Source organism: Castanea sativa, chromosome 6 (genome assembly GCF_040712315.1).
Source record: "Castanea sativa cultivar Marrone di Chiusa Pesio chromosome 6, ASM4071231v1".
In the NCBI taxonomy this organism is placed as follows: Eukaryota; Viridiplantae; Streptophyta; class Magnoliopsida; order Fagales; family Fagaceae; genus Castanea; species Castanea sativa.
In genome coordinates, this window is record NC_134018.1 from 52,081,806 (window position 1) to 52,153,894 (window position 72,089).

Here is a 72,089-nt window from a genome sequence, read left to right on the forward strand (position 1 = left end):
TGGACCCACTATGATTGTTATCTATCTCATAAGAGCTTAGTTTTCTAACCCACTCTCTACAACTTCAATGTACTGGGCTCTTTGGGTCTAAATTCTTTTACCTTTTAGGCTTAGGAACCAAACAGTGTCCTTACAATTGGCACCGTCTGTGGAAAATTACTTAAGCCTTATGTGAGAGTAACCTTCACCCATGGTAGGTTCGGGGCCTAACCGAGAAGAGTCAGTCGATTCCCAACGTCAAGATCAATTTCTCAATCTTGAGCAAAGGAGGGACCGTGAGATTAGTATGCACGCCACACAAACTAGTAGAAGCTAGTCTCGAGGTGGGAGTCACATCTCTCATGAAGAAAACACTAGAAGCATGCAACAGGAAATTGATCATTTGCGAAGGAAGTTACGCCGCGAGTGACGTAGAGGAAGTCCTTCAAGTTCTGACCATTCTTCTAATGACGATGGTGATAACAACTATCGGCCTAGATCAAGGACTCCCCCAAGTGAGTCCTTTTCATGTGATAAGGAACGACGTGATAGGCGGAGGGGGAAGAGTCCGTCTTACAGGGGTCTGGGCAATGATGCTATGAGTAGAGCTTTGAATCAGATTTTTAAGTCACATTTTTCCCGTAGGATTAAGGGAGGGAAGCTTCCTTAGCGGTTTACTCAACCAACGTTCACCATGTATAATTGTGGAGCATGTAAGCCACTTCAACTAGAGGATGGTTGTTCACTTGAAGAATGAAACTTTGATGTGCAAGGTGTTCCCATCCAGTTTAGGGCGCGTGGCGATGAGGTGGTTCAATGGTCTAGAGAAAGGTTCTATTGCCTCTTTTAAGGAGCTAACAAGAGCATTCGGTTCTCATTTTGTAACCTGTAGTAGAGTTCCTTGGCCTCTAGACTGCCTGTTGTCTATGACCATGCGAGAGGGGGAAACCCTAAAGATGTACTCTGACAGATACTGGGAGATGTTTAATGAAATAGATGGAAACTTTGACAATGTGGCTATAAGGACATTCAAGGTCGGCCTACCTGTTGAGCACAGTTTGAGGAAATCTTTGACTGGGAAACCTATTAAAAGTGTTCGTCAACTCATAGGCCGCATTGACAAGTATAAGCGGGTGGAGGAGGACCAACAACTAGGGAAAGGCAAGGTTAAGGTGGTCCCTCTAGATAGAAGGGATTTCAGATCGGACAAATACAACAATAATCGTCCTTAAAGGGATTTTGCTGGGCAATCTGGAACAGCTGTTGCTCAAGTGGTTAACACAGTATTCCGAAAGCTAGTGCATCAAATCCTGGAAAAATTAAGAATGAGTCATACTTTCAATGGCCAAATAAAATGGGAGGGGATCCCACAAAGCACAACTAAAGCCTTCATTTTTAATACCACCAGGAGCGAGGGCATACCATAGAAGATTGTAGGACTTTATGGAATCACTTGGAGTAGTTGGTCCAAAGTGGAAAGTTAAAGCAATTTTTGTATAACCCCAATGGGTTAGGAGGCCAAACAGGGTCAGGATCCTAAAGAGATGCTTTTTTAAGGCCACCTCTAGGCATAATTAGCGTTATTGTTGCCGCTCCGAGAAGGATTGGTTCTCACCCCTCTAGAGTAATGTCCATAGCTTGGCCACTCGCAGAGGACTCATCCCTTGAGCCGAAGAGGAGTAAGATGGAGGTACGACCAGCATTGAGTTTTTTTTATGAAGATAAGGTTGGAATCGTGCAGCCACACGACGATGCCTTGGTGGTCACCCTTAGGATAGGGAGCTATGATGTGAAAAGGGTGTTGGTGGATCAGAGTAGCGATGCAGAAATCATGTACCCTAATTTGTATAAGGGGCTAAAGTTGAAATCTAAGGATTTGACATGTTATGATTCACCTTTGGTAGATTTTGATGGGAAGTTATTATTCTAATGGGCCAGATTAGATTACCAGTGCAGTCAGAGGTGGTTGAGGTGGACTTCATTGTTGTGGATGCTTACTCCTCTTATACCACCATTGTGGCAAGACCCTAGCTTCATGCCATGGGCCGTTTCTTCCACTCTACATTTAAAGGTGAAGTACCCGTCTGGGGGACCAGGTTGAGGAATTGGTTGAAAGCCAATCTATGGCTAGGTAGTGCTTGGTAGCTGCAATTAGGCATCAGACTGAGATGGAGTCCTCAGCCCTTCCTAAGCAGGGCTTATAGCAATCAAGGATGCCGATTTTATCTATGAATGTGGTGTTAGAAGGGGCAAAGTGTGAGGAATTAGAGAAGGTGGTTATAGGTGATGATAAGGAGAAGTTTTTCTAAGTCGAAGCTCAATTACCCCTTCAAGAGAAGGAAGAGCCGATAATGTTTCTTAAGGAGAATATTGATATGTTTGAATGGAGTGCTTATAAAGCTCCTAGGGTGGATCCAAACTTCATTTGCCATAATTTAAATGTTAACCAGGCTGTCATCCCCAAAAAACAACCACATCGGCGCTCATCTAAAGAGCATTCTGACGTTGACAATGAGGAGGTGATCAAGCTTACGCAGGTTGGGGCTATCAAGGAGGTGTTTTACCCTGAATAGTTAATCAATACGGTGGTGGTGAAGAAGAAAAATGGGAAGTGGCGAGTATGTGCAGATTTCATAGATTTGAATAAAGCTTGCCCTAAGGACCCCTTCCCCATGCCTCAAATAGATTAGTTAGTGGATGCAACTATAGGCCATCCTTGGATGAGTTTTTTAGATGCCTTTCAAGGATACCATAAGATACCATTAGCCTTGGATGATTAGGAGAAGACATCTTTCGTTACACCTACTGGAAATTACCACTACAAGGTGATGTCTTTTGGTTTGAAGAATGCAGGGTCCACTTATCAGAGGATGATGACCAGGATGTTTGAGCCACAATTAGGAAAATATATTGAAGTTTATATAGATGATATGGTGGTGAAGAGTAGGGTGGAGTCTGAGCACGTTGGTGACCTGGGAGATATCTTTGACATATTGAGGAAACACAAGTTGTACCTTAATGCTTCCAAGTGCTCTTTGGGGTATATGGCCACTTATCGTGGAATTGAAGTCAACCCTGACCAGATTAAGGCAATTAATAGTTTGCAGCCACCTCGAAATCCTAAAGAAGTCTAGAGATTAACAGGAATGACTGCCTCCTTGAACCAATTTATCTCTCGATCAGTTGACAGGTGCAAACCTTTCTTCTAGTTGTTGAATAAGTGGAAAGGGTTTGAATGGACCGAGGAGTGTGTTCTAGCCTTCCAGCAACTGAAGGAATATCTATCTCAACCATCCATTATGTCCAAGCCTAAAGTGGATGAGGTTTTGTTTGCTTATATTGCTTCAGCTTCCCATGCGGTGAGCTTGGTTCTAATACGAGTTGACAGTGGTGTGCATAGGCTAGTTTATTATGTGAGGAAGTTGTTGCATGAAGCATATGTTTGTTATTTACCACTGGAGAGGGTCATCTTGGCAGTGGTACATGCTACACGTAAACTCCCCCACTACTTCCAAGCTCATATGGTGGTGGTGTTGACTTAACTTCCTCTTCAATCCCTACTTTGGAGAGCTGATTATATAGGAAGGATTGCAAAATGGGGTACTATTCTAGGGGCTTTCGATATCAAGTATATGCCTCACACCTCTATTAAGGGCCAAGTCCTTGAAGATTTGGTGGCCGAGTCTACTAAACCTCCTTTAGAAGAGGAGGGAGAAAAGCAGAACATGGATGAAAAATCAATTGGAATGGTTTCCTTACAAGGATCTCTATCCTAGAGGTTGTACGTTGATGGTGTTGCTAATCATAGAGGATCCGGGGTGGGGCTAGTTGTGGTATTTCCTAAAGGGATCGTTATTGAGAAATCCTTGAGGTTGGGTCTCTCGGCCACGAATAACGAGGTTGAGTATGAAGCTTTGTTGGTGGGAATGACTATGGTTCAAAAAATAGGAGGAAGAACAGTGGAAGTGTTTTCAAATTCAAGGCTGGTTGTTGGACAAGTGGTGGGAAAATTGGAAGCTAGAGATTTGATGATGCAAGAGTATTTAAGTCAAGTCAGACATTTGCAATCAGGATTCAAGTCTTTAACCTTACAGCATATCCCTAGAAGCAGGAATACTTATGTTGACTCTCTTGCCACCCTTGCAACCTTCTCGGCGCAAAGTTGACCTCGGGTTATCCTGGTTGAGGATTCGTGCAAGCCTACCGAGATAAGAAGGGAGAGGGCGCAGATTCATCAAGTTAGAGTGGGACCTAGTTGGATGGATCATATAATTTTGTTCCTTAAGAATGATATCTTGCCCGAGGAGAAAGGGGAGGCTGATAAAGTGCGAAGAAAAGTTCCTCATTTTTGGTTGTTTGAGGACCAAAAATTATACAAGTGCTTTTTTTCTGGGTCATATTTGCTATGTGTCCATCTTGAGACAATAGAGCCCCTCCTAGAAGAATTACATGAAGGGATTTGTGGAAGTCATACGAGGGGTAGATCATTGTCTCACAAGGCCCTCATTCAAGGATATTGGTAGCCAAGTATTCAAAAGGGAGCAAAAGAGTATGCGAAGAAGTGTGATCAATGCCAGAGGTTTGCCTTAAATATTCATCAACTAGGGAGCATTCTTAATCCTCTATCTAGTCCCTGACCATTTACTTAATGGGGCTTAAACATTGTGGGGCCTTTCCCTAAAGCAGCAGGAAACAGGAAATGACTTTTGGTTGGCACTGATTACTTCACCAAGTGGATTAAAGCTAAGCCACTGGCAAATATCAAGGATATGGATGCTAAGAGATTTGTGTGGAAGAATATTGTCACTTGATTTGGGATTCCTCATACCCCTACTTCAAACAATGGACTTCAGTTTGACAACAAGGCTTTCAAAAGTTACTGTAGTGAATTGGGTATCAAGAATAGGTATTCAACTCCAGCTTATCTATAAGGGAATGGACAGGCAAAGACTGTCAATAAAGCCATAGTAAATGGACTAAAAAAGAGGTTAGACATGTTCTTTGGACATATCGGACTACCTCTCATAGGTCAACAGGGGAAACTCCATTTTCATTGACTTATGGAGCCGAGGCTATAATTCCTCTAGAGACTAGATTCCCGACGCTGAGGATAAGCTTGTTCACTCTAGACAGCAATGATGGGTTATTAGAGAGGAGCTTGGATTTGATTGAAGAGCAAAGAGAAAATGACATGGTTCAGTTGGCGTATTATCAGTAGAAGCTGAAGCAGGGGTACGACTCAAATGTGAGATTAAGACCATTAGCTCCTGGAGACTTGGTATTACGAAAGGTTTTGGGTACTGCAAAGAACCTAGCATGGGGAAAGTTAGGGCCCAATTGAGAATGACCATACCGTATCATCTCGGTGACTGGTATAAGTGCATATTTCCTAGAAGATCTAGATGAAAATGTTGTACCACACCCCTGGAATGTAAATAACCTGCGAAGGTATTATTATTAATGAAAGGAATTTCTACCATGTTTTTACTTATGACATTATTTATTACGTTGATTATCTGCTTTAAGTATTAAACAGAACCTTGGTCATGCCTGGCTCCTCAAACCACATACCTTGGGTAAATTAATACTTCTTATTATTTGCTTAAGTATTAAACGGAACCTTGGTCATGTCTAGCTCCTCGGACCACATATCTTGGGTAAATTAATACTTCGTACTATTTGCTTAAGTATTAAACAAAACCTTGGTCATGTCTAGCTCCTCAGACCATATACCTTGGGTAAATTAATATTCCTTATTGTTTGCTTAAATATTAAACAGAACATTGATTATGTTTGGCTCCTCAGACCACATACATTGGATAAATTAATACTTCTTACTATTTTCTTAAGTATTAAACAGAACATTGGTTATACTTGGTTCCTCAGACCACATACCTTGGGTAAATTAATACTCATCATGTTTAAGTATCAAATCAAATCTTGGTTGTGTCTGGCTCATCGGACCACATACCTTGGGTAAATTGATATTCCTTATTATTTGCTTAAATATTAAACAGAACTTTGGTTATGCCTGGCTCCTTGGACCACATACCTTGGGTAAATTAATACTCATCATTTGTTTAAGTATCAAACAAAACTTTGGTCATGTCTAGATCCTCGGACCACATACTTTGGGTAAATTGATACTCCTTATTGTTTGCTTAAGTATTGAATAGAACCTTGGTCATGCCTGGTTCCTTGAACCACATACCTTGGGTAAATTAATACTGCTTACTATTTGCTTAAGTATTAAACAGAATATTGGTTATACCTGGCTCCTCGAACCACATACCTTGGGTAAATTAATACTCATCATTTGTTTAAGTATCAAACAGAACGTTGGTCATGTTTGGCTCCTCGAATCACATACCTTGGGTAAATTGATATTCTTTATTGTTTGCTTAAGTGATAAACACAACCATACTCACAATTAATTCTTTGGATCATATGCTGTGGGTAAATTAATTTCTATCACTGTGGAGACATTCTGTTAAATGGATGAGCAGGGGAAACTGTAAGCAGGTGCATGGTCTACCATTGTCCAAGGTTAAAAGGAAAGTGATAGGCCAAGAATGTATTGACCCATTGTAATGAATTAATTGATTTATTAGCCAAGTTTATTAATTAATCAAATTTACATGCAATATACGTAGCAGCATAAAAAAATCACCAACTAAAATAAAATGCTGTAGAAAATAAAGTTGAAAAAGTGATTTGTTTTTAAATAGGGAAAACCTCCAAGGCAAAAATCCCACCGGGTGATTTTAAGGTTACCATTCACGAGATTTCACTATTACCACAACCAGCAGTTACAAGTAAAGGAATCTCAGTACTTTATACCAACCTACAGTTGAACCCTTACCCCAATACACAATTGGACTTGTTCTGAAGTGACAATTTCTCCTTTTAATGCACAGCTCCCAGTACGTGACTAACCAATAGATGCGAGGATTCCAATACGCAACTTAATCACCAACTTGAGAAGGATGTTGGCTGCAAAGTTCTTCAGTTCATCACACGATGAAAATCACGAATCTCCTTATTTACAAACCCAACGGTGTACAAACACAGCAAATTCTTCAAGAGAAAGATGAACTAGGGCATATGTCTTCGGTTCATAATATGCTTGTGAAGAACTTTTGCATTGATGTGCATCAGCTGTGACGGCCCTTAAAACAATCCTTATATATGTTTAGGGTTGTGAGAAAAGAAAGCCCAAACATCTATTCACGAATTGAATGAAAATCAAAACTGAATATCTGTTTTTCACAAATCTTGATAGACACCCTATCTGTCTAGCAACTGTCGAGTTTCGGGCTAAAATAGCTTTTTAAACCTCGATAGATCTTAGCTGTCGAGATTTAAAATCCAGCACTTCATCACTTGATTCTTGGATAGACTTTCATGGTTTTAACACTTGAACTTGAAACCTTATTTCTTGAAGCATTAAACACATCCTAGATCTACCCAATTACAAGTCAAGTGTGTTTTGTCAAAGGATTAGCCAATACATGATGATATATGTTCCTAACGTGAATCACATATGTCCTAATAATCTCTCCCTTTAGCAATCTGTGACAAAACCACAACAAACAAATGAACATATGAGAGAAGTTATAAATCACTCAACTCATACTCACTTGTTGCATACAATAAAATCTATCCTAACACAAACTCCTGAAAAACTTTGCAATAAGAGAGTTCATAGTAAGGAAGATTTTGACAAATTGTATTTTTGAAACACTTTAAACAAGAGTTGTCAAGGCATATTAGTGTGAAATAGATATAAAAAATTACATACAAATATATAAGAAGTATGTGCATAAAGAGAGAAAAGAAACAACACATGAAGAGATAGGTGAAAGAACTATAATAACAACCTCATCATATATATATATATATATATATATATATATATATATCAATAAAAAATACAAGGTTTGCTATCACAAAGTAAGAACAATGTATCTAAAAAGTAAAGAAAAGAAAAGATACAAAAAGTCCTCACTACATCCCTCAAAGTATATACACTCCCCCTAACAAAAATCTCCTATGTACTAACTCTCCTCCTAAATACATAACTACTCTCATATCCAAAACTACTCCCCCTTTTTGTCACGAATGACAAAGGGCAAGTAACTTAAGCAGTCATCTCATCATCCCTGGAGGAGCTAGCACCATCATCCTTATCACCACCGTCATTAGAGCCACCATCGTCATCCTCATCCTTAGAAAAACCAGTGATCTAATAACTTGCTGCATATGAGAACATAGTATCAAAAAGTTACTAGTGTTTTGACACAAAAAGGTCTAGAAAGCCTAATGTAAAATCAATTTAAAGATACACATTAATATTATCATGGAGTTCAATTATTATTAATATTAGCTAATTCTAATAACACTCGATTCCCCAAAAATAAAATGTCTTGACAAAAAATAAGTGCAGGCTTCTTGATTTCAATCTTTAAGAACTTTTATATATGATTTGGCATATAAAGATAAAGGAAAGGGTCAACTCATAAAGCTCATGATACAAAATCCAAACAAGTGTAGCATGTGTGGGACCTACCAACAAGTGAATTTTTTTGGGAATAATCGGTTTTAGCCATCCAGTATACCTCTCTTGCTAAGATTTGGGGGACAGGAAGTATATTTTTAAGTACTTGCTAATTGTACTTTAGAGGATAGGAATAAAAATAACAAAAATAATAATAATAATAGTTGGGTGGTGATAATGCTTCAAAGCCCATTTAGAATGTGTATGTCCAAGGTAACTGAGTCAATCCCCACCAATATTTTGGTTTATGTTCCTCATCATAACAAGGTTTTCAGACCCGGGCCGGACCGGAAGGTTGGACCATGAAAATCGTAAACCGGATGGAAATCTGATTTTTTAAGCATAGAGAACCGGACATATGTGGCAATTCCGTGAACCCCTAAAACTGGGGTTGGACCGCACGGTCCAACCCCTTAGGAATTTTTTTTTCTTAATAAAAACAACTTAACATAATTTTATTCTACTTAATTAAATTATCCATCTCTTACAAGGAATAAAACAAAATTATAATTAAAATCCTTCAAAGATATTCAACTTTACTTCAAAAATTAATTATAAATTTTAATATTTTCATGGTTATTATTTTATTTTATTAACTTTCTTATTTAATTATTAAATAGATGCTTGAAAATTATTAAATTTCCCTCACATATATAGATACAGGAACGGACCCAGGTGGGGGCCTAAAGGGGCCCGGGCCCCCCCGGGCCAAAAAAAAAATTTAACAGCTTAAATTTTTCAAAAAAAAAAAAAAAAGAATTGGGCCCCCCTTAGTTTTTTGCTCAACCCCCCCCCCCCCGGTTCAGGCCCCGTCCCAAAATTCACGAGTTCCAAGCCCAACCGTCCAACCCAGAGGCAAGAGCCCATGCCATGACCCATGTAAATCCAAAAAAAAGAAAACTCAGAAGTAAACCTAACGCCTAATGGAGAAAGTGAAAGCCAAAGGAAAAAAAAAAAAAAGGAAACAGAACAGAGAGATAGTGAGGCTAAGGCGAGAGTGCGAGACAGAGAGATAAAGAGGCGCGACGATGACGAGACAAAGAGATAGTGAGTGAGCCACTGAGCCCAGATGCCGACGCGACGGCATGACACCATCATCATCAGTCATCACGCTTCACGCCGACGCGAGACACTGCCGCAGTACCCACCCACGCCGACACCGGCGTGCCATCATCATGTGAGCCCTCCTCAGCTGTCATCGCCGCCGGTTGCTTGAGGCTTGAGCCTTCACACTTCACAAGTTCACAGGTACTTAATCTATGATCCTTTCCTTCAAGAATCAAAACCTAATAAAATTTTTGTGATTTGTAAATCAACTGTTTTAACAATCTGTGCTTGACTGCTTGTGGAGTGTTTGTGTTTTTACTGATGATAAGACTAAGAGTGATGAACTAATTACTGATGTTGGTGATTGTGAACTGAATCTGTGTTGCGGCCTGTGGTTTTTTTTTTTTTGTGTGGGCTTTTTGGCTTTGTGACTCTTTGTCACTCTGTGTTTGTGATTCTCTCTCTCTATATCTAGTATTATATATAGATAAGAGAGATAGAGAGAGAGAAGAGTTTGTAGAGAATAGAGATTACTCAGATAAAGATTAGAGAATATTTGTTTCATTGTTTGACTGTTTGTTTGTTTGTGGCACAACTACCGGTCAACAAAGCACAAACTTTGTGCTTTGTTGACTGGTAGTTGGGTATAATAGGGACAAGTCACAGGAAAAAAATAAAAAAAACAAAAAAAAAAGTTAAGAAAAGTTTTTGTTAGTGGTGCTGGGTAGAATAAATAAAGAGTGTCGGTAGTGCTATAGTGGGATTGGGTTAATGGGTCAATGTTAGAAAAATGGAGAAAACACAAAGACAAAGATAAATAAAGGTAGACCAAAGACAAAAAGAAAAAAACAAATTATATAATATAAAAAATTGTTACACAAATTTAAGAAAATTGTCACACAAATTTAATATATATGATTCTTATTTTATTTGTAGATCATAAAAAAATCAATTACAATGCTTGATTTTTTCAAAAGAAAAGATTCAAGTTCTTCTGAAGTCAACGTGGGATTGCCAACAACTAATGTTGCTATTCCAACTCTAGAAAATGTGGATGTTCCAATTCTAGAAAATATTTATTCCCCAATTTTGGAAAATGTCAATGTTCCAATCTCTCAAACACAATTTCAAAAAGTTGATCTTGATTCTTTGGATTATGATTCTTTGGAATACGATCCCAGAACACGCAAACAAATATAAGAATATCATATTAATCAACGTGATGAAATTCGACGGGTTTACATTACAAAAGGTCCGCACCAACCTCCTCTAAAGAAAAAAAAAGTGAAAAGCACAATCATAGCTTTCAAGCTTCTTGGTTTGAATATAATAAATCATGGCTTGAATATTCTCCTACGACAGATGCAACTTATTGTCTACCCTGCTTTGTCTTTTATAGTCCAAATGGGGTTGTGAGACAAAATACATTCACTGTTGGTGGATTTAGAAATTGGAGAAAAGTTAGGGGTAAAGATTGTTATCTTCAAGGTCATATAGGAAAAGATCCTAATTTAGCTTAGTTAATGAGCAAATGTGTAAGGATTTGATGAACCAATCGCAGCATTTACAAAGGGTAGTTAATCATTTCACTACTGAACGAATCGCAAATAATTGGTTGCAACTGAAGGCCTCAATTTTATTGTTTGATATCTTGCCTTTCAAGCTATAGCTTTTAGAGATCGAGATGAAAGTTTTAGTTCATTGAATCGTGGGAACTTTTTTGAATCATTGGGTATTGTGACTTTTTTGGAATGAGGAGGTTGCTGAAATAATAGAAAAAGCTTCCAAAAATGCAACCTATGCATCACCTAGGATTCAAAAGGAAATTCTACATGTTTTCCCAGCCAAAGTGAAGAAGGCCACTCGGGAAGAAATTGGTGATGCAAATATTTGCATAATAGTTGATGAAGCTCATGATGAGTCCATGAAAAAGCAAATGGCTTTGATTTTTAGATATGTTGATGCAGAAGGCTTTGTGAAAGAACGTTTTTTTGGGCTTATTCATGTTGTTGACACTGCGGCTTTGACTCTAAAGAAGGGGATATATTCTTTGTTATCTCAACATTGCTTAGATATACAAAATATTCAAGGGCAAGGATATGATGGAGCAAGCAACATGTGAGGTATATGGAATGGATTACAAGCTTTGATTTTGAATGATTGCCTATATGCTTACTACATTCATTGTTTTGCACATCACTTACAATTGGCATTAGTAAAAGCATCAAAACAAGTTGTCCCCATTAGTGGTTTTTTTTTACATTGCTTTTTCTGATCAAAATTGTTAATACTTCATGCAAGCTTAATGAGAAATTAAAAGTTGCCAATGCTAATGAAATAACACGTTTGATTGATCTTGAAGAGCTTGAGATTAGAAGTGGACTTAATCAAATTGGAATTTTACAACGACCTATAGAAACACGTTAGAGTTCACATTTTAGATCAGTTTCTAGCTTATTAAGGATATTTACTCCAACGCTTAAAGTTTTATTAAATATAATTGATGATGCAATTCTTGGAGAACATCGGGCAGAAGTAGAGTTAGCTTATGAGAGTTTAACTTCATTTGAATTTGTCTTCATCTTGCATCTTGAGAAAGAAACTATGTAGATTACTGATAAACTTTGTCAAGCTTTGCAAAGCCAATCTCAAGACATTTTAAATGCCATGCATTTAGTTTTATCTACTAAAGCACTTATCAAAAAATTTAGAGATGATGGATGGGATGACTTACTCACCACTTTGATATCATTTTGTGAGAAGCATTTCATTGGTGTTCCAGATATGAATGTTCGTTATGTTGCAAGGTGAGGTTGAGCTCGTAATAAAAAAGATAATGTTACAATTGAGCATCATTATCGAGTAAGTATTTTTTATGCTGCAATAGATTCTCAACTATAAGAACTAAATCATCGGTTTAATGAAGATGCAATGGAGTTACTTAGGCTTAGCTTAGCTTTAGAACCTCGAGAGGCATTCAAATCTTTCAAAAGTAGTGATCTTTGTTTGTTGGTAAAGAATTTCTATCCACAAGATTTCACAGATTATGAAAAACAAGTGTTAAAGAATGAGCTTTATCATTTTGAGCATAATTTAGTCCAAGATCCAGAGTTCAAAAAATTGAAAAGTTTATCTAAGTTGTGTCAATGGTTAGTGAGAATTAGAAATTTAGAACACTACAAAATTGTTTATAGAATGGTGAGACTTGTGCTTACTCTTCCAGTTTCTACTGCTACTACAGAGCGAGCATTTTCAGTTATGAAAGTTGTCAAAACTAACTTTCGAAGCAAAATGAAAAATGATTTTTTGACGGACTCTTTGATGTTATACATTGAAAAGGATATAACTTCGACATTTAGTTTAGATTCAATCATAAATAATTTTGAAGATTTGAAAGAGCGTCGAGTTCCCTTTTCATAAATGATTATATTAAGAAACAATAGTGTTTCATGTATTTTGTTTTTGTTGATAGATGATTGTATCTTAATATATTAAAGAAACAATAATTTTTGGATATTTGTCTTGGTTGATAGTTTATTAATACTACAAGGATGCGTATTTGGAAAAAAAAAAAAATTCGCTTATCTTTGACCCCCCCGACTTGAAATCCTAGGTCCGTCCCTATATAGATATATTAGTCAATTTTTCTAGTTTTATAAATTAAATATCTATATTTAGGCTTTAATTAATTATTAAATTAATTATGACACCATCACGGTTTGACTCCGGTTCGACCTCAAAAACCTTGAACCTCTCTTTTTTACGGTTCAATGAACGGTCCGGGTCTGAAAACCTTGCATAAAAAGACACCTTGAAACTTGTTCCTCACGCAAAGCCCTTACTCACCATGTCACAAATACATGTCCAAAACTCACACCCTCCACCTCTCTATATATATATTAAACCACAATCCCACATCTTTTACACCACCTCCATAATCCATCTTATATTTTGAGAAAACCCATTGATCATCTTTTCTCACACTCAAACCAAAAGAACTCAACCATGGCTGAGTGTGATTGTCTAGTACACCAGCTCCAAGTCCACCCACAACACCAATATGAGGGTGGCATGAAGTCCCATTTTCAACAAAGGGGTCCATCAACAACCAAAGTTCTAGCAGTCCTTGCTCTCCTCCTTGTGGGTGGGACTCTGCTTACACTTTTTGGTTTGACACTCCTTTGTAGTGTCATTGGGCTAGCTGTGTCCACACCACTCTTCATCATCTTCAGCCCAGTTCTTGTTCCAGCTGCCATTGTTATAGGAGTTGTTACTGAGTTTTTGTGTGCTGAAGCTTTTGGGTTGACTGGGCTTTCATCACTCTCTTGGGTCTTGAATCACATTGTGATGAAGGCCAGAAGGGCTTTGCCACAAGAGGTGGACCAAGCCTAGAAGCGCATGAAAGACATGGCAGGTTATGTGGGCCAGAAGACTAAGGAGGTGGGCCAAGAGATTGAGAGTAAGGCCCAAGAGAGGAGGAGGACATGAGACGGTGAGGGGGGGGGGGGGGGATCTAGTTTTGAGGGGAGTATGCAAGAGCAACACAGAAATTAAGACTTACTAATTAACAGATTTAATTAACAAATTAAGAAATTAACAGATTTAACAGACTCGCTAATTAACAAATTAAGACTTGCTAGTTTTGAGGGGACATGAGACTTGCTAATATAATAATTCATATTGGAAATTAACAGATTTATAATAAAAACATGCAAAACCTCAATTCAACTGAACTGTTCAGAATCTACGAAACTATTTATAGCTAAAATTTAAAGCAAAAAGATTATTAAAAAAATGAAAAGATAAAATTTTGTCTGCAGATTCATCAAATGTAATGAAAATGATTCAATAATATACAGAGCAAGAGCAGAATATCATTTTTTTTTTTTGAAAATGTGTGTGATAGGGCTTATAGGGTCAGCAGAGATCGATAAATTCACGACAACTGTGATAACTCACTTTATTTATTATGTAAGTTTATATAATATTTTAAAAATTACATTATGAGTAAGTAATATGTTAAGCAAACAGCCCCACACCAGTGGTGTGTGTCCTAGGCTCAAACAAATCTTTTTTTTTTGGTCTCTAATTTCACTTCTTACCTTTCAAGGACACTAAAAAAACCTTAGGTATTAAACTATGGTTGGGTTTTTATAGTAAACACAAAAACAAAATGAGTCTCCAAGGTTTTCCTCAGACTGTAAGACACCAAAACCACAGGCGTATGTCAGAAACATTAAAAACACACAAACACTAAATTAACAACATTTCCTCAATCAATATCTTTCACTCTTTTTATCATTTAGAGTTCACAAACTTATAAGATCAATTGCATCAATGGGTGTATAAGTGTGTATAATAGAAAAAGTGCTCAAATTTACACATTTTTATTCAAAAACAGCCCACATTAATTGGTGCATAAGTGTGTATATTTACACAGGGGAAAATGGGCCATTAGGCATGGATGCTGAAGAATATAGTTAGTAGGCTCCGGAAGGAAAGTATATAACATACTAACATCTCGACTCTCAGAGAGTCGATTTTCAACCTAAAAATCGAGTCTTTAAGACTCGATTTCCATGTTCTGATCAAATCTGATGTGGCCATTTTCCACGTGGTGGCCACCTGGAAATCGAGTCTTAGAGACTCGATTTACTTGTGAAAAATTAAATACTCTTAGTGGACCAAGGGGGACTCTAGGTAGATATCAAGTCTTTTAGAGTCGGTTTTTAAAGGAAACCGAGTCTCAGAGACTCGATTTGTAATGTTTGGTCCACTTTAGTCCACGTGGCTAGGGCAGCTGCTTTTTATCACCCAATAATAAGTTTCTGAGGTCTGCCGTTTGCCATTGCAAAACAAAATCCAGCAGCTCTCTCTTCCTCTCTCACTCTCTCTCTCTCTCACTCTCACACAAAACTTCAAATCAAACTCACCCTCCATTTACACATTCTCATGTCAAGTAAGGTTTTTATACACTCTCTCTAGTTGTTAGTTTTTTTTTTTTGAATAGTTGTTAGTTACATATATGTAATGTTAGGGTTTTTTTTATGGGTAATTGTTAGTTTTATGGGTATGTATCATGAGTTTTTTTGTTTGGTTTGTTATTTTTCTTTATATTTTTGATAGAATGATTTGAAGATTTGTGTATTTAGTTTTTTTTTTTTTATTTGAGTATGATTAATGATTTTTTTTTTTAGAAACAAATGGTAATGATTGAGTATATATGCTAATGTGGGGTTTGTACATGCATATGATGTAACAAGTTAGTGTATATATGCTAGGCTTTTTTTTTTTTTTTTTTATAAGAAGTAAAAAATATTTAAGATATATATTTGTATTGTTAGGCTTTTATCATGACTATTTTTGTTGTTGTTTGGTTTAATATTTGTTATTATTTTTTTGTTAGAATGATTTGAAATTTTGTAGTGGGGGTAAGTGTTGTCTTTAGTTTTTTTATTTGTTTGAGTATGAAATGATAATGACTGATTGTGTTTGTATGTGATGTGGAGTGAGTATATGCAAATGTGGGGTGTGTTGGATGTAAGAAGTTGTAATTTTTGTAGTTTGAGTACATAAAAATGTTTTGTAATTGTGTTAAAATATGTCACTAACATATTACCCTTGACTCTAATAGGTTCACAATCTTTGAAGAATATTGACATAAATGTATACTACGGTGGTCCCCTTTTCAATCCTGAACAGATTGACGGATTCGCATTTCAAGGGCCGAGTATCGAATGCTATTACATGATGATACGTCGTAAGTTGAAGACATTGAATGATTTGAAGATGAAGAATAATGAAAGAACTGAGTTTGAGCCCTACTTGTTATGACATAAATATTATTTATCGTTACCCACAAGAAGTCCTTCATGAACGGATAAATTACAAGTACATGGCGATCAAAGAAGATAAACATGTAAAGGTCATGATTAATAGGATCCATAAAATGCCCCAAGTAAATGCTGCTGAGTTGTACGTAAGTTCCGAGCCGCTCGCAGAAGTTGATGTTGAGGAGTTGCAGCAACAAACAACTACATGTTTGCAATTAGACGATGGATGCACTACAATGGGAGGTTACACATTCCCATCTCAAGATTATGCTGCCAATACTAGTGAAACACTTCAACCTCAAGAGACATATTTAAGGGTGGAGGACGAAGATCATTTTGTGAATAATGATGAAAATCTCGATGATATGGATGAGTACGAAGAGAGGATTGAGCGAGGCGACTTTGAGAAGGATGTGGATGACCATGAACTTGCTTCCAATTTTGAAGAGGAAAATATGGAGTGTCATGATGAAGGTGATGCGGACAATGATATTGACGTCCAGCATGTTACAAATACGACCACTGCCTACACACCTCCTGTCGAGTCATTCTGCGCAAATATTTGGGAAAATATGGTTGATCCTTCACGTCTTCAGATACCATTTGTTTCTACTTGGGAAGATGGGATGCATTTTAATAAAGGGTTGACTTTTGCAAATAAAGAGGCGATGAAGCGTGTATTGATAATATACGCAGCGAAGGATAATAGAAATTTTATAATCCGAAGGTCGACCAAAACTAAATTTTGCGCCGCGTGCATTGACACCAACTGCAAGTGGTACGTTGGGGCATTCATGAAGGCTAAATTAAATGGTCTGTGGATGGTCACGTCTTATGTGGGTCCACACAGTTGTATACCCTTTGGCCTGCAAAGAGACGGTAAAATGATGGATTCTAATTTTGTTGCATCAAAAATTGTGGAAAAATTGCGACAAAATCACATTGCTCGTATTGATGAGCTCCGGGGCCACATAGATACTAAGTATAATCATAAGCTCTCTTACTATAAGGTATGGGATGCAAAACAAAATGCAATTGCTAAGATATTTGGAGATTGGGAGGAGTCTTACCAAAGGTTGCAAAAGTTGTTGTTGGCATACTTGGATCAGGATTCGGGTACCCAGTACACCTATTGGACCATACCTAGCCCCATAGATGGTACTACGTTACTGCGCTATGTATTTTGGGCATTCGCTCCATGCATTGCTGCATTTAGATATTGCAGGCCAGTGATCAGTATTGATGGGACTCATTTGTATGGTAAATATCGAGGGGTGTTGATAATTGCAATGGCAACAGATGCTAACCAAAAGGTTTTGCCTCTCGCCTTTGTTGTTGTGGACAAGGAGTCAGGGGCTAGTTGGGGGTGGTTTTTAGAGTGTCTCAAGAATTCGATAGGGCATGTGATACCTAACGAGGGCATTTGCATTATTTCTGACCGACATAAAGGTATCAAATGCGCCATTGCAGAGTGGCCTTTAGATGATGATGGAAAGTTACAGGTACATCACCGATATTGTCTTCGACATGTTGCTAGCAACTTTAACACACACTTTGATGACCCGACTCTAAAGGCATTGGCCTTGAAAGCTGGATATGCGACTCATGACGCTAAATTTAAGTCCATAATACAAACTATTAAGGATGTCGAGATTAATGCACTGAGGAGGGTAGACCCTGATGATCCCCATCTTGAACGCTATATGCCATACACATATCTAATGAGTGAGGATGTGGAGAAATGGACCCAGTCACATGATGGTGGAAGACGTTACGGGGCAATGACAACCAATATCTCTGAGTGCTTTAATGGGGTACTTAAAGGTGCCCGCGGTTTGCCCATTGCTGCAATGGTTGAGTTCACTTGGTGCAAACTTGTTGCATATTTCCATGATCGACATAAAGAAATTACTTCTGATCGCTCTGAAGGTAAGGTGTGGAGTGATTATGCAATGGGGATCTATAACACAAATTTGCAGAAAACTTCAGGACACACTGTGAGGGAATTTAATCATGAAACTGGTGTATATCAAGTGGTTACCCCGTACAACAACCATAGAGGTGGAGGGGGAAACCATAGTCATGAAGTGCGCGTATTTGCTAGAACATGTGGTTGTGGAAAGTGGCAAAACATTAAGATCCCTTATTCACATGCAATTAAAGTTTTACAACAATTGCATCTCAATGCGACTAGTTATATTGACCCATGTTACAGTTTGGAGAATGCCATTCACACATATTCACATCAATTTGTGGTGCCAACGTCAGAGTCATTGTGGAGGGACGTTCGTGGACCACGGTGGGTGCCTGACCCAAGTCTGTTGCGGGCCAAAGGTCGTCCTATGAAGTCAAGAATAAGAAATGAAATGGATGGAGTACGGCGAAAAAGGGGAATCCGGAACCCAGATGCGGACTTGAGGGAGATTCAACCGAGGCAGCGATGCGGAGTGTGTCATGAAGAGGGGCATAACCGCAGAAGATGTCCCAATTCCCTTGGGGGTTCAACAAGCGGTTCCCGTGGGGCTTCAACAGGCGGTAGTGCTACAAACTAGGCAAGTGCCTTTGTTGTTTTGATATAATATGCTCAGAATCTTATTTGGTTTTTGTTCTTCGCATTTAGGAACTAACAACCGCATTTTAATGTTTTTCAGGCGAGCGGAGGCTCGATTTTGGAATGGCATTGTACGTGGGAGTTGTAGTTATCTTCGGTATGGACAAGTGCTACGCGACCATGTTGTATCAGTATGTACAAGTGTTAGGCGACTATGTAGACTATGTTGTATCGACTTAGTTGTTATTTTGTTTATTACTGAATGTTGTTGTAATTGAAAGTAGTAGCTATCCATTGTACTCGTTACATTAGTTGCGTTGTGCAGCTTTTGCCTATAATGCCAGCAACTGTACTACTTTGGCCTTAGTAGCACTTACTTCGGCAAGTTCAACCACAGGGGCCTTGTTTGAAGCAATGATAGCTAGTTATCAGATTGTATGCCGGATGTACTCTGGTTAAATCTGTATGGTCTGTAGCTAAGAGGGCAACTATACTGCCCATGCCCAGTAACTATTTTAATCCAATTTCTTGCATTCAATGTACTCTTCAATTAATGTTTGTATACATTGCCCATGTGATGTGTTCTGGATTTGGTTTACAGCTGCAGGGGAATCTCTAAAAAAAACAAACCAGTAGAAACCGAGTCTCTAAAACTCGATTTCTAATCGGATGGCATAATGGTAATAATACTAGTACAAATCGAGTTACAAAAACTCGATTTGTATAGGACTTATTTACCAAAAGACCACTGAAATGGAAATCGAGTTTCAGAGACTTGATTTCCACTGGGAATTTTTTCCAGTGGCACTTGCCCGTAAATATTTTTGAACTCTCTGCCTGGCGTCCTCGCTGGTATTGAACTCGAGTTCCACTGATGGAAATTGAGTGTCTAATACTCGACTTCCAATCGAATGGCATAATGGTAATACTGGTAGTACAAATCGAGTTACAAAAACTCGATTTGTATGGGACCTATTTACGAAGAAACCACTGAAATGGAAATGGAGTTTCAGAGACTCGATTTCCACTGGGAATTTTTTCCAGTGACATTTAATCGTAAATATTTTTGAACTCTCTGCTTGGCGTACTCGCTTCTAGGGAGCTCGAGTACTGATTAGAACTCGAGTTTCTAAGACTCGATTTACAATGTAAATCAAGTGTTTGATACTCGATTTATCTTGGTTTTTTTTTTTTTTTTTTTTTTTTTATAATCGCAGAACTATATTCATGTTAACAACACCGAAATTGCAACATAAAGTACCTATCTATCTTAAACTTTCAATGGGTAATTTGAGACTCTCGAATTAAATAGTTTAGTTTACAATTGTAAGATTTATTTTGAAACCAAACCACCTTCAATCATAGGATTTAAATTTTATTAAAACCAAAATAAAATGAACCAAACTAGTAACTTTTTTATTTTTGAGAAAAAGTCTAGAACCAAAAAGAAGAGTTCCTAGCAGGTAAAATCTCTTAAATAAAGATATAAGATCTAAATGGGTTTTTTTTCATGAAGTTTAGATCAACTTGATTTTTTGTTGAACTTTTATTTTTGTGTTTAAATATGCCAAAATACTATCAAGACAATCATATTTAGAGTTATTTCAATTGGACTTAAAAATTTTAGAATAAGAGAATTAAAATTCCTACTTTAAAGGGCCGCAACAAAATCATTTTGAAAATCTTATACATATATATATGGTTAACAACAATATTAATAATGAGTTCCCGTGAAAATAAAGTACGGATCACATATTATTATTTTAATAAATTATTATTAAAAAAAAATTATGAAAGACATTGTGCTAGGAGGTGGAGGTGGAGGTGTACAGCATGTGACCGTAGAATGCGTTATCTAGGAAGTATTTTTGTCTTTGTAGTTGTCTCAATCCCATACCTAATAAACTTGCCTATTTTGGAAAAATACTCTTCATTCATAATTAGCCCAAGAATCAATTTTTTTTTTTTTTTAATTATCAACTTAGGATTGTACATTCAACCCACCAATATGACATATCTAATCCAAATGGCAGTGACTTCAGGGAAGCATCCAAATGACAGTGACTTCAGGGAAGCATCAAACCAAGAAGAGAAGGGTATAAGTTTTCATGAGGATTTGGGAACTATTAAGTCCAATCCATGAGGGAAAAAGTTGAAAGATCTCTTAGTGCATCAAGGATTGAAAAGGCCATGAAGCCGTTTGACTAGAAAACTCACTTTTGGCAAAGTATTGTCAAAGATATCCTAGTGCAGCAAGGATTGATCAAGGCATTATATGAGATGTCAAAAACGCCAACAACTATATTGGATGATGAATGTGAAAGAACTTGAATGAAGGCAGCAAGAACTATCCATTTGAATCTTGCCTCAAGGGAAAAGAGCTTGTCAAACAAAACCACAATAATTGTGGAAAAGTTATAAATGTGTCAAAGTTGCTTACAAATCAATTGTACTTGAAAAAAGAGTTGTGTTAACTACCCATGAAAGAAGGTACTGATATTAGGAATCCTTTGAATAATTTAAATACATTTACCACAGTTGTCAAGTCTGGATGCTACGATTAAGGAGGAGGTTCAAGCCCAGCTGCCTTTAGGTATGCTCCCTTGTTCTTTGTAACACTTGTGTAAAAGAGGAGGGAAAATAATCCTCTTCAAATTGCACCCTCACAATTCAATTCAAAAACTTATGATCTTCAAATTGTACCTATGACTTGTAGAGAGCCAAACATGGCAATTCATAAAAGGAAAAAACAAAAAAATTGAGGCAGGGAAAAAATTGAGACAGAATACATATATAATATCCAGATTCCAGAGCTTGCAAACCAATATCATCAATTTCCATATTCATGGTCTGATTGAATTTAATCCTAACAACAAGGAAAACACATGAATTACAACCACCCAGATAGGTCCAAGGGAATATAACAATCTCACCTGTATTTAATATTATAACTTGAATCATTGAGATTTTCAATAAAATAAAAAGAAAAAAAAAACATACAGTACAAGCTTCTCATTACGTTCTGCGACACTATGCAATAGCTACTCAACATTAACTATTCCAACTGAATAAACGTAACAGGGAAACAGTGGTTAACCATTCAAACAACGCAATATAAAGTTTGGACACCGATGCCTTTAAAAGTAGCAAAGCTGCCATTAGATGAATGTTTCACACCATAAAATGAATCAGCCACGACCACGCCCTGCACCTGTCACCAAAAGCAAAAACATTAATGACTTCTTATGGTGTATAAATTCACCAGTATTAAGCTGAACATATACCATGAATAAACCCTACAAAAAAAAATAAAAATAAAAATGATAGCACATGCTACTTCCAACAATACATAGCAATTTTTAATCAATACTATTGAAAGTTCTAACCAGGGATGGAAATGCTACAGAATGAGCAAGTGCAATCAATATCTAAGTTCTTTTACTAGGTGACAACGAACACTTGTAATCTACCACTGTTCTGGCCATACTTAATAGGATAGAATCCATCATATGTAGAATCCATCATATGCAAATTTTCTTTCTATGTAACAGGTATAGAAATCACCAAGCAATATATATTTTTCTTAGAAAAGTTTACCTCTGCTTCTGCCAGCCTTTCCTCCAGATCCACCTCTACCTCGGCCTCCACCCATACCCTTAGCACCTCCATCATCCAAGCCACGCCCAATTCCTTTCGGTTGGCGTCCACCAGGACCATCCTCCCTACCTCGTCCTCGACCACGACCAACACCAGGTGGCTTCCTGTCTGCAAAACGCAATTGACCAAATAAGAACCTATATTAAAAGCAATTTTCACTTTTCTGAATTAACAAAGCTTTATTTTAACCCCATTTTTAGAAATTCAGGTGCTTCTTTCAAAACTTTTTTTTTTTTTGCTGAATTCTTTGAAAAAAAAATATTGACCTAAAACTAATCTCCTCATCCTTAGAAGTGAGTTTCAAAATAAATAACCTAGTCTTCTTTGATGAAAGAGTTAAGTATACCTGAACGGCTCTTGGTTTCTTCCTGAACCTTATCGATCACCTGAAATACAAAGGAACCAATATAGATTAATGAAATATGCCACTAAAACAATGAAAATAAATAATAATAATAATAATAAATAACAAAAGCAAATGATGATAGAAACTATGGCATTCGGATTTTAAAAAATGTCAGCCAACTGACTGTTACATCAGTTCAATTACAGATTAATGTGTTACATGCAGATCTTGATCTAATCAGAAAAGATTTATTAAAGAAAAAAGTACCAATGCAACAATAAAAGTGACTATGAAGCCAAATTAGAAAGGCATGCATGTTTATTTTCAGTAAGTAGAAGAACTTATCAAAAGCAATTAGCTTTAAAGATAAATATGGGGGGAGGGGGGGCTTCAGAACACTACAAAGCAATGATAGAACCTTCCAAAAAGCATGAGGCAAAAACTCTATTCCTTAATTAATGCTACCAGACAACACGAACAACTAACAACACAAATATCATAGACAACAGATCAAATTATGTTTCTTGATGGACTAGAGATGCATAGATATATGAAAAGAGCACAACACAAAAAATACAAAGATGAGTACATCACTTTAATGCATAGAACACAACCACCAAGAGCTGACCATGCATCTGTGCTGTTCCTCTTGAAGAATAAATAGATATAAGCTGGGTTGAATGCCCTTACAATAGTAATATCATACTTGACTATATTGTAAATTCCAATAGATCCCAGAGAAAAGAACCACAAAGTAAGTACAGGAGCAAACAGGAAACCAACTTTACCAGTCCCAAACTGCTGTATGCTAAACAAACACGCAAGGATCACGATTGAAATAACAACTACAACACCTGAGAAAGAACCATTCAGATTATAAACTACCCTATTCGTAACACCTAAGATGTTAGGCACCAAAAAGCAATTGCTTGAGAGAAGTGAGGCACCAAATCCTAAATATAATGATCATACAGATAATGGACTTAAATCATATGTATCTATGCTTATTAGGGAAATTTTGAATATTTCAAACTAGTAGGAGGTTCTATCATGCCTAAAAGATTATATGAATGGAAAAATAAATAAAAACTTTTCAGAAATTGATAACAACAAAAAAGAGGTGTGTGGGTGAGAGAGAGAAGCAAGAGAGTCACACCCACCTACTTGAATTAAAGTATAGAACTACCCTTTTTTGCCAAAGTAAAAAACTGCCTTCTTCTTTTTTTCCATTTTTTTTATTTTTATTTTTTATTTTATGACCTTCTCACCTCAAGCATTTAAGGCCCTTGGGCACTTGCCTAAGCTCTAAAGGTGAGTGCCCGGCTCACATTTGACCACACCGGTAGAAAGTCATAAATGTGCCCCTCTAAAGAGTCCAGCACCTTTTCCAAAAATTGCTTAAGCATGGAAGATGCCTGACCTTAACACTTGAAAGGTGACAAAAGGTGCATCTCACACACATCAGTGCCTAGGCAAGTACAAGAGCATGCTTTTGATATCACTGTACAAGTGTGTAGCATATAGGAACATGACCCTCAGGTTCTTCTCAAGCATGACTCAGAAAAATTATTCATTGCACCAGATTACTGCACCTCCTAACAAAGGTGTAACATTCATTTCCATTTACTAATTTCTTCATTGCACCAGATTACTGCACCTCCTAACAATCTATAAAAATACATAAATAACCAAATTCAACTAATAACAACGTACCTAAATTTTTAGAATTCTTTTCACACTAGCTACACATCCTCCACACGTCATTCCCTGTCATACACACACAACACAAAAACACAACCAATAATAAACATAAGACAAATATATGAAATATGTGCCTATTTAACATAGAAATCTGTGTCTCTCTTCTGTCTAATTACCTTTTTTGAACTTTACGTTGTCGCGTATAATGAGGAGGAGGTCTTGCATGTCCTTCGTCAGATGCCTCGGGCCCAACATTGTGTCCATGTTTGTGCCCCCCTGTCCCACAAGGAGGTGCCTTTGCTATGCGTTTCGGCCGACCTCCTGCCTCTGCAGGTAACCCAACAGCCTGCTCAACGTGAACATGGGGTGGGTCAATGCCCGAAGAAGGGCCAGTGGATGTACTGTGGGAGGGTGGCTGCGTGTGCATGTTAGGAGGGGTTAGATCAAGACCCAGGTTGAAGGAAGGAATGGGTGAGAGCTCAGGAAATGACCGTGGGGTGGGTGGACGGATATCAGACCCAGGACATGGATGTGGAGTGGGTGAAGGGATGGTGGTGGGGCTAGGGGATGGATGTGGGATGGGTGAGGGGATGGTGGTGAGGCTAGGGGATGGTGGGGCTAGGGGATGGATTTGGGGTGGATGGGTGGGGATCGGGGGTAGGGACAACTCTCGGGGTAGGAACAGACGAACGAGACCCACGTCCGACAAGAGCTCTGCTTGTGCTTGGGCTTTGAGTAGGCGCTGCCGCAGGAGTAGCTGCCTCCTCATTTGGGGCCTCAGGGATAGGAGGTTGTACACGGCCAATCTCCTGCACTGCATTTAGCACATCAGTAATGTCCTTGTGGTCCTCGGTGCCCACTGGGTGACGCCTCAACAAACGGGCATATCCTTCAATCTGACATGAAAAAACCAGGTATATTAGTAATGCAATACCAGGTATATTAGTAATTCAATCGATAATAAAATAAACGTTGGTTTTGAATTGGTTCTGCTAGTAATAATTGCAAGTTATAGGGAGACCAGGTGTTACCTTTGACTAAATTTAAATTATCTTTTATATTAAGGATGTAGCTAGCGCATAGAGTAGACAAAATGCTAATTAAAAATTCAACAGATAGAAAAGTTACCATTATAATCAATCTAGCACCGAGGACATTGATGAACCTCCAAGTTACCCTTTTGTACCAACCGAAGTACTCGTGTTGTGGAGGCATATCACCAAGCACTGCCTCACAACGCTGTTGAAGGCGATTACCCCACTTTATAATATGCGCAGCATGTTTCCGCATCCAATCAACACCAACCTTCCCCCTCAAATCAATGGCATGAAGCACTGTATCGGTGTCAACATTACGGGGAATTTCTTGGATCATCCCGAATTGACGAATGACACGATCCAGTGTATGTTTCTCTACTAGGTGGAAACATACAAGTGGCACCATTGCCGTCCACACGGCCCTCCCTACAACGCACCACGGCGGAAGGTCCTCGAATTCAGCTTCATATGGCTGCCACACCACCTACGACAGCCAAAAAACAAGCAACACATAAGGCAACAATGTTTATATGTCAAAGTTCACCAAACCTATATCTTGTTCCTAAACATATTAAATAAGGCATTTTCATACCTGGCCTGGCAACATTGAAGCTATTTGCTCACGGTACCTGTCCAGAAAGATGTGGGCGGGCCTGTTTTTCTTGTTTGGGACCCACAACCACCTACAACCCAGAACAAGGGAGCATATTAACCGATATAATTTAGGAAATTTGACACAAATTTATAGTGTATAACCTCTATTTCAAATTGTTTAATATAGACTTAAATAATTCCTAGAAGCTTTTAAAATAAATAAATTGAAGTTACATGACGTGTATGAGGTAGAGACTTACTTCAGGGATAGTGGACCACGAACTGGAGGACCATAAGCATCCACTGGTGGGCCATTAGTGACTGTCAGGCACAAATATGGGAACCTAGCCCATGCCCAATACTGGACCAACAGCAAACACCCACCAATCTGATTAGCTTTCTTATCGCTTGCCCTGCATAACTCTCGGTACAACCATGCAAAGCAAGCATTTCCCCAGCTGTACCTTCGTGGGTTGCGAAGGTCTTCCAACTGCTGCACCCACATTAGATGCGCCCTATCGCTGGATTTGTCCATGAAGATTGTGTCCCCTAGTAGCGCTAGGATGTAGCATCATGCATACTTATGCAACTGATCCTCTGTGGCATTAGGCGGCAATGGATTGGCAACAGCTTCCAAAAGCCGTTGGATGAGAATCCTCTGGCCATGAAGTTCCTTTCTCTGATTATTTACAGGTTGGAAGCCAAGGAATTCGTCACACACATTCTCCCATTCTTTCTGCGTGCTCCCTGTAATGACCTTGCCGTCAACAGGAAGCCTGAGAAGAACCTCCACATCTTGCAATGTGATGGTGACCTCACCATGTGGCACGTGGAAGGTGTGAGTCTCCTACCGCCATCGCTCCACTAAGGCCGTTATCAGGCCGTGGTCAATCTCTCTACCCGGGGTCCTGAGGAGTCCCTCCAAACCAAGTGCCTTAATGATGTCAACGACTCGGTCGTCCACCATTGGCTCTCGGTCGGAGAACTCTTCAGTGTGGACACGGCATTTAAGGGACCCTGGATCCTGCACAGAACAAAACCATGGATTAATATATGACAACAAGTGTGTGTACATTGTATGAATCAAATGCGTGTACATTCATTAAATATTTAGTGTTGTGCTTTACCTGCTCATTCTAAATAGCTTCTGACCGATGGTTGGCCTGCAACGTCAACACCGACTGGTCAATGGGGCTAGGTTGTGTGTGGTCAATCTGTCCAGCATTTGCAGCAGCCATACTGCAGAAGAATGATAAGCAATTAGCACGTAATAGACATTGAAAACAAAAAGAAAAAAAAATGAATATTAATTGGTGCTGCACTTGGAATTTATTTCAATTTTTACAATGAATCAATCATTCTTAATTAAATGGAAGTTGTTCCTATATTATATTGAAAAAATCAAAGTACCATATTTGTCTAACTATATAAATTTTTAGATTGCGGGTTGCCTTGGGTTAAGATCATAGTTAATCCTACATTATTTTTTGTGATTCTCAAAGTATGACCTTTATTCCTACATAATAGTATTCATAAAGCTGTTGATAGAAATTAGTCACAGGAACTATCAAGAGAAATATATTAATCTGGACTAAAGATGCCATTAGTGAGTACAAGAGGTTTTGATATTACTATTTCCTCTATTTGTGGAAGGTCGAGACATGATGCATATATTTTGATGAGAAAGCCATCTGATCTTGCTCTAACAGAAATGTGGTTGATATACAACTTGTAAAGAAAATAAGAGATTAGCATTGTCAGGATCCATGTTTAAATGACTAGATGATTTTTAGGGAAAATATGTGATTCTCCAGTGAGATTGCACCTAAAACTTTCCATGAACAACGATCGCTTGGTGAGTGCATTCAGTTCATTAGCATGACATTTGCTTTCATCTTTAAAATTGCCTTACATTCTTAAGGATGCTTGGCATACAAAATAATCCAGCAGTGGACAATTAGAGTTATGACACCTACGGCATATCACTTGAATCTGCACCTTCTAGTTTCAATAACAGGAAGTCAGTAGTTTTCACAAGGCTTTAAATGGAATGCCAAATAATCACATGTTTAATGGCATTGAGTTGTCTACTCATGAACTTAATTTTGCCTTCTTTATGAGTGGCCTGCTGGTATTGGCAGAGCTACAGTTCCTTCTCTTTTGTATACTTTGTTGATTATTTACATTTTAGCATTGTTAATAAATTTTTATTACATATCCAAAAAAATAAAAGGATTGCTCAATAACTATAGCTATCAATCAAAAGACTCCAAATGAGTAATGTTCCAACTATTTGGGTCCCCAAGTAAAATTATGAATACATTATTGTTACTAATTGGACCTCCTCTCTTCATGTTGGTCATATTAATTTTCCAATTATGTTCACTTTCTTGGTAGTGGTTCTTGTATAGGTGAGTATTGGGATTGAGCTATAGAGACATAATAGCAAATATTAGGCGCTTGTTGAATGGTGATGCTATGGAGCCTATGGATCCATGGTATAAATGGTTTAAAGGAACTATTGAGAAAACTGCTGCAAAGGAAGGAGGGAATAGCTACATTATTTGTGGAACTATAGAGGAAGTCAATGAGACAACTCTAAGGATAACAGAGCTACCAATCCGTAGATGGACACAAGATTACAAGGAATTCCTGGAATCTATTTCTTCTAGTAATAAAGAATGCAAAGATCCCTTCATTGAGGTAAACCCACCAAGTCCTTGAGAATTATGTTATCCCCCACAATGTGAATTAGATTGTACCCAGTTTCTCATGAAAACTAATGCTGGCTGCAGGATTTTGATATGAATTGTGATGACGTAACAGTAGAATTTGACATCTTCTTGACCCCTGAGAACTTGATTAGGGTCACTCAAGAGGGCTTGTTGAAGAAATTTAAACTAACCACTACAATTAGCACAACTAATATGCACCTATTTGACCCAAAAGGCATGATTAAGAAGTATGACAACCCAGAGCAGGCTCGAGTACTGTCTCATGCCTACATCAAAACATGACCCTCATGTTTGTGCCCGCATTGTTAAATCATAAAATTTATTGTTCATCTAAATGCAGATATTGCCTTTTCAATGTTAGTCTCATTGTTTTGTACTGTCAAAAATCTGCAAGGGTTGTATGCTGCTTTAGATTAGTTTCTAGAGGTGGGTTTTGAACTATATATATATACAAATTAAAGAAATAGACATGGGTATAGATGCAAGGGCTGCTAAAGTTTTTGTATATAGAATTCTTGAGTTTTCCGTGAAGACCGGTTATAATTTTGTACAAAAGCATCCATATGTTTTTGGTGTTTTCTCATTCTTCTTCCTGCTATATATATATTTTGTCCTCTCATTTTCACAATTTTGGTCTACTCTTCCCCATTTCTTGTTTTTATTGCTATTCTTCTTAGAAAGACAATTACAGAAGGAGCACAAATATTTTCGTTGTTTGGCCTTAATCCTACGTCCCTAAGCGGCATCCATAAAATTTTTTAATACTAAAACAAGGAGATTACAAAAGTGATACAAAAGACACTAAAAAAAAACCTAAATCCCAAATATAGCTAATTAAGATCAAATGCATTATGTGTTGGCAAAATTTGTAACGAAAACCTTATTTCAAATATAATTGAGTTGAATTTTTTAGTGTCAAGATTAGTATTTGAAGATACACATTGAAGACACAAGAAATTAATCAAAATTTAAAGTTTCAATTGCCTTAACTCCATGTTCAATTCCAATCGAATGATCAAGTCTCAGGCAAACTATTTTTTCAATTTGCAGCTCATGATCATGACTAGAGACTTGGGGATCCATGTAATAGGGTTCCAAAATATATTTATAGACATATTAGGTTATCATAAACATAAGAAGAACGTTACATGAAGAGGAGATCTTGTTGCAACGACTATGTTCCAAGGGTTTGTACCAAGCATCGTCTCCAAAACTATATTGAAGATCAAGAAGTGTTCTCTGTGAAGATTTGGAACAAGACTATTGCAATTAAGCAATTGTTGTGGTGAGTTAAACACAAATTGAAAATACATGCATCATCAAAGTGATTCACAAGGCAGAAGAGTCTAACAGAGTTTCGTGTGATCATATGAGAAAGTTGTATTGTATTTGGCAATGCTAGGATTAGGATTTTTTTTTTTTGGGGGTAAACTTCAATTTTGTCTTGGTGAATTATTCAATTAGGATGGTAAGCTACATACAACCTGTTGTGTTAGGGTTTTTTCTTCATAACTATGTTGTTTGTATCAAATTTACCTCCCGTTGCGTTTTATTTTTCTGATATGGTTAGAATCCATGCAAGATCGAAATGGCTCAAAATTCAACCCTCCTTTTGTTTCAGAGAAAGGAGCACAGAATTTGGAGGGACCAGGATATTCAAGATTCCAAATGCAGTCAAGTAAGATCAATTTTTCATTTTTTTCCTCCATTTTAAGATCTTAGTTAGTTTCTATTCTTATTTCATCTGATGATAAGAATATTGAGGTTACTTCTGCCTCTAAATTTGAATCAATGACCTTTTTCCCTTGCAGAGAGAGGAGAACATAATCAGCAAACTGAACGACTTTTTTCTAAAGATGGTGATGAAAGCATTTTCCCTACTGATTCCACTCCTGATCTTGCTGACACTGGAGCCCAAGCTCCCGGTCAGGTAATAAACTCAGTGGAAATCAATCGTGAAGAGGATAAAATAACTAAATATAACATGACTGACATCAAAGGAGAAGAGGAAATGGAGAGATATCATGGTATGGGGTCAATGTATACAAGTGTATACATGCTAGGGGAATTCAAATTCCTGTATGTTTCTATATTCTTTGAGATGTTGTTTAAATGTAAAAATGTCAAGTTTGTGACATCCAGAGGTTGATCCAAATGTTTTCCTTTTTTATTTTGGTTTATAGTACACATTGTGCAGTGCAATAAATCAGATACAGAAAGCTAAGACAGCCCTTAACAGTGGCCACAAGAAATACCCAGATGATGATGAAATTAGATCAGCTAGAAAAAAAAATAGATGGCTGTTGAATGTGGTTCTTAATTTAAAGTATAAGATTCTAAATGGAATTAAAGAGGGACAAAGGAAAGTATATAAAAAACTGCATTTTATTAAAGAAACAAAATGAATCATAATAATAAAATTACAAATGTAAAAGAACAGCAAAACAACGCACACAAAATTCCAATGAGGCTGGCTATGACACAAATTGACACACTTATACAGAAAACGGTAAGAGCAGTAGGCTCATTGTCATAATTAATGGAATAACCATAGCTTGTCTAGAACTTAGACTTGATATAGTTGATAACATTGATAATATAGTTCCAATAGATCAAGGTTAATAATATAATTGTGAACAGAAACCACTAACCCACATGAAAAAATCACACAATTAAGAAAAACATACCTGAGAACTGAGTGAGAGTGGAGAGGGTGCTTGAGAGTGGAGACTGAGTGAGTGAGTGACAGCTCAGGGGGCGAGAGGGTGGTAATCCTTGGAAGATTCTTGAGTTGTAATCCTTGTTTTCAAGAGAACATATTGAGCCCGTCAATAAGTTGAAAGCTTTACCAATAATTAGAGACCTAAGAATCAATAGCACCTACATGAAATTCCATAATATAAACTGGCTTTTTGGTGGAGAGGCTATTTGGACAATTTGATATAATTCATGTTTTTAAGTCATCCTCAATTTTAAGTACTTACTCCAAGCTAAGACCCAAAAAGCTAATATCATAACTCCACCACAACATGCTATTTGTGTAAAAATTTGTTTAAATTACATCAATTTATCAACACAAAATCAGCTACAACATGAAGTTGTACTTCATCACAACATGCTATTTGTATAACAAATTTGTTTAAATTACATTGATTCATCAACACAAAATCAGCTACAACACGAAGTTACAACTTGCTCAACAATTGGATTATACAATAATAACAACAGAAGGGCAACATGCATAGAAAATAGCTTAACACTGCATAACATGCATAGAAATTACATTTCTAAGTATGGTGAATCTCCCTCAACACTGCACAACATGCATAGAAAATAGCTTAACATCACTTCAAGTTTCTGTCAGTGCATTTCCAAAATCAACATAAAAATAAAATAAAATAATCAACTACTGCCAAACCCAAACCACAATAGTAACTAACAAAGGTAATGAGAGAAAACTAACACATTGTGACGAACTTCAAACTAAGAGCTTATTATTAAGCTAAGAAGCAAAGTTGTTTCAGCGAGAGGAACTAAGAAAAGGATTATTGTTAGTGCTATAAACCAAAGAAAAGCGATATATAACTTGGTATCAAGATTTCTTAATTGCCAAAGCCAAGAGACCCGTACACCCAACAATTACAAGAAGACCACTTTTCATTCAATCACAGCATTTGGCCATATCCCAAGACCCCATTTTTCAAACTCAAGCCAAAGGGGTTTCGGTGTGTACAATAACATAATATATATAGTTTAAACTTCTACATAGCGGTGTGTACAATAACATAATATATATATATATAATCGAGAAGATACAAGAAAAGTTTAGGAAGAAAGTCTACATGTTTCAACTATTCAGGGTGCATATAAATTTGTAGATGAATTCTTCTACATTACTTGTTCCTTCTATATCTATGCAGTCTTAACTCTTACGCACTAAAAATTAAGTTATGCTAGATAGACAAACAGGAGGATAAATGATGTTTTCCTTTCATTAAGAATTTCAATAAGAAAGCACGAGTTCATCAAATAGGGAACAAAAATCAAACACATATCCATAAGAAAACGAGTTGTGGATAGGCCTGGCACCTAGCTATCTTTTCAACAGTGGACACCCAAGGACTTCATCTAATAAAGTTTGCCAAGCAAACATAATCTACAAGGCTAAACTAAATTCTAGTTTTACATAATTTCACATTTCATGCAATGCTTCTCTCTATCGAAAGAATGGACTATGAGACTTCAAATACAAGTTGAGGATATTCCATAAATTTATGAAAACTCTTTATCATTAACAGAAAATTACATTTACAAAAGAACAAGATTATGCAAGTTGAAATTTTGGAGCATTATTAAATTACAAAATCAGCATTTCTCCAAATCATAGTACTCTGGAAACATAACTGAAACATACAAAAATTGTGAAGTAAAAAGGACCACAATTTGACATCTGGTATCAAACAAAAAAACAAAAAAACAAAAAATCCAACAAAATACAATCTCAGGAACTGACAAAGATTGAAATAAGGATGGTTAAGCTACCAAAGAAAAATACCCTGAATGGAGAGTCAAACCAAAATGCTATTCAGCTAGTGTTTTCACAGGATAATTGTGAATACTGTCTTCCCAAGGACCGTTATGAGACGGCCTCACATTCCGAAGTGCCTGCCAAACTGCACTATTTCAAACTCAAGCCAAAGGGGTTTCGGTCATGTCTAGAAAACAAATAAAAATCGAAACAAAAATAAAAAAATGAAATAAAGAATAGAAGCACCAACCGTTTTGACGCCAGTGAGAAGCACCACTAGCGGCAGTGGGTGGAGAGCTACGACCGTGAGAAGGTGGAGAGGTTGTGAGAGAGGCGCGAGAGGGAGAGTGAGAGGGTGAGTGACAGAGAGTGGAGAGAGGCGCGAGAGAGAGGTCAGGTCTGTGCGAGAGGCTAGACTTGGCTTAATTTTGAAAAACCCCTATTAGAAATCGAGTCTCAAAGACTCGATTTCCAGGTGGATCAACTCACTTCAACTAACTTCCACGTGTTGTACACGTCACATGTAAACCGAGTATTTAAGAGTCGATATATAAATCGACTCTTAGGAACTCGATTTCCAGGTGGCCGCCACGTGGAAAATCGCCACATCAAATGTGATCAGAGCATGAAAGTCGACTATATAAGAGTCGATTTATAGGCTCAAAATCGACTCTCTAAGAGTCGAGATGTTAGTAATCTATATACTTCTGAACCACTGCCTACTAACTATATTCTTCCATAAATATGGCTAATTGCCCATTTTCTCCATTTACACATTTGCTACAGTAATTGTGTAAATATACACGATTACTGTAGCTTTGCAAGTTAATATTTTACTTTATTTTCTCTCTCACTAGTCAGAGCTCTCTCTTCTTTCTCATTTCACTCTCTCTCTCTCTCTCTCTCTCTCTCTCTCTCCATCTAAAGAGCACAGTCGATCAACCATTCGCCCACCAGCACCACCCCACCACCACCATTACAACAGATAATATTCAAACCAAAAAATCAGTGGAAAATCAAACCAAAAATCAACTAAAAATGGAACCCAAAATCAATAAAAAAATAAAACCAAAACTCACGCCCCAACTGCTGTCGCCATTGCCATGGAAGATTGGGTGGAGCATTCGCTGCTGCCATTAGAGAGTGAAGATTTGGACCACTTTTTGTGGCGATGTTGCAGCTGATCTTTGCTGCCACTGGTGATGGCATGTCGAAGGATTTGGGGCTTTCGGCCTTGGACGGAGCTCAAGGTGAGCTCTAGCTATGGCTGATCGTGAGAGAAAAAGAGTTTTTAGAGTTAGATGAGAAGGTTGGGCCATGGAGAAGAAAGAGTTGTTCTGAAAAATGAGAAAACAACAAGGCTGAGAGAGACCATGTGTGTGGTGGAGATTGTGGGTAGTGGGTAATAGGTAGTGGGTAGGTGAGTAAGTTAAATAATAAAATAATAGTAATAAATGATTATTTAAAGAAAACATATTATTTGATGGGGTGTTTTTGCAAATTGTTTGTGTAAAATAGAAAAAGTTAGCCCTTAGTATAAAATAGACAGAAAATTTTAGATGGACAGATACGATTGGTCTAAAGTGGCTAAGTTTCAAAATTTTCTATGTCTAAATCCAAATCCTGCCCATAAACAAAAGTGGTTCATATTCAATATTTCCCCAAGACCCCAAAACCAAATCACAAACACATTACAAAAGCACTCAAAATACAACATTTCCTCCAAATTTTTTACATTTCAACAACAACAGAGAAAGATTATCAAGTCCAAATCCTACCCACCAACAAAAGAAGAAGCTAAAAAATGGGTCTTTTCCAATGTTACCCAAAGATTAAAAACGAAATCATAAATATAAAATCACACATACATAGATACAAACATGCGTAAATATACAAAAATAAAAAGTGGGTTTTTGGGGAGAAACCTTGACGAGGAGTTTAAGGTATATATCGTTGGACTTTGGAGCCATACGCTTCCTCTTCTTGACCTTGCCTCTTGCGACTAAATCAATCCTCTAATGAAACACACCAAACACTAACAATGATTCAGATTTACAATCACAAACATAATAAACAGACATACAGACAAAGATAGAGAGAAAGAGAGGGATACCATTGGAGCTAAAGGGTTTGCTAGAAGAGCTCTCTGTGTGTTGTTGAGCTGGATACGCCGACTGCTGTGAGGAACGAACCTTGTGAGATTGAGACTTAGAGGGAGTGTCTTACAGAGAGAGACCCAAGGAAAGTCTTAGAGAGAGAGGGAGGCCTGGGCTTGGTGAGATTGGCAGTGCCGGTAATGGAGGCCTAGGCTTTGTCGGCAATAGCACGGTGAGGAGTATTAGTGGTAGAGAGGGCTGGATCGGCGATGAGGGTTTGGGAGTCAAAGGGAGAGACTGTTGAGTGAGATTGGGTTAGGGTGTTCGAATAGTGATAGGGTGGAATAGAGGGTTTTTATTTTTATTTTTATACCAAACCTCAGGCTATAACGCAGCTATAGGCCCTTTTTAAAAAAAACCTTCCTCTCTGTTGTTAGGCCTATGGCCGCGATTGAAACCCACGGCTACAAAGAAGCTATGAATGACCCAGTATCGAATGCTGGTAATAATATCAGCAAAAGAACGTTCTCCCATGCTGCGTTTACCAAATGAGGTTTTAGGTGTTCCTATAGCCGCGTTTACCAAATGCGACTATAGGACATCCTTTTAAAAAAAAATTGGCTAGGCCTATAGCTGTGTTTTTTAAACGCGGCCATAGGCCCTACCCAATAAAACGCCACTGTAAACATGATAAACGCGGCTCTAGGTATATTGTTTTAGCTGCATTTATAACAAACGCAGCTATAGAGACCCTATAGCCATGTTTTTATAAACACGGCTATAGCTCGCATTTTTTCGCCATAGGCGATACAAGGTGGCGGCGTTGCTGGAGACGCTAGTAGAGCTTGTAGAAGAAGCGCCGCAAAGGTCTTCAAGCCACTCACCAACAGTCCTCTTCCTCTCTCCACGCCTCCGCCACCACCACCGTCTAAAAGAAGGTAACTTCTTCTACTGCTACATCTCATCCAATTCAATGTTGTTGATGATGATTTGGGCTTTTCTAGGGTTTCACTGTTGATCTTTTAAGCTTTTTTAGGGATTCTGGGTTTTGATTAGAAATGCTGCGTTTTTGGTTTTGATTGTTGTGGTAGAGTTGGAGAGTCTTCCTTTAATGGTTTCTGGGGTCTGGTCTACTGATAACAACTAGCAATTGGAGGCCACTACTCAGTTTCAGAATCTGCTTTCTATTGGTATTTTTATTTATGTATTCTTATTGATTGTTTTTTACGTAAAATAATGAATGTGATTTGATAATATATATACTTTTGTGAAATTATGGAATTACAAAAAGAAGCCCTCCAATTGAGGAAGTAATTCAATCTGGGGTTGTTCCTACGTTTGTCGGGTTTCTAGTAAGGGAGGACTTTCCTCAACTTCAAGTTTGTATGGGATTTTTTTGTTGTTTTTTTGCTTACTCATTTTTTGGACTTATTGTACATTTATTTCTATTGAAATGAATTTGCAGTAACAGTAACAGTATCCCAACTTGAAGTTTGGTTGGTTGTTAAAATAATCATCTCTCAGTTATCTGCCATCAATAATACTATAATTATAATTATGTGCTTTATGTTTGTGGGAGCTGTGTGTTTGAAATGTTGCCTTGTGATGTGTCTTGTGTTCAAGCATAGGCTTTTTTTTTTTTTTTTTTTTTGCACGTCGAGCATAGGCATTATAGGAATGAAACGAGGTTCAAAGATGTGTGTCTTGCGTATGCTATCACACACAGAGCGACACCAAACTGCATTGGTAAGTAAAGCATATGTAGAACACTTGAGAAACAAATGGATATTACCCTTTTAGTGCTATACTTTGTCCATTTACTCCTTCCTTCTCTTTGGATTCCCCATATCGCATGTTTTTCTTTCTTTTTCGCTCCTTGTGCAAGATAGAGAGGTGTTAGAATCATTGTGTACTATTTATAAACAGTAACACAGTTCTAGAAAAAAAAAAAAAAAAAAAAAAGAGGAAAAAATAACGTCGGTGGTGTTTGTTTCGTAAAATATGAAATTATTATTCTGGGGAAGGACAAAGTTGCATTTTCCTTTGCGTGTGATTGATGTAATGGAGGGCCATCTACTCTTTGGATGCTTTGTTTTCATTTCTTGGTGGCAGCCAGCGAGTACACATTAACAGCCAGCCAGGTCATTGAGTGGAATTTTTAATACTTACGTGCAAGCAATATTTACCTATAAAAAAAATTAAGTGCAAGCTAATATTTAATTATTTCAATTATTGTCATTAAATTTTGTTAAATTAATACATGCTCTCAGGTCTCGATTCAGCCCTTCGTTTTAAGGTCACAATCGTACAGCAGCGTCAAGGACAGAACTCAAGTGGGTAGGGAATTAGAGGTCAGTTTCTTCTGCCTTAATTTTAAAGAATTTTCTTGAAACAAAAATTTGGTAGCCATATCTAGCGGTTCTGATTCAGTTGGATTTCTTAAGAAGAAATTTATTACCTTTTTCACCTTTTCACCAAACTATTTTCACTTCCTACAGGTGGAAGCTTTAGCAGTACAGTTGACTAAAAGGGAAGGGGAGTTAATACAAGAAAAGGCTGAAGTTAAGAAGCTAGCAAATTTTCTTAAGCAGGTGATCTGAATTCCTTGGTAGAAGTTGGGTAATTTGACATTTGTTGTGTTGTGTATTTTTATAAGCAAATTGTTTCAATCACTAATATTAGTCAGATACATCTTAATGGCTAAAATAAATCTAATAAATTATAAGTTTAATGCTTGTGTGGGGTTAATTTTCTGTTTGTTAAGTACGTTGTGAGTTTGTTATTTATGTAAAACTATAATGAACTAGCTCTGATGTTGTTTTGATGGCTACTATCACGTATCAAATCCTCTGGAAGTTTTGTTGGAACTGAGCCATCCAATTCCTAAATGGTATTTCCTCCAAGTGTCTTAGAGTTTATAGTTTTATTTTTAGTCTTGGTTGATTAGGTGTTTTATTTTATTTTGGGTAGATAAGTAATTTTTGGCTTCAAGGGGAGGTGAGGGGAGATCCAAACTAGTGATTAGTGACTTTTGTTTCATGAGGCGTGGTCCCTAGTTTTGGCTGATTATTTTGCTTCCTATACAACCTATACAAAGGAGTATCATATTGAATTGCAGCCATTGTTGTAGGTTCCAGGCCCAACTATATGCCGCTATGATCAGAGTTTAAGATCAAAAGAAGGTGGGTAGAGCAATAGCGAACAGAGCATAGGACAATTAGTCATGTTTAGAGGATAAGGCATATTAAAATCACACATTGTTTGACAGTAAGTTCTAGGAAACCCAAAAATTGAGTTGGGCTAGATGAAATGCAACAAATACAAATGGACTAGAGATATTTTCTCACCTCCAAATGGGCCTAGTTTGAAAAAGAATTATAGGTTTGGCCCGCATGCCTAGAAAGATGTTAGATGAAAAAATAATAGGCACGTACATGGACATGTATATGTACATTTACATATTTTTTTCCTAACACATATATATAAGTAAACATTTATGTAATGGATCCAGCTAGTATGACCCATTGTGTTTTTTTGTTTTGTTTTTTAGATTGAACCCATTGCATTTTTTCTACTCATGCATGGATGAATGTTCATTGCTACTTTCAAATTTACTGTAGAGGGTCCAATTGGGTGTTGTTGAAAAAGGAGTAGGTGGTGCCTCTAAAGTAACTCAAAGCCCATTTAGGAGTGATTGGTCAAGCCTTATTTTCAACATCAAGATTCAAGCAGTAAAACCATTCGATGAGCCCATTTATATAAGTTTATTCTTCAATCGCTTCAAATTCTATGATGTGTGTGGTGTTTTTTAATGTGCTTTATGCAAGGCTATGTGAACCAGTGTAGTGTGTATTTTAATGTGCTTAATCGCTTCAAATTATATATATATATATATATATATATATATATATATATATATATATATATATATATGTGTGTGCGCGCGCGCGCGCGCACTCTTTTTATGCAAGGCTATGTGAGCCACCAACTAAAGCTAAATTTTTTGCTTAACATGTTGGAAACTTTAATTCCCCAATCTGAAAGTCAATTGTTGCCATAGTTTGGCTAGATGTGCTATAGTTTGGCTGAAAATACTATTTCAGTGACAATTTTCTCTCAATCTTATTTAAGCCCTCATATTTCCTTGTTCTCTTCAGGGCATTGAAAACTAAGGGAAACACACCCAAGTATGGTCTGATATTCCATTCATCTTTTCTTGGTCGGGCATCTGCAAAGAACAAAGGACGAATGGCTCGTTATCTCGCAAACAAGTGTTCTATTGCATCACGAATTGATTGCTTTGCAGGTAATTTTAACCTTCTTGATACAACAATCACTCCGGATGTTTCTCAAGCATTACTGCTTTTGCCCCTCATTATTGATTTTGTTGCCTTGTATTGTGATGCAGAGAACGGATCTACTGTTTTTGGGGAGAAACTTAGTGACCAAATTGAGGAGCGACTTGACTTTTATGACAACGGAGTTACACCTCGTAAAAATATTGATGTGATGAAAACTGCAATTGAAAGTAATCAAAACAAAGGTGTGCATCAGTGCATGGAAGAGAAGATAATATTAGTAATTTTCTTTTAACATTATTTTACATATATGAACACCTGGTCTTTGGTTGTATGAAATACTTAGATTCCATTTGTATATGTGGCACGATGCTTTCAATTGCATTGTGCTCATTGGACGTGGACCAGGACTTTTGGTTTCAAACTTGATTATGTTGCATAAGAAATTTGTATTATTTAGGAATAGGCATAATTCCTTGACTTGCATTGTGGTATGATAAAACATGACATGACCTAGCATTCTTTGACTTTCATTTGAACTTATCATCTTTTGTAGACAGGCATTTGCCATATGGCCAAGGAAAAAAAAAATCTATAACCGCTTTTTAAAATTCAAAAAATTAAAAACAAAAACAAAAGGGTTATAGTCACGTTTTTAAATTAAAATGTGGCTATAGTTATCCCCTATAGTCGCCTTTTATAAATGCGGCTAAAGTATGTCCTATAGAAACGCAGCCATTGGTCCTGGCCTATAGCCGCATTTGTAAAAACGCGGCTATAGACCACTCAGACCTATACTTATGAATTTTAAGCCACGGCTGAAAACGCGGCTTAAAAAAATGCGGCTATAGGCCGAATTGACTTATAGCCACATTTTCAAGAGCTATAGCTGCATTTTAAAAACGAGGCTATAGGACTTTTTTTGTAGTGTGTTTTGTATGCAAAATATTTAATTAAAGGGTTTAGTTTTGGAAATGTTTTTCTGTCCATGGTTTATAACACATTATATAACCAAAGTACAATTATAAAAAGACCTAATTTTTGTAGTTGTAGACTGGAGTTACAAACAGCCGACACTAGACACACACAACCAATGTGGAATAAACATATCTGTTGCAATTTTTAATTGCGTAACTAAAAATAATTTCATTCATCATAATTATTTTTAAAAAAAGAATTTTAGCATAATACCATACAATATTTCTCAAAAGAATGAATTATACTGAATTTCGTTTTTCAGAATTTACTACATACCAAATGCAATATCTATTTGCAGTAGAGTCATCGCACTTGATGACGAAAACGAAATGTGTAACTCGATTGAAAAGCTTCCAGGTCGATTGAAATAAAATTGCTGGCTCATGGCACATCTTTGTTCGATAATAATGTTGTCAAAGTCAAGGTAGAAGTTAAGTGTGATTACACTTATCCAAAAGAAAAATCAATGGTAGCAATCTCTAGTTGTTGTCATTGTCACCAAGATTGAGAGGCTTCCCGCTTGAAATAAAACTGGCTCATGTGTCAGACTTGTATCCAAAAGAAAAGGCAATAGTAGCAATCTCCGGTTGTTGTCATGCAACATTAAAAAGGAGAAGCGTAAATTGTAAATTACACTACTAAAGTTTTGGAGTGTAGAACTTAATTTACACCCTAAAATTTTAGAATTTGGACTTTACTTTCTGAAGTTTTGGGATGTCTAGATTTTACATTTTAACGTTTCAGAATTTAGATTTTACCTGCTAAAAAAAAGAGTAAATTATAAAGTACAATATTAAAGTTTTGGGGTGTTTGGATTTTATTCCCTAAATGTTACCCCATGAAGTTTTGAGGTGTTTGAATTTTACACCCTGACGTTTCATAGTTTGATTTTACCTCTTAAAGTTTGGGGTGTTTGAAGTTTGCACCTTCAAATTCTGAAACTTCAGGATGTAAAATTCAAATAGCCCAAAACTTTAAGGAGTAAAATTCAAACACCCCAAACTTTAGGAAGTAAAATTCAAATTCTGAAACTTCATGATATAAAATCCAAAAACTCCCAAATTTTAGGGTGTAACTTACAAATTACCCAAAGGAAAAATATTACTTGAAACTTCTTGTTATTTGCACCTAATAAAATTAGCATTTGGCAATAAGAGGTGATGACAGATTAGAGGTGCGGACTATATTGATCCATCTTAATAATTTTCTTCTATCCAAAAATATAAAATAGAGAAGGGATTTTTTTTTTTTTTCCAAAAGAAAAAGAAGAAGTTGACCGAGTAATTAAGTGCTTAGAAAAATTAGCAAAATTATTTAGAAAGTCTGTTGCTAAAAAATGAAAGGAAGAGAAGAAAAAAATAATAACAGTTTTTTTTGAAGGTTTATAATTTTTTTTTGGCGAAAATACACTTTTGGTCTCTAATTTGATTTTGCTACTAATGCAGTCCTTAAAAAAAGAAAATTGATTTTATTGTGGTCCCTGTCGTCAAACCACTGACGGAAACCTCGTATGTGGCATATGGAGTACCCTGCTTGCTGACATGGTGCTGACGCGGTCATTAAAATATTATTAAAAAAATTATTTGACAACTTTTAAATGCCATGTCAGCATTTTAATTTTTTTTAAAAGCCATGTCAAAATTTTTTTTTTTAAATTACATTAAAAAAAACCTTAAATCTAATTTAATTAAAAATTGGCATAAATGCACTTTTGGTCCCTACATTTTGGGGCCATTTATATTTTGGTCTTTACATTGCTATTTTACCATTTTTAGTCCCTAAAACTAAAAACGCGTTCCATTTTGGTCCTTACCATTTTCTTAATGTTCTTCATGTTCTACAACTTGTTATTTTCCAACTTGTTCTTCATATTCTTCTCAAATCAAACTCAGCAACCAAGAACTCAAACCCATCACAAGAACACAAACCCAGCAACCCAAGAACTCAAACCTAAATCACTAGTACGTAAATGAAAATAATAAGAAAAACCTAAATTCAACACCTCAAATATCATCAAACCTAGCACCATCAGATCTAATACAAATCAAGACCATTAAATTCTTCATGTTCTTTCCCAAATTGTAACACAATCAACACCGAACTCCAGCAAATCAAACCCATAAACCCAGTAAACAAACCAACCCAGATCAAGAAACCAATCGCAACAAACCCAAATCAACATAATCGAACCCAAATCAAACTCAAACCAACACAATCAAACCCAAATCCCGTCACCACTGGCCAACACAATCAAACTACCACCACCCTGCCAATTAAAAATATTTCTCTAGAACATGAACTTCATCTCAAAAACCCACAAAAATTCTAGAACATGACCACCACTGCCACCAATCAGTTCCCAAACCAACAATCCACCCCACCGATCAGTTATCAAACCCATTAATCAGTCAACAAACCCACGCCAACAAAGTCACTAAACCCACTACCACCATCGTTGATCAAACAAGAGACAGGAAGAGGGATTTTACAATCATCAACGAATCGAGATGGACGCCGAGATTTTGCAATCTGGATTTGCTCTCTCTAAACCATTCTCTCTAAACCACCGCTGGCCCCCTTCCTCTAGATCTGCTCCAAACCACCAGCCTTATCTCATTCTCTCTCTCTCTCTCTCTCTCTCTCTCTCTCTCTCTCTCTCTCTCATGATTTAAAATGGTCTAATGATAATAAAAACAAAATCGTTTGATAATTTTTAAAGTAAATACACTTTTGACTAACACACTTAAAAAAAAGTAAATACACTTAAAACTAAAATGGTCTAATGATAATTGTAAGGACACAATTTGAGCCCAAACCCACATTCAGAAGGAGATGGGTCTGAAAGGCCTTTTACAATAAAATTTGTAGAGAGTGGGCTTGAAATCTAGGTTCTAGTGATGTTAGATGACAAAAATGATGGGCTTGATTACAATGATACACACAAGGAACTGTTTATATGAAAGAATCTTCTTAAGATAGATTACAGTATGGATAGTGAGGTATACAGTGTTTTTTCTCTCTTTCTCCCGATCCCCTTCCTTGAAGGTCCCTTCTTCCTTTTATATCCCCTCCTTCTCTTCCTCTTCATCTTCCACGTCAAGGTTAGATTACTAGTTGAGATACTTGTCCTATCCACCTCCTTTCAAGTCTTTAGAGACGAGAGCCAGGCTAAACTCTAATGCTCAGGTCTCACTTCCCCATTAATGCGGCCAAAATAGCAGTTGCAGAGCATTCAATGCAAGGGCGGTGGTAACAGCTTTATCTTAGATATTCCACCGCCCTTCTTCTTATCTTCCACACTTACCATGTTTACCCTTACCTATAGGATTTTCTAGAACATTGTCTGTGGATGTTAACCAGCCCCTCTCCTACCTCGGCTTTCATAGCCGATGACATAATCTTCCTTGGACTATCTTCTTGGACATACTTGTTCAGGCATTACCTCTTTACTATTGCTTTATGAGTTGACATTCATACATCCTCGGACCATTCAGTGTCCTCGGATTGGGCTTTTAGCTCAAAAAATACTCTTGGGCCACCCCACAAATATTCTTGGGCCCAATGACCCTACAATAGCCCTCAAGATTCTCATTTTGCTACCTCAGGAGGAAAGGAGGATCTCGACATCTGTTACCGTTAACTTATGTACACCACACATCTTTGCTAACAGGGATGATGACTTTTGAATTGTCCATCGCACATTTGTGACGTTTTGGCATGCAGAGCGTCCCCAAATTAAATTCTGACGTCTCTCTGTCCTTCACGCTCAGCGACGTGACGCGCATTTAACAGTTGAGGGTTGCATTGGGACATAGACGGGAATTTTCCCGCTTCATAATTCCCATTGATATAAATATTAACAATTCAAAACCTTTTTTACACATTACAACACTCGTACAACGTATCTGCCACCCTTTGCGATCTACACGCGCCTTCACATTTACTAAGTATTGGGCCGAGGTGACTTTGTCATTTTAAAGTAAGTTCTCCCAGACTCTCTTTTTCATCATCTTTTTTCTTCCTTCTTTCTCTTGTGTTTCTTTATCCTTGGCTCATCTATTTTCTTAGTTCTTCCACCATACCCACACCCTGCTCCCAAAAATGGGTAAATTTGCGTCTCTAGTAGATCCAGATGAAAAAATAGAACAATTTAAGGCTAAGTATAGAATCCCATCGGGGGTGTCTGTTACATACAGTACGGAAGAGGAGTGGTATGAAAAAAGAAAAACGGGAGAGGTAGTAATCTCGATGATAGCATTCATAGAAGAAAGGATGAAAATCCCAATGGGGACCGTTACTAGGGATTACCTTAGGGCTTTTAGACTAGCTCCTACCCAATGCGCCCCAAACATGTTTAGGATTCTGGGTTCCATAGATGCCCAAAATGAAAAGATGGACCTAGGACTCACCCATCGTGATGTGAACTGGGTTTATAACCTCCACTTCCTAAAGAAACAATGTGGATATTACCTAAAATCTAGGTATCCAAAAGTTAGATTAATCCAATGCCTCCCTGAATCCAACAAGGGTCTGAAAAATGACTTCCTAATCATATCAGGGGATTGGCACGACGGCGTTCCCTGTCCGACAAGGGAGGGGAAACCAGGTGAAGTTCTGGATCTGGTTGAACTATTCATAACCATTCTTTTTAAACCTGGGTTTATAGAAATACATTTACTTATTCTAACCTTGTTTTTCCTCTCAACGATTTTGCAAACCCACACGCAGCGGATTGCCATCCTCATCTCGTTGATTTTGCAAGATTAAACAAAATACTACAGGCTGAAGTGTTTGTGCACATAGACAACCAACTCCGAGCAGCTCATTTAATCCTTGGCTACGATCATATATCCAAAGCTTTCCAGGCACCGAAGTACGTGATCAAAGTCAAAGACCCACGCTTACACCGGATAAGCATTGCTATCAAATGTTTTCTGTTACCTGAGGGAGCTCCTATTCCTCAAGGTACCTTGATCACACAACCCATACAACCCATACTAGACGGTATTCCCTTCGTCCTAATTCCAACTCAGCACACAACCGGTGAAGCAACCTCTTCCCAACCCAGTATAAAGGAAGAAGAGATTGTTGAAGTATCAAGTTCCTCCGAGGACGAGTTTGAAGTCTTCAATCGACCCTCTTCCCCCGAAGACCAAGTTGCTTTCCTCGGCACATCCTCTTCAAATCCCCCACAAGGCGACACCCAACAATCTGACATAATGGGCATCCAACGCAAGCCTAAACAAAGTCTTAAAGACGTACTGGAAGCCCAAGTGGGGACCCAAGAGCCTCTAAAGGTAGCTCAATCTAAGACAAAAGATAAAGGCCTCGAGAAAACCTCTCAGCCCAAACTCCCTCTTCCTCCACTTGTCCAATCCCAACGCACTGACCAAGCTGATCACAAGAGGAAAAGGGATCAACAGAAGGGGAAAGAAGTGCTTGAGGGAGGGAAAGACCCCCTTTCCAAGGAGCTGGAGCCCCTAAAGGGAGGAAAACAGGCTCGCACAATGCAAACAAGGTCAGAAACACAGGCCGAGACTCACGCACCTATAACTGCCCCAATATAGGCACCCCCAATGATCATGGATGACCATGCAGTTACCACCAATGAATCCATTAGGAGTTCTGATGCAGGAACAGCTGCTTGCGTAGCAGATGCTCTAGAGCAAGCCCTTTTATTGCTCGAGGACATGGGTGAGCTCAGGCGAATGAGGGACCAGAATGTCTTCATGACATTAAAGAAGGAGCTTGCTATGGTAAGAGTCCCATTCAACCAATTTTTTTTTATATTTGTTTCTGTTATGCTTAAAATCTTTAACTATGCCTTCTTGCTTTACTGTCTCTCGTGTATAGGCTGTTCAGTCTGCTCACAGGGCATAGGAGATCACTATTAGCACATATAAAGCCTTCAAGGCTGAAGAATTAAGGGCCAGCAACGCCCAAAGGATCCTTGATATAAAGGTCAAAAAATTACAAGAGGTCACAACCAGTTTGAACAAAGTTGAAAGTGAAAGATTGAGCTCTAAGGCTGCTTTAAAAGTAGCCGAGAGCCAGGCCGAGACCCAAAGACTACAGCATAAACAAGCCAACGAGGATTATGCTGTAGCAAAGAGGCTGATTAAAGGCCTTAAGAAAGATTTAAAGGAATCTGAGCGAGTGAGGAAGGAGGCCATCAAAGCCAATGAAGAGGCTACCAAGGCCAAAGAGGAGGCTGAGAAGGCAAAGGATCAAGCTGAGCAATAGGGCTATGAAGTCAGAGTGGCAGAGACCACTGAAAATTTTAAAGCTCAAGTCTCGAAGGTATGTAGGTATTATTGCCTCCAAGTATGGAATGAGGAACTTTCCCAAGCTGGGATTGATGCCTCTTCTAGCCTTTGGAAGACAAAAAATGTCTACTTCCCTCCAGCCATCCGAGCCTCTGCCCCTCCCCAAACCAAGGATGGTGCTGCCATTCACGGAGCAAAGGATAAACAAGGTGATGTGGCTGAAGACCCTTTCTCCACTGAAAGTCAGCTTCAAAAACATGCTGAACCAACAATAGGGGTGGCACACGAGGATACACAGCCTCCCAGTGATCCCAAGGAATCTTTCCAGGACAAAAAGACCAACGAAGCACTGGAACTTTTCTTAGCGACAATTCCCATAACCACAGAGGAAGATCCGAAAGGCAAAGGGATAGGTGCTGACTCTTCGGCGTAACCTCAACTTCCAAAAGATCCTAAAGGCTATTTAAAGATAAAGCTGAAGCCATGAATGCTTCTCTTCTCTCCAAATTTTCTTTTTATCTTTATTCAATGTAATTTTGACAACTTGCAAGTAAATGTACTTCCAAAGAATTTCAAATCCATGAAAAAAAAGCAAGTTATTTCTACTATGGGTTTAAAATTTATTGCCCCTTTTTTTTATATCTGTTATCTTTTTCATCTTACTTGATGCTTGCTTGTCACAATAGAACAATAGTCTATTTCCTTTCATTAATTAACAATTCTAAGGAAGCAATCTGGCATGAATTAGGCAATAAATATGTTTAATATATTTGCAAATGCTTTAAGTGATGCTCATGAACTTCTATCCATCTATCACCATTTTGGGAGTCTTCAAGATTTGCAAACAGAATGGAAAACTTAAGCCTATATCCATGTTAAACATAAACCGATTGAGGGTTAAACATAATTAAATTTTAACCAATGCCCAATAGAATATCAACATACATAAGATATATGGATGACATGAAGTGTTAATTTCCCCAAAGTGGATGATCCGAGGACCAGACATAATTAAGGTTCTGGTAAACATTTAATAAAAATATCAATTTAATACAAGGTATGTGGTTTGAGGATTCAAGCACGACCAAGCTTCAGTTTGATACTTAGAAAAAATGAACTGAAGTGCTAATTTTCTCAAAATAGATGATCCGAGGACCAGACATAACTAAGGTTCTTTTCAACACTTAATAAAAATATCAATTTATATAAGGCATGTGGTCCGAGGAACCAAGCAGGACCAAGCTTTAGTTTGATACTTAGAAAAAATGAACTGAAGTGTTAATTTCCCCAGAGTAGATGATCCGAGAACCAGACATAACTAAGGTTCTGTTCAACACTTAATAAAAATATCAATTTATACAAGGCATGTGGTCCGTGGATCCAGGCATGACCAAGCATCAGTTTGATACTTAGAAAAAATGAACTGAAGTATTAATTTTCTCAGAGTAGATGATCTGAGGACCAGACATAACTAAGGTTTTGTTCAACACTTAATAAAAATATCAATTTATACAAGGCATGTGGTCTGAGGAGCCAGGCATGATCAAGCTTCAGTTTGATACTTAGAAAAAATGAATTGAAGTGTTAATTTCCCTAGAGTAGATGATCCGAGGACCAGACATAACTATGGTTCTATTCAACACTTAATAAAAATATCAATTTATACAAAGCATGTGGTCCGAGGAGTCACTTCAGTTTAATACTTAGAAAAAATGAACTAATGTGTTAATTTTCCCAAAGTAGATCCGAGAACCAGACATAACTAAGGATTTGTTCAACACTTAATAAAAATATCAATTTATACAAGGTATGTGGTCCAAGGATCCAGGCATGACCAAGCTTCAGTTTGATACTTAGAAAAATAATAATCAACGTAACACAGTGTCAATAGAAATAAAATGGCAAAAGTGCCTTTCATTTAATAATAGTTCCTTCGTAAGTTAATTACATTCCAGGGACGTTGTACAACATGTTCATCTAGATCTTCAAGATAATATGCCCCTATACCCGCAACTGAGGTAATACGATAAGGTCCTTCCCAGTTAGGCCCTAGTTTTCCCCATGTTGGGTTCTTTGCAGTACCCAAAACTTTCCTTAATACTAAATCTCTAGGTGCAAGTGGCCGTTGCCTCACATGGGAATCATACCCCTGCTTGAGTTTGTGTTGATAATAAGCTAGCTGAACCATGGCATTCTCCCGTTATTCCTCAACTAAGTCTAAGCTTTTTTCCAATAAATTGTCATTACTACCTGGGATGAAAGAGCTCGTCCTTAGTGTTGGGAATCTAGTTTCTAAAGGTATTACAGCCTCGGATTCATAAGTCATAGAGAAGGGTGTCTCTCTAGTGGACCTTCGAGGTGTAGTTCGATACGTCCACAAGACATGTGGCAATTCTTCCACCCATCTTTCCTTAGCATCATCTAGCCTTTTATTAAGCCCGTTGACTATAACTTTATTGACCACCTCGACCTGCCCATTCCCTTGAGGATAAGATGGAGTGGATTATCTATTTGTGATGCCTAGATCACAACAATATCTTCTAAAGGCCTTACTATCAAATTGTAGGCCGTTATCTGAAATGAGAGTATGAGGGATTCCAAACCTGGTGACAATTTTTTTCCAGACAAACTTCTTCGCCTCCACATCTCTAATATTTGACAATGGCTCAGCTTCAACCCGTTTAGTGAAATAATCTGTTCCAACGAGCAACCACCTCCTATTCCCTACTGCTTTTAGAAAAGGCTCTACAATGTCCAAGCCCCATTGAGCAAAAGGCCAAGGACTAGACAGAGGATTAAGGACACCCCCTGGTTGATGGATGTTGGGAGAAAATCTCTGACATTAGTCACATCTTTTTGCATAATCTTGTGCCTCTCTCTGCATATTGGGCCACCAATATCCTTGTGTGATAGCTCTATGAGATAAAGACCTTCCTCCTATGTGACTTGCGCAAATTCCTTCACGTAACTCTTCCAAAAGTAATTTCATTGGTTTTGGGTGTACACACAACAAATATGGTCCTGAAAAAGAGCGTTTATACAGTTTTTGGTCCTCGAACAGCCAGAACCAAGGTGCTTTCTTGCGTACCTTATTTGCTTCGGATTTTTCTTTAGGAAAGATATCATCCTTAAGGAAGGACACTATAGGATCCATCCAACTAGGTCCCATCTTAATTTGATGAATTCGGATAGCGTTACCACTCGTCCCAATGGGTTTACACAGATCTTCAACAAGGATGACCCGAGGTAAGCCTTGCACCAAGGATGTCTCAAGTGTGGCCAAAGAGTCAGCATGGGTATTCCCACTCCTGGATACATGTAATAAGGAAAAATACTCGAATTTGGATTGTATATACTTGACCCGGGTAAGGTAACTTTGCATTCTTGGATCTCTTGCTTCTAACTTCCCTTCCACTTGGCCTACCACCAATTGTGAATCCGAGAACATTTGTACAGTTTTTCCACCCATTTTCTGAACCATGTCCATCCCTACCAATAAAGCTTCATATTCTGCTTTATTGTTGGTGGTCGAGAACCCTAACCTCAATGATTTCTCAAAAGTAATTCCCTCAAGGGACATCAGAACTAAACTCACACCAGATCCTCTCTGATTCGCTGCTCCATCTACATACACTTTCCATAATGAAGGTTCTTTGCAAGAGATCATGCCAATTGATTTTTCATCCATGTCCAATCCTTCTCTTCTAATGAGGGCTCAGCAAATTCTGCTACCAGATCAACAAGGACTTGTCCCTTTACAGAGGTGCGAGGCATATATTTGATATCAAAAGCCCCTAGGATGGTACCCCATTTGGCAATCCTTCCCGTGTAGTCAGCACTCTGAAGTACAGACTTAAGAGGGAGTTGAGTCAAAACAACAACTGTATGAGATTGGAAGTAATGGGAAAGCAATAAGGAAGCTTACAGGTAGCGTGCACCACTGCTAGGATTGCTTTTTTCAACAGTAAGTAATGCACCTCGGCCTCATGCAGAGACTTGCTTACGTAATAAATTGGCCTCTGTACATTATTATCATCTCGTATAAGAACCAAACTAACGACATGATTAGCCACCGCAATATATGCTAACAGAACTTCATCATCTTCTGGCCGAGACATAATGGGTGGTTGTGAAAGATATTCCTTAAGCTGTTGAAAAGCTAAAGCACACTCCTCGGTCCATTCAAATCCCTTCCATTTATTCAAAAACTGGAAGAAAGGCCTGCACCTATCTGCGGACTGAGAAATAAATCGATTGAGGGCAGCAGTCATCCCTGTCAACCTCTGAACTTCTTTGGGATTCCGAGGTGGGTGTAAGTTGTTAATTGCCTTGACTTGAGCCGGATTAACTTCAATCCCCCAATGAGTTACCATGTAACTTAGAAATTTACTTGATCCCACACCAAAAGAACACTTAGAGGCATTAAGTCGCAACTTATACCTCCTCAGCGTCTGAAAAGTATCATACAGATCCTCTACATGCTTGGAAACCGCTTTACCTTTCACCACCATGTCGTCCACATATACTTTGATAGTCTTTCCCAGCTGTGGCTCAAACATCCTAGTCATCATTCTTTGAGAGGTAGCCCCTGCGTTCTTCAAACCGAAAGACATTACCTTCTAATGGTAATTTTCCGTAGGAGTGACAAATGCAGTCTTCTCCTGGTCCTCTAAAGCTAAAGGTATTTGGTGATAACCTTGAAATGCATCCAAAAAACTCATCCGAGGATGCCCAACAGTAGCATCCACCAACTGATCTATCCGAGGCATTGGAAAAGAATCTTTAGGACAAGCCTTATTCAAATCTGTGAAGTCCACGCATACTCTCCACTTCCCATTCTTCTTCTTTACTACCACTGTATGAGCCAACCATTCAAGATAAAACACCTCTTTGATATCACCAGCCTTCTTGAGTTTGAGCACCTCTTCCTTAATAGCCTCGAAATGCTCTTTAGAGGAGCACTGAGGTGCTCGCCTCCTCGGTACTACAGTTGGATTGACATTCAAATGATGACAAATGAAACTCGGATCAACCCCAGGGGCCTCATAAGCATTCCATGCGAATACATCCACATTCTTTTTTTAAAACATGACCAGCTTTACTTTCTCTTCAGGTGGCAACTGAACTCCCACCTGAAAAAATTTCTCAGGGATGTCATCTATAAAAACCTTATCCAATTCTTCACACGCAGGTTCTTCTACCAATGGTACCCTGGGCGTAGCCAGAGACATTGATTGCTATGGCCTTCCCTCAGCCGAGGCTGAGGACTTCAACCCAAGCTAATGCAGAATTTCAACCGCCATGCACTGTCTAGCCACAGATTGACTCCCAAGCAGTTCCTCGATCTGATCCCCAGATGGAAATTTGACTTTGACATGTAAAGTCGAGGACACGACACCCAAAGCATGCAACAAGGTCTTGCCACAATGGCCGTGTAGGGAGAATAGGCGTCTACCACAATGAAATCAACGTTTACCACTTTTGGGCCTGATTGCACAGGTAACCTAATTTGCCCATTTGGCATGACGGGCTTCCCCTCAAAGCTTATTAAGGCGAATTATAAGCCGTAAGATCCTCAAGCTTTAATTTTAGCCCTTTAAACAAGTCAGGGTACAGGATATCTACACCACTACCCTGATCAACTATTACCCTTCTTACATCGTAGCCCCATATCCTCAGCGTAACCACCAAAGCATCATCATGTGGTTGTATAGTCCTAATCTTGTCATCTTTTGAGAAACCTAAAATTGGTAGGATATTCCCTTTAATCCTCTCCGGCTCATCCCTAGAGTCCTTGGCCAGGGTCCGAGCTACAGACATCACCCTGGAAGGATGAGAGCCAGTTCTTCCAGGTGCAGTAAAAATAACATTGATCGTACCCAGAGGAGGCCTTGATGAAGTGCTGCCCTGGTTCACTGCCCCTGAGTGATTTCCCTGCCCATTAGGCCGATACAAGAATTGCTTTAACCTTCCCTCCTTAACCAACTGCTCTAAATGGTTTTACAAAGTCCGACAATCCTCAATGGTATGACCCCTCTCTTGGTGATAGTGGCAATGAAGGTTCTGATTGTGCCTTATGGGATCCCCCGCCATCTTATTGGGTCACTTGAAGTATGGTTCATTCTTGATTTTCTCCAATAGCTGATGCACTGGTTCCCTAAAGACAATATTAATCACTTGAGGGATGGTAGGGCCAATTTGCCCATTAAAATCTCTTCAGGGCCTGTTATTGTTGTATCTGTCCGACCTGAAATCCCTCATCTCCTAAGGGATAACCTTCGTCTTTCCCTTTCCTTGCTGTTGATCTTCTTCAACCCTTTTATATTCATCAATGCGATCCATGAGCTGACGTGCACTCCTTACATGCTTTTTGGTCAAAGATTTTCTCAAGTCGTGCTCTGCAGGTAGGCCGAACTTGAAGGTTCTTATCACCACGTCATCAAAGTCCCCATCAATCTCATTGAACATCTCCTAGTATCTGTCTGAGTATGTTTTCAGGGTTTCTTCTTCTCTCATGGCCATGGATAATAACAAATCCAAGGGCCGAGGAACTCTATTGCATGTGATGAAACAAGAACCAAATGCCCTAGTAAGTTCCCTGAACGAATTGATAGAACCTGTCCTCAAGCCATCAAACCACCTCATCGCCACAGGTCCTAGGCTGGAGGGGAAGACTTTGCACACTAACGTTTCATTCTTAGAATGCACCACCATCCTCTGATTGAAATGACTCACATGCTCCACAGGATCTGTTCGGCCATTATAAATGGTGAATGCTGGTTGTGTGAAGCGTTGAGGGAGCTTCCCTTCTTCCATTTTGCGCGTGAAGGGTGATTTGGAGATTTGATGTAATGCCCTACCCATAGCATCATTTCCCAAGCCCCTCGAGAGAGAATTTTTACCCTCTCGTTCATGCAGATTGTCCTTTGTATAGGAGAAAGACTCATCTGGGGGAGTTCTTGACCTGGGTCTATAACTGTCATCCTCAGAGCCTTCAGAAAAAGGATCGGAAAAGGAAGGAGTTCTCCTTCGCCTTTCGCGGTGTAACTTCTTCTTTAGGTGGTCAATTTCATTCTGCATGGCTTTAGCATTTTCCTCGTGGGGAAGTCTACTTTCACTCCGTGGACGACTCCTACTAGTGTGCATTGTATGCACACTACCCTCTCGGTCCCTATCCTCCTTAGAATGTAAGGAGTGATCCTCACGCTGGGACCCCACAGACTCTACACGATGTGGACCTGAGCCTACCATAATGCTAAACCTCCTAGAACACAAGACTTCCCACAGACGGCGCCAATTATAAAGACACAATTTGAGACCGAACCCACAGTCAGAAGGGGATAAGCTTGAAAGGCCTTTTACAATAAAATTTGTAGAGAGTGGGCTTGAAATCTAGGTTCTAGTGATGTTAGATGACAAAAATGATGGGCTTGATCACAATGATATACACAAGAAACTGTTTATATGAAAGAATCTTCTCCTCGGACACAAGCTAAGGATGATTTATATTATTTCTTCTCAAGATAGATTACAGTATGAATAGTGAGGTATACAGTGTTTTTTCTCTCTTTCTCCCAATCCCCTTCCCTGATGGTCCCTTTGTCCTTTTATATCCCCTCCTTCTCTTCCTCTTCATCCTCCACGTCAGGGTTAGATTGCTAGCTTACATACTTGTCCCATCCACCTCCTCTCAAGTCTTTGGAGACATGAGTCAGGCTAAACTCTGATACTTAAGTCTCACTTCCCTATTAATGCGGCCAGAATAGCAGTTGTAGAGCATTCAATATGGGACGGTGATAACAGCTTTATCTTAGATATTTCATCGCCCTTCTTCTTATCTTCCACGCTTACCATGTTTACCCTTATCTATAGGATTTTCTAGAACATTGCCTGTAGATGTTAACCAACCCCTCTCCTACCTCAGCTTTACATAGCCGAGGACATAATCTTCCTCGGACTATCTTCTTGGACATATTTGTTCAGGCATTACCTCTTTACTATTTAGTATTTTTTTATGAGTTAACATTCATACATCCTCGGACCATTCAGTGTCCTCGGATTGGGTCTTTAGCCCAAAAAATACTATTGGGCCACCCCACAAATATTCCTGGGCCTAATGACCCTACAATAATTTTTTTTTTTGCATTTTCTAATTAATTTAATTAGATTAATAAAAAAAATTGTTTAAAAAAAAGTAAATTTTTTTTTGTTTTTTATTTTTAAAAATTAAAATTAAAATTGAGGAGTTAAAATTTTTTTTTGTTTTCATTTTTTATTAATTAAAAACTGATGTGGTATTTAAAAAATGCCAAATAATTTTTTTAATAATAATATTTAAATAGTCATGTCAACAAGCAGGGTACTTCATCTGTTACGTAGGAAGTTTTCGTTAGTGGATTGACAGCAATGACCAAAATAGGATCAAAAATTTTTTTTAGGCACTACATTAATAACAAAATTAATTTAGAGACCAAAATAAAAATTAGCTCAAAATATAAAGACAAAAAAAAAAAATATATATATATATATATATATTTTTTTTAAGTCGGATGCTCCTGGGACCACTCTAAAAATTGCACTTATTAACGCTGCTACTACAGACCCATTTCTTATTTATGAGACCTGAATTGTACTTGGCTCCGCCGCTACGATCCCACTTCTTATTTACGAGACCTGAATTGCACTTGCCGCCGCCCCTACGGACGCATTTCTTATTTATGAGACTATTCTTCAAGAAAGCAAACCGCTTTCTTGAACAAAGCTAACCGCATCATTGATAATTCTGGACCCATCTCTAGCTTTACAGCCAACAAAAAATCCTGACCTCATTTTTCTGTTGCAACGTATTCCTCTATCTCACGTAGGTTCTAGTCTAGGAAATAAGACCTTCAATTTTTCTTATAGTAGTATTATTTCGGCGGCTCCTGGCCTCCAGTGGCTTCACTGGCTTCCAAATAATGCTAGTCGGGTTTGAAATGAGCAATTTGTCAATTTATTTACACGTTTAACTTATTTTTATTATTATTTATAGATTTTATTATATTATTTATGAATTTTATTATATTTTTAGATATCATTATGGATTGTACTATTTTATTTATTTTTTCAATTTATTTTTTATACTTTCAATAAAAAAATTTCAATTTCAGTTAAATAAACTGTTCCCAAACGGACACAAAATGTGAATTCGAATTGTCTATTATGGTTAACATGGTAAATTGTAAGTGATTGCATATTATTTATATATAAACTTTTTTTTTTCACCATTCACACTCTGCTACATCATAATTGTGATAAAGAAGTTACGTAATAGTTTGTTGTACTAAATTTTTTCTTCTTTTGCTTTTTATATCTAGACACAATTTTTGATATCTTTCTCTTCCAAATTTTTTTTCAACAAGTTATATTTATTTGATTAAAGAAAGGCATGTCATTTGAAGGTTGTTTAAACCTCTATGGGTGGGAGTGCGTCCATCATGAAGATTGATGCTATAGTCTAATCATGGGGGGTTGTTCGGTTTAGAGAGCCATGACACTGAGTTTTATTCCGATGGCACGAATTAACATTTAAGAACAATACTTTCACAACATGATTCCATAACACTATCACTATGAGGTTATTCTAAACCCTTTTTTTTAGAGTTTCAATCTATGGTGTCACTCTTGATAATAAGGCTATTCTAAACTTCATAACACAGTCAATGTCATAATATGGTGTTGGTCCAACTTTATAACATTGAAACATTCAAAAATATCTATATCAAAATAATGTGTATGAAAACTATATTGCTTTTTTGCATTTAGAGCACTCACAATAAAAATACTCAAAAATAACTCAAAAATTATTCTAGCATCTCAACCTCACTAAAAAGCCCCTATAGCAAAGGTGGTATAACTAAAAGTTTTAGTTATATTTTACCTTCATGCTAGAGTAGGCTGCTATTGATAACAGCCCACATGTAGGTAAACATAAATTTTTTTTTTTAAAAATTCCCTTATCTCTATCACTTCTCTGTTGATTGCGTTTGACTGTGAGATCAAATAGGCTGTTCATGGGTCTGACTGTGCTCCAGCAGTTTCGAGGGAATTGGTGCTCCGGCGGTTTCGTGACTGTTCTTAGGTCTGATTGTGCTTCAATGGTTTCGTGGGTCTAATTGAGTCCGGCGGATTATGCTCTGGTGGTTTTGTGGTTGTGAGATCAGATTGGTGGGCATCAGCGTGGTTGCTCCGGTGGGTTTTTGTTGGTTGTGATTTGGGTTTTTGTGGGTTGTGATATGGGTTTTTGTTGGTTGTGCTTTGGTTGGTTTTGGCTGGTTGTGGTGGTCAGATTTGTGGGTTTGGCGGTTGTGGATTCGTAGTGGCTAGATTTTTTCGGCCAGATTCGTGGGTTTGGTCACATTGTTGGTTGGCTGTTTTTTTTTTCCCTGCTGTCGTGGTTTGTGAATGTGGCCAGTGGAGGTAGATGTTGCTGTTGTGTTGGTTTTTATGGTGGCAATGGGTTGCTGTGGGTTGTGGTGGTTGATGAAGGCAGTGATTTGCTATGGGTGATGGTGGCAATGGGTGTTTGTGGGTTGTGGTTGATTGTGGCAGTGGGTTGGGGTGGGTGTTTGTGGATTGTGGTTGACGGTGGCAGTGGGTTGTTGAGGTTGATAGCGGTGGTGAGTTATGGTTTATTATATTTATTTTATTAGTTTGTTTATATTATTTTAATATGGTGTTTGTTAAATTAGAAGTTTTGATATTGAGTGTATTGTAAAATGGGTTACTAAAATAAATAAAGCATATTTTTAAGTTGTTAATAACTAAATATTTTAGCTTTCTTACAGTGAATGCTCTTATATAATTTTTTATTACAACTTAATAACTTCATTACATTTGATTCAGGAAAGGAATAAAAAGGGGAAAAAATCAATTACGTGAGAATTCCTTTTAAACTTACATATTTAGCGGGTAATTTTTGAGTACTCTCAGAGTACCATAAATACATTCTCATTTCTCTCACATAATTGTGAGTTTCAATCGTATCAACATTTTATCAAAATATTATAAAATAGTTTATAATGGTAGTAACTTCATTTAGTATGATGCTTATAAAAGGAAAGCTCCTAGTAACACATTTAGTACCACGAACTACTGAGGCAACGTGATCTTTTGCAAATAAGAAAAGAGATTATTCAAAGTAATTCGTGTGCCAATATGATGAAGGTTGAGGTCACTATCATTTCAAAAGAAACAATCAAACCATCTTCACGAACATTGCACCATCTGAAACCCTTCAAACTCACCCTCTTGGATCAGTTCACTCCTGCAACATATGTTCCCACAGTCTTCTTCTACCCCTTGACCAATCTCAATCTCGACATGTCCCAAATTATTGCACAGCTTAAAACTTCCCTATCAGACACCCTCAATATCTTTTACCCATTTTCTGGGAACATAAAAGACAACCTTTTCATCCATGAATTTGACACGGGTGTTCCCTTTCTGGAAGCTCGTGTTAATTGTTCCATGTCTGAGTTCCTTAAGCACCTAGAAACAGACTCATTGAGTCTATTTGTTCCGTACCATGCCTTTTGCAAGGAAACAAATACTACTATAGGCCAAATGGCTGTTCAATTGAACCTCTTTGATTGTGGTGGAATAGCAATCGGGTTGAGCTGCTCACATAAGATTGCAGATGCAACAACTGCGAGTATTTTCCTTCATTCTTGGGCTGCCACCTTTACTAGGTCTCCAGAAAAAGTTATACATCCAAATTTTTCTGAGGGATCAATCATGTTTCCCCCAAGAGATTCACTTCCACAAAAGTATATAACTGCAATGGAAAACTTGTGGTTCCAAGAAGGTGATTATGTTACGAGAAGGTTTGTGTTCCATGAAAAAGCAATAGCCACTCTAAGGTCCAAAGCGAAAAGCGAACTAGTTCCAAAACCAACACGCACTGAGGTATTGACATGTTTCATTTGGAAACACTGCATGGCAGCTTCTAAACCCAAATCAGTTGGGCCGAAAAATAAATCCATGTCCATACTTTTCCAAGCAGTGAACTTGAGGACACGAATGAAGCCACACTTGTCAGATGCTTCTACTGGAAATATATTTTGGTGGGCACCCGCTGCAGCTGATTTAGGTATGGAAGAGAAAGAGTTGCATGAATTGGTGGGCCTTGTAAACGAATCCATCGCAGGGTTTGATAGCGATAGTGCGGAAAGTTTGCAAGGAGATGAAGGTTTTTTGGCTTTCTCCAATGTCTTTGAGCAATTAGACGATATGTTATCTGCAGAACCAAAACCAGATGTTTGTGGGGTTACATGCTGGCTTAGGTTTTTTAACGATATTGATTTTGGTTGGGGAAAGCCATTTTGGGTTGGTATCATGGGGAAAGTTGGCCCTGCATTTAGAAATTTAATAATATTCAGTGAAACCCCATGGGGTGATGGGATTGAGGCATGGGTGACCCTAGATGAGAAAGAAATGGCTATATTGGAGAATGATCCTGAATTTCTTGCATCTGCTTCCCTAAATCCTAGCATCTCAATCTCCCTTTAAAATCTTTGGATGTGTTTCTGTTTGACACCAAAGATAAATAAAATAGCAGTGGTTGCTAGTACGTAAATTCAAGAATTACAATAAATCATTAATAAATTGGTTTGTGTCATGGTCTTGAACTTTACCTCTCATCGTAAGGTTTCACTTTAAATGTAAAATGTGAGAGGGTGTGTACATTTATTTATTTATTTATTTTGAGGTGAAAGGGTGTGTACATGGTTGAATGTGAAATAATAAATAAATAAGAAATTATTGGAGTGTTTGAATTTTACATCCTAAAATTTTAGAATTTAGATTTTACCTCCCGGAAGTTTTGAGGTGTTTGAATTTTACATTCTGACATTTCAAAATTTGGATTTCACCTCTTAAAGTTTGGGAATGTTTGGATTTTACATCCCAAATTTTAAAACTTCAGGGTATAAAATTCAAACAACCCCAAACTTTAGGGAGTAAAATCCAAACACCTCTAAAATTTAGGAGGTAAAATCCAAATTTTGAAATATTAAGGTGTAAAATTCAAACACTCCAAAACTTTAATGGGTAAAATCTAAATTATGAAATTTTAAGGGATAAAATCCAAACACTCCAAAACTTAAAAAGTGTAATTTGCAAATTACCAAAGGATAAATATTACTTAAAACTTCTTGTTATTTGCACCTAATAAAATTAGCAATAAGAGGTGACGACAGATTAGAGCTTTGAACTAGATTGATCCATCTATGAAATTTTATGACATAGTAGATTAATAATTTTTTTTCCTTCTCTAGAGAAGGAAAAAAAATTCAAAAGAAGAAAGAAGAAGTTGACCGAGTGATTAAGTGCTTAGAAAAATTAGCAAAATTATTTAGAAAGTCTGTTGCTAAAAATGAAAGGATGAGAAGAAAAAAATAGCAATTACTTTTTTTTTTTTTTCTCTCTTAACCCCCCTCCTTTCTTTTATTTTTAAATTTTTTTCCTCTCTTGCCACTCTTACCCCTATTTTGGCCAGACATGAAGCCTTATATATCTAAGATGTGAAACTCATATTTAAGGGGAATCATAAATGATTTTTTTTTCTTTGACTATTCTCGCAAATCAAATACAGTAAAGTAGCTTTATATATATATATAGCCCCTATATTAGTGACATACATATAAGGCCCTCTCATCAATCTTGAAAACAGCTATTTCGCAGCAACTATGGCAGTTGTGTTTTTAACCCATTCCTTATAAATATATTCACAATATACCACTAGCCTCTAAGCACACACATAAGAGTCTTTTATTTTTATTTTTTCTAAAGGTTAATCATTTTTATTCATTATAATTGCAATTATTCCATTCTTCAATCACAAAAATATCTAGAGATGTGATGAGATTAATTAGATGAAAAAATTATTTGACTCACAAACACATAAATCTCATCATATCTCTAGATATTTTTGTGACAAAAGAATAAAACAATCGCAAATTATGATGAATAAAAATTATTAACCTTTAAGAAAAAAAAAAAAAAAAAAAAGAACCACCAAACACGCATGTGCTTAGAGACTAGTTTTTTTTTAAGACTAATACTTTTTTCTTTTTAATTTTAATTTGGAATTGCTGCATTTTTTCATTCATTGAAAAACATAGGAGAGTGATGAGATGTAGTGTTTTAGGCTGCAAAATGTAAACATTTTGCATTTCCAAATGGAGATGGGAATGCTTTAATGCAAAAATCAATCTCCTTTATTTTATTTTTATTTTGATGGACAGTCTCCTTTATTTTGATCCACCATTATTCAAAGCAACAGTTGGTACGTTTTTTGGTTGCTTACAACCACAAGTTTGTTTGGTAATAATACATATTACAAATATAATCATAATCATTATTCACCAAGGGTGAGCATATTTATTTTGATGTAAATACTATTGAATCACAAAATAAAACAAACAAAAAAAATTATATGAATCTTTGATTTTTACATAATAAGTGAAGGACTTGCTATGTGCATTACTACTCAAGCACCTATATAGATTTTTCAACCACCCCATTAACCAAAAAGAAGAAAAGAAGATGTGTGTTTAATAGTCTTTGATAATTTGGTGGAGCAAAATCCAAACCACCCTTCTTAATCTACTTAATCAACCTACAAATATGTTAAAACTTGAGTTATTAATGGTATTGTTTTAATTGGTGGAAAAAAAATCCTCAACAATTAACTAATAACTAACCTCTAAGTACGTGCTCACGCATGTGCTTAAAAGTTCTTCTATTTTTATTTTTTTTCTAAAAGATCATTTTCATTCATCATAATTTGTGATTGTTCCATTCTTCAATCACAAAAATACCTAGAGTTATGATGAGATTTATGCAAAAAAATTATTTACCCACAAACGCTCAAATCTCATCACATCTCTAGATATTTTTGTGATTGAATAATGGAACAATTGTAAATTATAATGAATAAAATTATTAACCTTTATAAAATAAAATAAAATAAAAGAGCATCTAAGCATGCGTGTGAGCGTGTGCTTAGAGGCTAGTTTTTTTTTATGAAAGGCTTATACTTTTTTTTTAATCTTAATTTGGAATTGCTGCATTTTTTCATTCATTGAAAAATACAAGAGTGATGGGAATGGTTTTGCAAAAATGCATACGTTTTGCATTTCCGAATGGGGATGGGAATGGTTTAACGCAAAAATCAATCTCCTTTATTTTGATATGCCATTATTCAAAGCAATGGTTGGTAAGTTTTTTGGTTGCTTACAACCACAATTTTTTTTAAAATAAAATAAAACATACCAAAAATATAACCACAATCATTATTCACCAAGGGTGAGCATATTTATTTTGATGTAAAGACTATTTAATCACAAAATAAAACATACAGTAAAAAAATTATATGAATCTTTGATATTCAACCATATAAGTTCTTTACATAATAAGTGAAGGACTTGCTATATCCATTTTTCAACCACCTATATCCATTTTTCAACCACCCCATTAACCAAAAAGAAGAAGATTTGTGTCCGACGGTCTTTGATAATTTGGTAGAGCAAAACCCAAACCACCGTTTGTTGAGGACTCTTTTTTCACGGCACATGGCATTACTTCATTGTCAACTCATGCCACATCAACATATTATTGATTTTTTGGGTAAATCTCTTTAAGACACAAAAAAACTTATATCTCATTCAACTACATAAATTGGGCTCACATGGCCCACAACATCTTTAACATCAATATACGGATCAGGCTTAAGCAATAAATCAAAGCTCACAGCACATATTACCTCTCTCATATTTATGGAAAGCAACTTCTTCAACAAAAGCCCATATTTACACAAAATGACAAAAAAACCCAATGTATGTCATCTCATCTTCAGCTTATGATCCAAGCTTATGAGCTTCTTTGGAGAAATTTTGGAAGTCATGGTTTGGAGGGACAAGTGGTATGTTTAGTAAAGTTCCAGCAGTTTAAAGTTGATAAAAGAAACATGTTACTTGGCGTGTCTTCTCCAACTCCCTGAACTTTGATGAGTTAGTGTGTAGCGGGTAACATATGATAAGCCTCTTTTATCACATAACACTTAAAATGACAAAACTCTCCATTGCAGAAACCGCATTTTGTACCCGTTAATAAATTTTAGCCCCCAATCCCAATGATGAGCTTAATATGTCTACAAAAGGTAATTGAAATTATTTTGATAGTTTGGAAGTAATCATAACTCAAAAGTGCTCAAATCACTTTAAACACGATGCTGAAAAATGATATTTGTTCATTGTTTTGACCATAACTTTTGCTCCATAAAGAAAGTTTAAGTGAGGTTTTTTTCATTGGACCATAGACATCCTGAGCTTCAATTTTAACACAAATTTTGCCTAATTGAGATTTATATTGAGTTATAGTCATTTGGAGTTAAGCCATCAGAGCTATCAGATTAGGGTTTTTGTGGACGCATGCGTATGCAGGCCACATTCCAGAACTCTAGAACTTCAATTTTAAGGACCCAAAACATCATTCTTTGATGTGGGTCGGCCCCTAGACCCATGGGAATGTCCAAAGACATCTAACCCCCCCCCCCCCCCAAAAAAACCCTAGTTTAAACATATAAATACAACCTTGTGCCTCCAAATCAAAACCCTAGCGAGAGAGAGTGAATTTTTCACCTAAACTCTTCCAAAATTCTTTTCTAACTTTTTGATCTTTCTGCACACACATCATGGAGCACGTTTTTGGCTATTCAAAACCATTCTCTATTACTCGTTAAACAAAAACTGTTTTTAGATATCTTTCAAAACCTTTTTCAAACAATCTTTTCAAGAACATCTTTTTATTTTTGACTTGTGATTACTAATGGACTATTGATATATTTGATTTCCTTGATTATCATTTGGTCTTGTTGTGTAGGCACTAAGGGGCCGGTTAAATATCAACCAAGCTGTGTTCCATAAGCATAATGAGTCTCTCTTCTTGGCTCTTCCTTAATTTGGATCTTTTATAATTTGTGTTCTTGATTTATTATATGTTATATATTCTTAGAAATGTGTTTTTCTTTATTTAATTTTGTTTTGTTGTCTCATCATGCTTTGATTGGAGAGTTGAATGATTGGATATATTGATGAACATGTTTTGATGTGTTAAGCGTTGTTCTTGTTCTTGTCTATTGTTAGATCCAATGCATGTTTAGGAATAGATTTTGTTTTGGATATCTTTGTTGTTAGTTTAGGTTGTTTATTTTTATATTAGAAGCATGTTAAGTTGTTAGTTTTATTGTTGTAGGTTCTGCTCTGTTTTTTGTATTTCTGGTTTCTGGGCTGGGTTTTTTGGATGTGTATGCGTACGCATGCTTCTAGCATGCGTACGTAGAGTTGAAGTATGCATACACATACAACTGGGCTGCGTACACAGGCTTATGCATGCACACGCATACTCATGCCTAGAAACCCTAATCCAAGTTTTTAGCTTTTGTTTCTTTATATCATTTATATAATACGCTTCTTCTTTTTTCCCCTTCTTTATGTTTTTGAGTCTCTATTTCTTTGTTTGCCTTTGACATGTTAGATTATGGTTTTCTTCCAATGTTTTCTTTATTCTACCATGAACATGCATAGGATATGATCATGCATTGATGCATAGGTGCTGTGATGCAGTAAGGTAAGTGAGGTATGTCATGCATTTATATGTACATGCATTTGATTGGGATATGATATGTGGACTTGGAATATGTTTGTGTTCTTGATGTTCTTGATGCTCTCCAATAATTCTTTGATGTTACCATGATCATGCGATATCTTTATTTGTTTGCTACCTTGGATGAGATGATATGATATGTATGACAGATATATGCTAGGTTTGATATGAGTTTCCATGATAGATGTATGTTAAGGTTTTGGGATATATATGCCATGTTGATCTCCATGTGTGTGTGTGTGTGTGTGTGTAGATAACAATATTGAATGAGCCTTTTTATGACATTCAAACAAAAGACACAATGATTGAAAGTTGACCCACGGGTCAGGTGGGGTCGGGTGCCTAACACTTTTCCATCCCCATACTTAAACTCTAAACCCATACTGTGGTAGTAAGATTAGTTCATCCAAGTAAGGGTGCTATATTTATGGTTCTTAGACCTAATCTAAGTGGTGACTCCATCTTTTCTTCGCCCCGGTCCACTCGGCTAAGGCGTACTCCCCATTCCTAAGGAGAAAGCCGCAGCGCCCACACCCATTTCTCTTTTCTTAAAACTTAATATTCATCATATGACAAATACTCAAAAACTCCAGTCATCTAAATGCTGACAAAATAACTATTCATTTAATATCCAGCTATTGCTTTACAAATTTGGAAATCTAATCATATTATTTCACATAAATTATATTACTATTTTTAGCTGAAATCCAACTCAAACACATGGCTAAATCTGATTAGCTATCTTTAATCTTTAAATATAAAATATTCATAATATCTTTAATACCTAGCTACTATCTGTCATAATCAGACCAAATATTCCCATGCCAGTTGCCTGAGCAAAACATTAAATGCTCTTCTTGCTCACCAAGATTAAGTCACAACACAATGAGACCTTGACTAAATCTCCAAAACTTCATTAACTATCAATCAATCATCTTATTACTTACTAAAAATGTAAAATAATAAAATATTGGACCAAAGATATAAATACCCAAAAAAGGAAACATTCCTAACAGAACACCAGTAGTATGTTCAGTATTTGACACTTGGCTGAAAGTGACATTACCAGCCATTTAATGCTCAATCCTAGTAGCTAGCTGCTATACCTAAAACAACAGGATACCCTTAAAAAAGATCTCACCATTTCAACTAAACTTAAGAAATAAATTTTGAATATTCTCTCCAGCAGCCTAACATCATCCAGCTGACCTCATCTACTTCAGCCCAAGCAACAGCTATCTTATGACAGTTGTGACAACTTTTTCAAACAACTATGACAACCTTTTCAAAACAGCTGTGACAGTTGACCCAACAGCCTTAACATTACAGAATTTCCTTATTTGGCTAAAAACCAAAAACCAATCAAAGAAACTATCTTGTCCTTGCTAAAATCCTTTCCCTTTTTGCTAGTCTTTCCTCTAGCTGATATTACCCAAAGCAACAAAAACCCCTTTAAAGCTGAACATCCCATTTTTCGGTCAAATCGTAGGATGGCTTTTCTAAATATTTATTGATGATTGGGACAGATTTTTGTTGAGATTCTTTGCTAAGTACCCCCTTAAACTCAACTATAAGTAGAACCCCTCATCAACACACCAAAATAGAGAAGAACAACTCTCTCATAAACTTCTCTATTTTTCCTCTCCCTCTAATTATCTTCTTAAGCTCTTAATGAGGTTCTAAGCTTCTGAGTTCTTAGTTGCCAAATCAGAAACTAAGCTCTTTAGCCCTTAGCTTACAACTGCCCCTTATATCACAACTCATAAGCTTTTATCCATCCTCTAGCAGAAAATCTCAACAACATTTATAAACAAAATATAACACCATTACTGTTCTTATGCTCATTCTCTCGCCTGACATATTCAGAAAATACATTTATCTTCCTACCCATATCCTCTAAACACATCTCCCTGTTCACTTCTCTTACAAAACCTCTTCTCTTACACATCTTGGAAAGCAACAAAAATCATCATTATAACTTCTCCAGCAGCTATAATCTCATATCTTTATTATCTTTAACTTTCATATCTATCATACTTCCATGTAGCTTACAAATTACAAATGCTACATCTCACATAACTTCTATATCTTTTACCATCTCCATACTTCTCAAGAGATATCAAACACTTATATTAAAAGCCCTTCTCATGCAAGGCATAAACTTCTAATACTAAAGCCCTTCTCCTAGAATGCACAAATACTTCTTACAAAAGCCCTTCTTATAGAAGGCACAAACCTATCTTACAAAATCTCTTCCCATGGAAGGCAATACTATTCATAACTTCATAATAACTAAAAGAGCATTATCAAGGGGAAATTCATTTAAGTGCATGATTTATGGGACAAGCTTAACTAGCCTTTACACACAACTAGACATACTCTTTCTTCCTCCAGTTTCACCCATTTTTCCCCCTTCAATCTTGAAGTTATCATGGCAAACTGTCTCTCCACCACTAGAGTCATCCTGCTAGAATGTTATCAACTCACTAGTGCTATACAACTGGAGCTACAAACCATACATAGATAAGCCACCACATTTCCATATCTCTAAATTTACATTATTGAATACATAATTACTTCACCTTTAAGTACATATTACTTTATTTCAATTACTATTACAACTATTAATATAAGCTATTATGTCAAACACATATTATTTATTATTTCAACCATTATCATGATTCTTAGACTTTGGGCTTTACTCATTTTGAAGGCCTAAAAATATGCTGGAAGCCATTAGACTATGTGGCCCAATATCGAGTTCTGGACATAACTCCCCATACAAACCTGGATCTAGCAAGGTCACCCCACCAACGGACAATGCGTGGCTACGCAATAAAAAACGGCCCCCAACACCCTTCAATTTACTGAATCAACCTGCAAATAAGTTAAAAATTGAGTTACTAATGGTACTATTTTAGTTGGCGGAGAAAAACCCTCCACAATTAACTTAATAATAAATATTTTAAATTTCCTTTAAATTTCCAGTACCCTCTATATTTTAGTATGGTACCCACGCAAATCTTAACCATTAAAACTATGTTGTTTTAATTGTAACCATTAATTTAAGTTTAATGTGAAACCTATTATCGGTAGACCAAGTTGGTATATAAAAGCCAAAAAAGAAAAAAAGAAAACAGTGGTTCTTCTTCCTCATCCTTTCTGGCTTTCTCTTAAAAAAAACCCAAATTGCTTCTTCTTAAATGGGTTTTTATGTCCATCAATCTCAATATTATCTCGTCGGCATCCCCATTTAACAACAGATGAAGGTTTCTTAAAGGATCAAATCTTTTGATTTTTAAGGTAAGGATCAAATTAAGCCCTGATTTCTTTGTTGGTTTTTGAGAGAATTTTGGAATCTTGCTCTTAAATTTCATTGTACTACAACTTTGGCAATACTTCTATGCTAACGAGGTACTAATTTTGTTCTTTCTTTTCAAGTGGCACAAAAAGTGCTTGTTGAAATGCTTCATAGGGATTCAGTTTTTCCAAACTTGTTGTGCCTTTGTGTTCTAATGATCAATGGGTTTGGGTTCTTGTTAGTGTGGTGCTAAAATTTGGTTTTTTTTTTGGTTAGTAGAGGAGAAGGCCACACTAACAAGAACAAAGAGAAAATTTTAAACAGTGTTAGGACATTGTGGAGGAAGACCCTTAGGCAAATGTTGTTGAGAACATTTCTAATGCAACTAGTTATGTTTAGTGCTTAGTCTACACAGTTGATGCACAAATAAATTATAGAAATCGAAAGATAAATCTTAAATTTTAATTTCTTTCCTTTAGTATTCTAAGGTCTAAACATTCAAATGGATGATTTGTGTTTAAATTTTAATCAGGCAAAGATAACTAAGATTGAAAAAGAAAAAATTAACAGGAAAATTAAGAGCATTTCTTAACTAGTAAGTACTTCTCTTTTGCTTTCTTTCAAAATTTATGTTTAGCTTTGTGTTCTACCTAGAAACTACTTGATTATTTCATTGAGTCTTTCATGTAACAATACTATTAATTTTACTAACCTGCAAGTGGACATGTTGATTATTAGCTTTGCACATTCCTTTTATTTAAATTTGTATTGTTGAGTTTTCAAACATTGTTATGTAAAAACAAAGTAACATTATTCTATAGAATCTTGTGCACTTGTTGTGAAGCTCTGAATTTCCTGATTTTGGTTTAAACTTGGAGTGTGTATATTCTTAATATTGACCTATACATATTAGATACATAAATAATGTTCATGCCCAAACAAATTATTGTTTGTTAGAGTTTAGTGGTTCAATGGCATTACTCTTTCTTCTCATAAAAAGAACTTGGGTTCAAATCTGAAAAGGAAGAAAACAGGAAAATGAGATTTTATCAACTAGAATGGTCAACTTTGTTAATAGTATAACCTTCTCATATATATTTTTTTTTACCCTTCTCTTTTTAGGGATATATTTGTAGTGCAATTGAAATTCCTAATTATTAGATAACCAAAAAAAAAAACTATACGAGTTGAATAAATTGACAACTACTTTAGTTAAATGTTCAGTACCTTCAATTATAATGTTCTAAAATCTAAATCTATATATTTATTCTATCAAGAACCATGTAACATTAATTAGTAGTAGCACATTATAGTATTTTCAGCTAAAACGTTTAAGGATCAAATTTTCTTGCCACAACTATCAAATTAGGATTGTAACCAAGCCCGGCTAAGTTGAATATTAAAATTTTAAAATTGTTATTTTATTTCAAGCATAAACTGGGTTCAAGCTTGTGGGGATGGAAGGCCAAAGGTGTATGTTGGGTCGTGGGCCTTGTCCGAGAACGTTCAGCAATCCAAGGACAGCTAGACATTAGCTAAGACATACAAATTAGTAGCGTATGGAAGGATTTTGGCCATGAAGGATTGGGAAGGTAGTCCGAGGAGAAATGCCTCCTCAGCTAAGCAAAGCAAAGGTCAGAAGGTTTGATTTGCCATCAAGAGTAACACTCCAGACGATTCTACTAGTAAGGATAAACATCAGGAGGGAATAGGACAAAGGAAAGCTAAGAAATATCTAAGAGAAAGCTACTACCACCGCATTAAATGCTCTGTAGCTAACTCTCTGGCCGTATTAATTTGGATGTGATACCAGAACAATGATATTCGGCCTTACAGCTATTTCAAAAGACTTCAAAAAGGTGCTGATGGGACAAGGATCAAGATAGGCAACTTAACCTACATGTGGAGGGTAGAGATGAAGCAAAATAGGAGAATATAAGGAAGAAAAACCCCCATTATAAGGGGACATTTGAGAATTTGTAGAGAAAACATTGTAGCAATAAGAACTGTAATTGTAATCAAGTTTAAAAGAAATATATATACAAGAGCTATTCTCCTTGGAGTTTGTCGAGGAAGATTTTCTTTGCACGAAACTTATTTATCTTTTTTTTTCTTGTCATCTTTAACCCATTATGATTGTTGTCCAACTCATTGAAGTATAGTTTCAAGCCCACTCTCTACAAATTCATTATGTTGAGCACTTTGAGCCTTAATCCTTTTATCTTTTGGGTTTAGGATCCAAACCGCGCCCTTAAAATTGGCGCCATCACTACAAGAAATCTGGGTTTAGGCAACGTTTGTAAAACGTCACTAAAAACCCAAAAAACGTCGCTATAGACACAAATGGTCTATAGTGACTTTTTTTTGCGACGTTTTTTGCTGGTCGCTATAGGTCTATTGTGACGTTTCTGAAAACGTCACCATATGTGAAACTTTAATGGCGTTCAAAAACTTTTAGTGACGTTTTTAAAACATCACTATATAATATAACATTTTCGTATACAATTTAGGAAAATACATTTAGCGACACTTTTAAAACACCGCAAATAACCAGTCCTATAGCTACGTTTTCAAAAGCGTCCCTAAAAAGAATTTCCTCATAGTTTTAGTGACGTTTTTGAAAACGTCACTAAAACTTGCTCATTTTTTTTAATATTAAAAATACTACTATATAAACTTGCTCAAACTAACAAATGTCCAAACTGATGATTTGCCTATTACACTATATTCCACAATAACAACCTAATCCTCAATATTCCACAATATGTCTAAACTACTGTTTTGCTCAAACTAACCTAATCATCAATATTCCACAATAAATGTCCAAAAGTAACAAATGTCCAAACTAATACGGTAACACATTAACCATTGATTCAAATAGATATTATACACTAATACACTTGTCTACCTACACACACACACACACACACACACACACAAACCACCTAAACTATGACAATATTATAAACAAAGTATAATACTTCTAAAATATATGTGGTTGTAACAAGACACTTGTCTACCTACACAAAAAGAACAACCACCCAAACTATAACAATATTATCAACAAAGTAGAATACTGCCAAAATAAATGTCTTTGTTCAAAACAGCTATGCATGGAGTCCTTATAAAACTCTGCAACATTATATTTACTTCTATGTGCTAGTTTCTTGATGGATGAAGCTTGCGATCTATGAGGAGTTGGAGATTGATGATCTAAACTAAAACCACCTTGAATACAAATTAAAAGTATCTAATAAGTTCATAATGAAATCATATTAAGTAACAAAATAATAGTTGCTATACTTAAAAAATTTAAACACCCAATACATTCTTAAAACGTTTAAAATTTAATACCCATCTAGCTTCTAAAGAATGATTTTTCCAATTTTGCATTAGTTGCATCATTTGGGTTACTTGCTCCTCCAAGTTATCATAACGATTCACTTTCTACAAACTTAAGCAAAAACCATGGAAGTAGAATTACACATACACTTAAATATAGTGCACAACATATTCAAAACCACTTAGTTTCATAAACGTGCAAATAAGATTACACATAATCTTAAACATAATAAACAAACCATATCAAGTCTATCAATATCCTCATTCACACGAATGGATTAAGCCTTTAACCTCTTAAGAAATAAGCAAAAACCATCTAAAGAGGATTACACATAAACTTGTCCTATAGTACACAACAACTTCATAACCACTTAGTTTCATAAACATGCAAATAAGATTACACAAGATGACTTTAAAACTCTTCACAAACAAAGCAAATAGGAAAACACATGAAAGATGAACGACATATTAACTCTCATCATCAGTCGACTCATCAAGTATTGAAGTCCAAAAGTAATCAACAAACATAACTCAATG

General features: G+C 36.9%; 4 protein-coding genes and 1 long non-coding RNA gene across 15 annotated transcripts; 4 read left to right on the plus strand and 1 right to left on the minus strand.

The window, feature by feature from the left end:
* The first annotated feature begins 713 nt into the window (after positions 1-713).
* LOC142640163 (uncharacterized) lies at positions 714-1,211 on the plus strand. The gene has a single exon (XM_075814253.1). The coding sequence runs from the start codon at positions 714-716 to the stop codon at positions 1,209-1,211; it is 498 nt and encodes a 165-aa protein (XP_075670368.1).
* Positions 1,212-13,588: 12,377 nt separating this feature from the next.
* On the plus strand, positions 13,589-13,975 carry LOC142640164 (oleosin S1-2-like). The gene has a single exon (XM_075814254.1). It carries the CDS (start codon positions 13,589-13,591, stop codon positions 13,973-13,975), a length of 387 nt encoding a protein of 128 aa, XP_075670369.1.
* Positions 13,976-22,632: 8,657 nt separating this feature from the next.
* Positions 22,633-36,035, minus strand: LOC142639283 (serine/threonine-protein phosphatase 7 long form homolog). 11 transcript variants are annotated; one of them, XM_075813471.1, is made up of 13 exons: positions 35,679-36,035; positions 35,491-35,580; positions 33,816-34,832; positions 33,593-33,702; positions 31,725-31,836; positions 27,430-27,541; positions 26,563-27,326; positions 26,301-26,391; positions 25,800-26,192; positions 24,848-25,567; positions 24,684-24,737; positions 22,971-23,010; positions 22,633-22,732 (listed from the first exon to the last, which is right to left on the minus strand). In XM_075813471.1, exons 7-10 carry the CDS (start codon positions 26,835-26,837, stop codon positions 25,274-25,276), a joined length of 1,053 nt encoding a protein of 350 aa, XP_075669586.1. In that variant the 5' UTR covers positions 26,838-27,326; positions 27,430-27,541; positions 31,725-31,836; positions 33,593-33,702; positions 33,816-34,832; positions 35,491-35,580; positions 35,679-36,035; the 3' UTR covers positions 22,633-22,732; positions 22,971-23,010; positions 24,684-24,737; positions 24,848-25,273. The 11 variants fall into 11 exon arrangements, with proteins under 11 accessions (XP_075669586.1, XP_075669589.1, XP_075669585.1 ...); XM_075813474.1 differs by having other exon boundaries at positions 31,725-31,900; XM_075813470.1 differs by having other exon boundaries at positions 33,593-33,710.
* A 412-nt stretch (positions 36,036-36,447) lies between these two features.
* On the plus strand, positions 36,448-40,438 carry LOC142641286 (uncharacterized). The gene is made up of 6 exons (XR_012845356.1): positions 36,448-36,599; positions 36,753-36,851; positions 37,932-38,012; positions 38,160-38,252; positions 39,819-39,967; positions 40,070-40,438. It is a non-coding gene; the product is annotated as an uncharacterized LOC142641286 (long non-coding RNA).
* Positions 40,439-58,357: 17,919 nt separating this feature from the next.
* LOC142641466 (akuammiline synthase 2-like) lies at positions 58,358-59,914 on the plus strand. The gene has a single exon (XM_075815908.1). It carries the CDS (start codon positions 58,400-58,402, stop codon positions 59,750-59,752), a length of 1,353 nt encoding a protein of 450 aa, XP_075672023.1. The 5' UTR covers positions 58,358-58,399; the 3' UTR covers positions 59,753-59,914.
* Positions 59,915-72,089: the final 12,175 nt, after the last annotated feature.

Coding starts and splice junctions, on each gene's coding strand:
- LOC142640163 (XM_075814253.1), top strand. CDS start 714: ATGGTTGTTCACTTGAAGAATGAAACTTTGATGTGCAAGGTGTTCCCA.
- LOC142640164 (XM_075814254.1), top strand. CDS start 13,589: ATGGCTGAGTGTGATTGTCTAGTACACCAGCTCCAAGTCCACCCACAA.
- LOC142639283 (XM_075813477.1), bottom strand. CDS start 26,837: ATGGACAAATCCAGCGATAGGGCGCATCTAATGTGGGTGCAGCAGTTG. Junction 26,392..26,562: donor CGTGGTCCACTATCCCTGAA/GTAAGTCTCTAC, acceptor TCTGGGTTGTAG/GTGGTTGTGGGTCCCAAACA. Junction 26,193..26,300: donor CTTCAATGTTGCCAGGCCAG/GTATGAAAATGC, acceptor TGGCTGTCGTAG/GTGGTGTGGCAGCCATATGA.
- LOC142641466 (XM_075815908.1), top strand. CDS start 58,400: ATGATGAAGGTTGAGGTCACTATCATTTCAAAAGAAACAATCAAACCA.